The sequence below is a fragment of the Thalassophryne amazonica genome, chromosome 8 (assembly GCF_902500255.1).
Source record: "Thalassophryne amazonica chromosome 8, fThaAma1.1, whole genome shotgun sequence".
Taxonomy (NCBI): Eukaryota; Metazoa; Chordata; class Actinopteri; order Batrachoidiformes; family Batrachoididae; genus Thalassophryne; species Thalassophryne amazonica.
This window is the reverse complement of record NC_047110.1, coordinates 57562393-57634481: the sequence shown is the minus strand read 5'-3', so window position 1 is coordinate 57634481 and position 72089 is coordinate 57562393. Positions and strand designations below refer to the sequence as shown.

At 40.9% G+C, this 72089-nt stretch overlaps 2 protein-coding genes across 8 annotated transcripts in view; both read left to right on the top strand.

The window, feature by feature from the left end:
* Positions 1 to 10846, top strand: part of pnpla2 (patatin-like phospholipase domain containing 2) — a 15763-nt gene extending 4917 nt beyond the window's left edge. For both annotated transcript variants that reach the window (XM_034176354.1, XM_034176353.1), the window contains 4 exons: positions 1643 to 1858; positions 4300 to 4432; positions 10108 to 10230; positions 10387 to 10846. In XM_034176354.1, coding sequence (XP_034032245.1) covers positions 1643 to 1858; positions 4300 to 4432; positions 10108 to 10230; positions 10387 to 10612 — 698 coding nt within the window. In that variant the 3' untranslated portion in view covers positions 10613 to 10846. The remainder of the gene's footprint in view (positions 1 to 1642; positions 1859 to 4299; positions 4433 to 10107; positions 10231 to 10386) is intronic.
* Positions 10847 to 28219: 17373 nt separating this feature from the next.
* zmp:0000001167 (protein phosphatase 1 regulatory subunit 12A) lies at positions 28220 to 67947 on the top strand. Of its 6 annotated transcripts, none has more exons than XM_034176348.1 (25): positions 28220 to 28552; positions 39261 to 39391; positions 39559 to 39677; positions 45610 to 45766; positions 45956 to 46100; positions 46219 to 46293; positions 46412 to 46491; positions 49740 to 49933; positions 50028 to 50137; positions 50237 to 50431; positions 50549 to 50631; positions 50724 to 50813; positions 50977 to 51078; positions 51165 to 51266; positions 51365 to 51455; positions 52203 to 52337; positions 52426 to 52528; positions 52648 to 52751; positions 54431 to 54490; positions 54966 to 54988; positions 55081 to 55144; positions 55236 to 55340; positions 58162 to 58212; positions 58377 to 58427; positions 66372 to 67947. In XM_034176348.1, the coding sequence occupies exons 1-25, from the start codon at positions 28277 to 28279 to the stop codon at positions 66456 to 66458; spliced, it is 2733 nt and encodes a 910-aa protein (XP_034032239.1). In that variant the 5' UTR covers positions 28220 to 28276; the 3' UTR covers positions 66459 to 67947. The 6 variants fall into 6 exon arrangements, with proteins under 6 accessions (XP_034032239.1, XP_034032240.1, XP_034032242.1 ...); XM_034176349.1 differs by having other exon boundaries at positions 28221 to 28552; positions 49764 to 49933; positions 50234 to 50431; XM_034176347.1 differs by having other exon boundaries at positions 28277 to 28552; positions 50234 to 50431.
* Positions 67948 to 72089: the final 4142 nt, after the last annotated feature.

Genomic DNA, 72089 nt, shown 5'->3' with positions numbered 1-72089 from the left:
CTGTAGATTAATAGGTAAAATAATAATAATAGATTACAATTTTTTGCTTGTGTTTTGTATTTATTGCAACGTAAATGAGCAGAGACATTCCAGTATAAAGAGTTCAACATCTAAAATGTATGGGTATTTGAAGATAGTTGTGTAATGTAGCAGTCTAAAGCCTCAGTCCAACCGAATAATGAGCCATGCATTGGTGTATCAGCAATTATTCAAAGAATGATCCACGTTTTAAGCTCTCACTTGTCCACTACTAAGGCACCTCTCTGTGCCTCTTTGTTCTTGGCATGTGCCAGGTATCAGCCTCTAGTGAGCCATGACCGACCTGTCATTTGAGCCCTGTCCAGCCTTGAATAGCTCATGTCGGTGCATATGATCCACGTCAAGCCACATATGATCCATGTAGCGCCATGTAACGTGACATTGGTCCACGTTTAGGCATGGGTTTGGTCCAAACCTCCAGCCCTCCCACACTTGGTCCCTTTAGAGTGTGGGTTTTCAATTCACAGCATCCATTCAAGATGTCACATTTTTTTAAACACAGTCCAAAAAAAACCCAAAGCGCTCCTGCACAGTACGGCCAGTGTGCACCAGACTGCTGTTTACCTGTGTTTCAGAGTCATTAAATGCACTAGACCAGCTAGAACTGAACCACAGGTTCCTAGACAGTCACCTCTGCGCTTTATTTCTTTTGCGGCTTTACAGTCATTTTGATCTGTGATCCAACTTTTAACTTTGTGTTCGTCTGTTAATGTCTGCAAAAATCGCTCTTTTGCGCATGCTGGCAGTTGCCTCTGTGCTCCTCGCTGGCTTCATTTCCTTCCACAGCCTCGCTCACTTTATTTCTTCCGCAGCTTTAAACACAGTCATTTTGACACCGTGAGATGCAAATTTGAATTTTGTGTCCGTCCGTTATTGACTGCAAAATCACTCTTTCCGAGCTGGCGTTTTGCGTAAATGCTCTTCTTGAGCGCGAGTCAGTGCACACAGGGTCTGATCCATTAACAAGCTGTTAAATCTATCATAAACATACTTTTACAGCAGCTTATAAATAAGGAATGAATATGCAACTGTTTTACCAAGCTATTACAATAAAAATAATTACCTTTTAAGCTGTTTCAAAATACGTTCTCCACTTCATGGAGCAGGACAGAGAGGGAACCAAACATCCAAGCTCTGACAGAAAAAATGTTTAATCCGCTACAAAATAACTATTTTATATACAGTGTCCGGCGCACAAAGCAGGTGGAATTGTGCGCAAGATGGATGAGCCTGTCCAAAATGTCCTCGTAGCTGCCAGGTGCTCAGATAATGGGGTTTTAGCAGCCTCATCCTCACCACACATGCCTCTAAAATCCTCGTTTGTCGTAGTACCTTGTACACAAACTGCCCCACGCTGTTGATGCTAAATTTTGAACTTCTTGAAATTAGCGCCATGCTCAGAGATGAGCCTTGTTAGCCCAATATTCTGCCTCTCAGAGCCACTATTCTCCCACGATTGTTGAATACCTCCTCTCGTACCAAAAAAAAAAAAAACATGCTGCGTGGCTCATTATTCACTGTTCATTATTTGGTGGGACCAGGGCTTAAGAAATTATACATTGTTATTGTTCATGGATTTAACATGTTTTTTGTTTGTATTTAGAGTTACTGAATTTCACAGGACCTGATAAACACATGTTCTATGTAGTTGATGGAGAAGATAATGAGGATTATGATGGTGGTGATGATGTCGAGGGGTCGAATAAAAGTTATGAAGAGGATGAAAAGTTACACATAGATGACGGAGCAGCAGTCATTCAGTCCAGTTCTGCCATAGAGGATAATATCATCGAACATCTTCCACCAACTCTTCACAAAGGTAAAATATAACATTAGTGGCTTTTGCTGCAAGCACAAGGTGGAAACAGAAGACAATAATGATGACTTCATATATAGCCATATTTCACATCACCACTGACCATTTTTTCAAAGCATGGAATACTGTTTAAGGTATTTACAAATGAATTCTTCTTCCAGATATGCCAGATTCAGCTCAATACAATTCACAGTACTTTGTAGAATTCACTATAGTAAAGTCAGACTTGCCCAGCTCTGCCCAGGCAAACTAGATAAGGGATGTTCTCAGTGTTCTTGGACCCCTGTGACTTGACCCACATGTGTTAGCTGTGTCTGAAATTGTTCAAATACTGGCATACCTTTTTTGATGCAATCTCCAAGATTTTGAATTTGAAAATCTGTCATTCCCGCACATAGCTACTTTTGGCTGCTCCACAGAAGGTATTTAAGTGACCGACCCAACAGAGTGTCATTGCCTTTACCTCTTTGCTCGCTCTTTTGGGAAAGTCGCCTTTGTCACATTCAAATAAGGCCTGGATGCATAATGTTGTGTTTCTTTTGAAACTGGAAAAAATGAACTATATACTCAGAGGCTCTCCTGATAGGTTCTATCACCACTGGAATCCTCTGATTAACTTTGTGACACACTCTCACATGGGGAAGTTTCCCCATAATGTAACAAAGTGAAATTGGGATAATCTCACTCTGAGGGTCTCAACCATGCTTTGCCATCAGCATGCCTGACACTCACACGGACACTTTTTTCTTTTTGAGCTATTGATCTATGTGTGTGTTTTTGCTTGTTTTCTTCACGTGTGTGTGTGTGTGTGTGTGTTTTGGCCCCCCTGTTTGGTCTGTTCTTTGGGGTTATCTTTGTACAAATGAACAAAAACAAACCCCAAGTACATCGTTCAATAAACTATACTGATTAAAAAAGATATTTACAAATTTATTTATAGAGTTTTGATTTCCTTCACACCGGTGTTGCAGACCAAACTCCCCCCAATCAGTCCACCTTGCTTCACTGCGAATGAGTCATTTCGGACCACAGCAGCACGTCTGAGACGGAGTCTCTTCACCCAAAGCAATCAAATGGATTAATAGGATTATTAACCATCAGGTGATAAAGGTAAAACTTCTTAAATCTTTCTAAAGTCAGTTTTAAGCAGAAACGAGGCCGTTTTAAGCAGAAACTTGGCGGAATTCCTTGATGGCCTAATCTTAAAAGTAGAGACACCCTCTCTACTTTTAAGATTAGGCTTAAAACTTTCCTTTTTGCTAAAGCTTATAGTTAGGGCTGGATCGGGTGACCCTGAACCATCCCTTAGTTATGCTGCTATAGACTTAGACTGCTGGGGGGTTCCCATAATGCATTGAGTGTTTCTTTCTCTTTTTGCTCTGTATGCACCACTCTGCATTGAATCATTAGTGATTGATTGATCTCTGCTCCCCTCCACAGCATGTCTTTTTCCCGGTTCTCTCCCTCAGCCCCAACCAGTCCCAGCAGAAGACTGCCCCTCCCTGAGCCTGGTTCTGCTGGAGGTTTCTTCCTGTTAAAAGGGAGTTTTTCCTTCCCACTGTTGCCAAGTGCTTGCTCACAGGGGGTCATTTTGACCGTTGGGGTTTTTCCGTAATTATTGTATGGCTTTGCCTTACAATATAAAGCGCCTTGGGGCAACTGTTTGTTGTGATTTGGCGCTATATAAATAAAATTGATTTGATTTGATGGTTTGAAATGACCGATGCGTAGTGAATGCATCAGCTAGCAGCTCGTTTAGCCACGGCGCTCTGATCGCTTCATCCATCTTTTGTGATGAAATAATGCTGAATTTATGTGGAAAAGCTTCAGATATCGGTCACTGAGATAGATGATGGCTGGAGTGCAGTTTTAAGCAGAAATGAGGTGTTAGTCCGTGAACCGCGGCCGATTTTTAAGGGGGGACCATTCTGTCTGTGACACCTGTTTACCATAAATAAATATTTAAAAGACATTCTACGTGATGTTGTATTGACAACATGGTATTTTGATGATGATTACCCAACTCAAGAAAAAACAAATCCAAATTGTGGTTGTTGAGTCAAACACGTTTCAGTACTCATTCAAGAAACCTCGTTCAAAGGGATGAAGAGTCACCAAACTTTGGCTTCATGAAGCCATTCTTTGAATATTGGAATCAAATACATTTTTCTGTATCATCAATGGTAATAAATATTGACTGGTCTTTGTCAAAATTTATTTTGCCCAAAATAACTTGTGAAAGTCTTGAAGAATTTTTTTTGTTTTGCTAGTGAACTGACCTGAAATCAGTGCCTGCTCAAAAAGTGCCTTCCTTGTAAATATGTAACAATTAATGCATCTTTGTTATAATGTACATTTCTTGTTTTTGGCTCTTGACTAGTTGAGAATGAAGCATGTGAGTTTTTGTAGGTATCCATTGTAATCATCTGTGCTTCTCTCTATAGCGCTAATCGAGGCTTGCATGGAGCGGAGGAGCCTGGTGCAGTCACTAAGCAAACTGCTTCCAGTCAGAGTGGCCAAGACTATGATGGTCCCTTATACGTTCCCTGTGGAGTCTGCTCTGTGCTTCACTCTCAGGTACTGTCGACTTATTATCTCCCACCCACCCAAATAAAGTCTCAGCAGGAGATATTTCCATCTGACCATTTGCAGTTATATCACCAAACATGGGCACACAGTAACTATAACTGACTCCAAGGTACCCACTAGATATTAGATAGCTGTTTACATTGGCTTTACCCAGAGCTGGGTAAGGGATTTACAAGTTGACTGCTTTAATGCCACACGGTAGAGCGGTCTAGTCAGTATGAGGTGAGTCCTATTATAATTTCCACTGTACCCTCACAGCAGGCAGTTTGTATTTCTTTTATTCACAAACTTTTAAAAACAAAGTTGTACAACAAAATGGAACAAAATACAGAAAAGAAAAAAAAAAAATAATAATACTAAAATACAAGCCCCAGGCTTTTGCTACATTTACACATAGGCGGGACACATTTACGAATATAATTTTTCTGTCATTCGTGGCACATTCTTGACATTCTTAATGTGACTTAACGCATCTTAACGCATGTTTTTGCCTGTCAAAAAAATATTCCACGAATGTCACACACGACCCACATTTCACCTCATGTCGTGAAGTTCGCAACTGAGCGTGTTGATACGTCTTGATTAGTGATGATCCTTAATAGAACGTGACAGCGTTTGTAGTGGTTCCTGTGATGGTTCTTGGAGCCAATACTGTCACGCGTTGTTACGAATTGACACAGAAGCTGTCAAGTTTTGACACGAATTGTAACGCGGCGTCACATTTCACTGCGTGCCACTACGAATCACTTCTCTCACGTGAGCACAATTAAACCCTGCTGCACCACATTCAGTTTCTTTGCTGCAATATGCCAAAGAAGGACAGTGACGCTAAGTCTCATTCTAGAGCTCCTCAGCGCGCTCCTGCAGGCGTTCCACCTGCAGGAGCGTGCTGATGTTTGGGAGAATGAGTCTGAGCCAGAGGAGAGCTGAGTGCAGCCAGACATCTGGCTCTCTCCGTCTCCTCCTCCTCCTTTCTGTGCAACTCCATGGCACAGAACCCAACTAAGCATGCAGTCACAAAGTTCTTCTTCTGCTGTGAATTCATCTGGGTGTTGAGAAGCAATCTGGAGTGATGTGTATTGTTCAGCAGCTGATGGTAGGATGAATAGGGGTGTGTGTGGAGAGAATTCTCCTGATTCACAACATTACGCGCAACAGCGTGGAACATTATTATTGACCATGCGTAATGGTTCGTGATAACTCACCAGTGATACGTGCCATTAATCATAACGAGTGGTAACAGGTTCCTGAGGACTCCTGACGTCTCTGCCCCGAATCATCACATTCGTGATCAACGGTCAAGAATGTATACTTTGTGACATTTGTGACTTGTCATCATTATGTGTAAACACTGCATTAGCTTCATAGTGGAGTAGAGTGGAGAAGGATTTTCTTTCACCAAAACAGATCAAATTTAGGCTTGCATGTCAGATGTACCTTGTGGCAATTTGTAGCTAAACTTTCAGGTCTTCTTTTTAAGAACATCTTCATCTATACCACTTCATCAAGTAGCTGACTAACTGGTGATACAAAATGCAAAGATTGCACTGTGCACAATTTCTCCCATCACAGCCACATAAGCCTATAATGTCTTCTGGGGTGTCTAGGTGTCTTTCCTCACTCTTCTCCTTCTTGCACAGTCACTCAGTTTTTGAGAGCTGTCTACTCCATGCAGATTTACCATAGAGTGCAATACTATTTGTATTTCTTCATAACTGATGTAAATAAAGTCCAAGACATATTCAGGGGCAGCTTTACCATCAGAGAGCCTCATCCACAACTACCACAAAAGACTCCAAGCTGTCATTGATGTTAAAGGGGGCAAAACACTGTATTAAGAACAGGGGTATATAAACTTTTGATCAGGGTCATTTGGGTAGTTTCTGTTGTCATTATGATTTAAAAAGAGTAAACAGTTGTTTGACAATAAATGGCTTCACCTAACCACTAACTATGAGTGGAAAAAGTTTTTGTGTGAGTGAGCTCAGATGGAGAGCATTCGCGTCACACTCATGCACTCCCAGCTTCAATGGGCCGGCCATGGACACCGCATGGAAGACAACCGCCTCCAAAAGTGTCCATTCTACGGGGAGCTCAAGGAAGGAAGGAGATCTCATGGTGAACAGCGAAAGCGCTATAGGGACACCCTCAAAGCCTCCCTGAAGTGCTGTAACATCCCCCCTGACATCCAGTCAAGCTCCCTTTCCCAGCCAGACATTTCATGCCTCCACTGCAGCAGAAAATTCAGAGTGAAGATTGGCTTGGTTAGCCATCTCCGCACACATATTACCTAGTGATGAATGTGAAGAAGAATGGTCATCTTTTCTTGCGAAGGACGAACATCATCATGCCCAAATTGCAGTTTACTAGTAAATAAAGATCAGCTTTATTTATCCCAAAGGAAATTATTTTACCAGCGCACCAAAACAGTAAACAGTGAGTTAAATACACAATTACAGAAAGTGATAGTAGTTAAATAACAAAGCCAACTCGAATACAAGTACCAAAAGCAAGTGTAGAACACTGCCTAAAATGATAAAATAAAATTCAATAAATACAACAGATTTATGCAAAATGATAGACATATTGCATAAAGTTGAATAACTCTTTGTTTGCCTGTTCGTCCTGCATAATTTAGTCCTTTCCTTAAAATGGATAATAATCTATCTATAAAGCAAGAAGTGTGTATGTGGCGCGCATATCTCTCTATTTGTCACATCAACCTCAGCTTTCAGATATAGCTTGCACATGGCACGTTGATGTGCATCCTTTATTATGAAAATTTTGTAAATTAATTTTCAAAACCTTTATTTTGATTACAGGGTTGGCCCACTTCTTTTCAAAACGTCCCAGTGAATATAATCAAGTGCACCCTCTCTTCTTCTGTGGTGTTTAGTGCACCAGTTTAATCGGCTAACATGCACAATCAATGTGTCCCACGATTTACTCAGACTGACTGCAAATATGAGTTAATTAAGTATTTCTATTTATTTTTTGGTGGGGTTTTTTGTACCATTATGTAAATGTGGAAATGCGCTCCATCATCAAAACATTCCCTTGTGAACAAATCAAGCGCACGTTTTTTCTTCTATGGCTTTTAATTGCAGCTGGCCTCATTGTTGCATTGCTGCCATCTTCTTCATCAGTCCATTATAACAGTACTAAATCCTCTCAATGAGTCCAGTGTCTTTCAAGTATTTAAAAGGCCAGCACTTCTCCCTCCCACTTGACCTTGTCTAAAATACTTCCTACAGAAACTTCTTTCAGGCCTGTTCTTCCAAATTCTGAGATAAGCTCTTGCCTTTCTCTGTAATATTTATTACAAAACATGAGGACATGCTGCACTCTCTCTGGCTGTGACCATATCCCACCATACATACCCTTTACCTCAGTAAACAAATCTGACCACATTGAGCCTTCAAAACACTTTTAAAAATCATGCTGTTGCATTACTGTTTTTGCTTTTCCCCAATGGCCAAAAAAGCTAAATGCACCAGTAGTGGTACTTTCACATTAGTGAAACAGGGTTCAACTACCTACAGTGTCCTTCCTAAAAGCCAAAATATATGAAAACACAATCATTATCAAACAATTCACACATTTCACAACAAACCTAAATGTCCCTGACTCACATTATCAATAACTACGGTATTCACATCCATATATTTGTGCTTCAATTACATTAGCTGTGTTTATTCCTTCCTATATCTCTGTGTGTGTATATATGTATTATTATGTTGGATGAATGTCAACCTTTTTCTTAAAATAACAGTATTTGTGTGTCTCTTTGTATCTCAATGTCAACCATGCCTTAACAAGCGTACACTTTGTCTGTTAAATCTGTGATAGAGTAAGTACACCTCTTTGTACATCCCACCTTCAAACACAGCCTCTTACGACCATCAATGAAAAATCCACTTAATCTCCCAATTTTCTATAGGAATACAAACTTCATGCGGGCACTGCATTGGTATCTAGTAAAACCCCAATTCCAATGAAGTTGGGACGTTGTGTAAAATGTAAATAAAAACAAAATACAATGATTTGCTAATCCTCTTCAACCTACATTCAATTAAATACACCACAAAGACAAAATATTTAATGTTCAAACTGCTAAACTTTATTGTTTTTGTGCAAATATTTGCTCATTTTGAAATGGATGCCTGGAACATGTTTCAAAAAACCTGGGACAGTGGTATGTTTACCACTGTGTTATAGCACCTTTCCTTCTAACAAAACTCAATAAGCGTTTGGGAACTGAGGACACTAATTGTTGAAGCTTTGTAGTTGGAATTCTTTCCCATTCTTGCTTGATGTACGACTTCAGTTGTTCAACAGTGTCTCCGTTTATGTCTCCGTTTCGTATTTTGCGCTTCATAATGCGTCACACATTTTCAATGGGCGACAAGTCTGGACTGCAGGCAGACCAGTCTAGTACCCACACTCTTTTACTACGAAGCCACACTGTTGTAACACGTGCAGAATGTGGCTTGGCATTGTCTTGCTTAAATAAGCAGGGACGTCCCTGAAAAAGACTTTGCTTGGATGGCAGCATGTGTTGCTCCAAAACCTGGATGTACCTTTCAGCATTGATGGTGCCACTCCCCCATACCATCACAGATGCTGGCTTTTGAACTTTGCACTGGTAACAGTCTGGATGGTCTTTTTCCTCTTTTGTCCGGAGGACATGACATCCATGATTTCCAAAAACAATTTGAAATGTGGACTCATCAGACCACATCACACTTTTCCACTTTGCGTCTGTCCATTTCAAATGAGCTCGGGCCCAGAGAAGGCGGCAACGTTTCTGGATGTTGTTGATGTATGGCTTTCGGTTTGCATGGTAGAGTTTTAACTTGCACTTGTAGATATAGCGACGAACTGTGTAAACTGACAATGGTTTTCTGAAGTGTTCCTGAGCCCACGCGGTAAGATCCTTTACACAATGATGTTGGTTTTTTAATGCAGTGCCGCCTGAGGGATTGAAGGTCACAGGCATTTAATTGGTTTTCAGCCTTGCCACTTACATGTAGAAAGTTCTCCAAATTCTCCTGTAGATGATGGAATCCCTAAATTCCTTGCAATTGAACATTGAGAAACATTGTTCTTAAACTGTTGGACTATTTTTTTCAAGCAGTTGTTCACAAAGTGCTGATCCTTGCCCCATCTTTGCTTGTGAACGGCTGAGCCTTTTGGGGATGCTCCGTTTATACCCAGTCATGACACTCAACTGTTTCCAATTAACCTGTTCACCTGAGGAATATTCCAAACAGGTGTTCTTTGAGCATTCATCAACTTTGGCAGCACATTTAACTGCTTCCATTCAAGTTGCATCAAAACCCATTCAAGTTGTGAAGCGATCAGGAGTTGTAACTGTTTCTTATGTGATGCTATCACTGAGGTTTCCCAACCTTTTAGGAAAGCAGCTTAATGATATCAAGCAAATGTTCACTTTGGCAAAGCATTTTGTTGACGGTGGCGATAACTTTCGATATTTGGTTAAATGTTCTGATTATACAAAATTAGTTCATTCACATCTTTTAAATGTTGTGCTGAAAATAATCAGGGCTATGAGTAAATCTGAGTAGGATTGCCTTCTTCAGGTCATAGCTTTCTGCAGTATAATTACCTCTAAACAGCTGCATGTGTCATGTGTATTCTAGATTGTTTGAGTGGCTGCCAGATGTACAAGAAGACGTGGGGTGGATTCGAGAGCAAATGCTGAAACTTCTCCAGCATGTTTTACGCCAGGCTTCCAGAAGCATTTCTCGGAATGTATATGCCCGGTGGGTTACTTTGCAAATACGCTTACAGTTAACATTTTTATTTATCCACATATCCCTTGTACAGTATTGTCACAGGCAGGGCAGTCATTAGTAGTAATGTCTGGATATGTTAAATATCTGACATACACCTCTGAATTCTTGTCGTGCTTATTCTAGATTTTCCTGTCAGCTGGAGTTGCATCACTGCCAATCCCTCCCATCCCAGATCACTTCCACCCCAGTTTTTCCTACCTTGGTGAAAGCAAGCAGTTCCTCAGTCCCGGATATTTTCATGCGTTTAGAGCAGTACAAGAGGCAGCTTTTGTCTGGAGGGCTGTTTATCAACATGGATCTGCAAAGCTCCTTCAAAACTGGACCAGTGTCACCTGAAAAAGACCTGTGATCCATCATCTCCTGAAAGATCGACACCACATAAAGGTTCATTTCTGTGTACAGTTGGCTGGAGATATCAGTGTTTTGTTTTTGTTTTGTTTTTTTCTAACTCAGGACATTATAAAGTAATGTTTAAAAGTCTTTGAATCCAGACATCTAAATATTTAAGCTGCCAGAAGGTATTTTATTATAATAAGTGCGGTGTATGGCAGTGGGAGTAATTACTTCAGCCAAGGAGGTAATGTACACTCAACAAAAATATAAATGCAACACTTTTGGTTTTGCTCCCATTTTGTATGAGATGAACTCAAAGATCTAAAACTTTTTCCACATACACAATATCACCATTTCCCTCAAATATTGTTCACAAACCAGTCTAAATCTGTGATAGTGAGCACTTCTGCTTTGCTGAGATAATCCATCCCACCTCACAGGTGTGCCATATCAAGATGCTGATTAGACACCATGATTAGTGCACAGGTGTGCCTTAGACTGTCCACAATAAAAGGCCACTCTGAAAGGTGCAGTTTTGTTTTATTGGTGGGGATACCAGTCAGTATCTGGTGTGACCACCATTTGCCTCATGCAGTGCAACACATCTCCTTCGCATAGAGTTGATCAGGTTGTCAGTTGTGGCCTATGGAATGTTGGTCCACTCCTCTTCAATGGCTGTGCGAAGTTGCTGGATATTGGCAGGAACTGGTACACGCTGTCATATACGCCGGTCCAGAGCATCCCAAACATGCTCAATGGGTGACATGTCCGGTGAGTATGCCGGCCATGCAAGAACTGGGACATTTTCAGCTTCCAAGAATTGTGTACAGATCCTTGCAACATGGGGCCGTGCATTATCCTGCTGCAACATGAGGTGATGTTCTTGGATGTATGGCACAACAATGGGCCTCAGGATCTTGTCACAGTATCTCTGTGCATTCAAAATGCCATCAATAAAATGCACCTGTGTTCTTCGTCCATAACAGACGCCTGCCCATACCATAACTCCACCGCCACCATGGGCCACTCGATCCACAACACTGACATCAGAAAACTGCTCACCCACACGACGCCACACATGCTGTCTGCCATCTGCCCTGGACAGTGTGAACCAGGATTCATCCGTGAAGAGAACACCTCTCCAATGTGCCAAACGCCAGCGAATGTGAGCATTTGCCCACTCAGGTCGGTTACGACGACGAACTGGAGTCAGGTCGAGACCCCGATGAGGACGACGAGCATGCAGATGAGCTTCCCTGAGACGGTTTCTGACAGTTTGTGCAGAAATTCTTTGGTTATGCAAACCGATTGTTTCAGCAGCTGTCCGAGTGGCTGGCCTCAGACGATCTTGGAGGTGAACATGCTGGATGTGGAGGTCCGGGGCTGGTGTGGTTACACGTGGTCTGCGGTTGTGAGGCTGGTTGGATGTACTGCCAAATTCTCTGAAACGCCTTTGGAGACGGCTTATGGTAGAGAAATGAACATTCAATACACAAACAGCAGCTCTGGTTGACATTCCTGCTGTCAGCATGCCAATTGCATGCTCCCTCAAATCTTGCGACATCTGTGGCATTGTGCTGTGTGATAAAACTGCACCTTTCAGAGTGGCCTTTTATTGTGGACAGTCTAAGGCACACCTGTGCACTAATCATGGTGTCTAATCAGCATCTTAATATGGCACACCTGTGAGGTGGGATGGATTATCTCAGCAAAGAAGTGCTCACTATCACAGATTTAGACTGGTTTGTGAACAATATTTGAGGGAAATGGTGATATTGTGTATGTGGAAAAAGTTTTAGATCTTTGAGTTCATCTCATACAAAATGGGAGCAAAACCAAAAGTGTTGCGTTTATATTTTTGTTGAGTGTAATTTCGCTGTTGTTTGTTTGTTTGTTCTTTTGGCAGAATAATTTAAAAAGTAATGGGAGGATTTTAATGAAATGACCAGACAGATAATGAGCCAGGAAATAAGTGATTCAATTTTAGACATGATCTGGAATATATTGTGAAACTGAGATCAAGAGGAATGTTTGGCACATAGGAAAACATTCAATTCAAAAAGTTGTGAGAGGATGTTATTGAAATTTGCAGATAGATAGTGTCCTGCAAAATGAGGGATTTTACTTAGAGCTTGATTTAGGACATATATTGGATCCGGATTCCAGAAGAAGTTTTAAGTGATATGTGGTCTTGGCTAAGGTATGTGTACTCTGGGTGCCTTCTAGTTTACTGTAAGTACACATAACTGTACATAACTCTGTGTATAGGATATTTTTTAACTATGTGTGACATTGACATGAGCCTTTCAATGCTGTTTAAAAAAGAATATATATATACTCGTATATACAGTGAGGAAAATAAGTATTTGAACACCCTGCGATTTTGCAAGTTCTCCCACTTAGAAATCATGGAGGGGTCTGAAATTTTCATCTTAGGTGCATGTCCACTGTGAGAGACATAATCTAAAAAAAAATCTGGAAATCACAATGTATGATTTTTTTTTTTTTAATTATTTATTTGTATGTTACTGCTGCAAATAAGTATTTGAACACCTACCAACCAGCAAGAATTCTGGCTCACACAGACCTGTTAATTTTTCTTTAAGAAGCCCTCTCATTCTGCACTCTTTTCCTGTATTAATTGCACTTGTTTGAACTTGTTACCTGTATAAAAGACACCTGTTCACACACTCAATCAATCCCATTCCAACCTGTCTACCATAACAAGACCAAAGAGCTGTCTAAGGACACCAGGGACAAAACTGTAGACCTGCATAAGGCTGGGATGGACTACAGGACAACAGGCAAGCAGCTTGGTAGAAGACAACAACCGTAATGATTATTTATTAGAAAGTGGAAGAAACACAAGATGCAAGATCTCACTTTGTGGGGTAATAATTCTGAGAAAGCTCAGACCTACACAGGAGGACCTGGTCAGTGACCTGAAGAGAGCTGGGACCACAGTCACAAAGATTACATTAGTAACACATGATGCTGTCATGGTTTAAAATCCTGCAGGGCAGCAAGGTCCCCCTGGTTAAGCCAGCACATGTCCAGGCCCGTTTAAAGTTCACCAGTGACCATCTGGATGATCCAGAGGAGGCATGGGAGAAGGTCATTTGGTCACATGAGACCAAAATAGAGCTTTTTGGAATCAACTCCACTTACCATGTTTAGAGAATGAGAACAACCCCAAGAAAACCATCCCAACCATGAAGCATGGGGCTGGAAACATCATACTCTGGGGGTGCTCTTCTGCAAAGGGGACAGGACGACTGCACCGTATTGAAGGGAGGATGGATGGAGTCATGTATTGCGAGATTTTGGCAAACAACCTCCTTCCCTCAGTAAGAGCATTGAAGATGGGTCATGGCTGGGTCTTCCAGCATGACAATGACCCCAAACACACAGCCAGGGAAACTAAGGAGGGGCTCCGTAAGAAGCCTTTCAAGGTCCTGGAGTGGCCTGGCCAGTCTCCAGACCTGAACTCAATAGAAAATCTTTGGAGGGAGCTGAAACTCCAAACCTGAAAGATTTGGAGAAGATCTGTATGGAGGAGTGGACCAAAATCCCTGCTGAAGTGTGTGCAAACCTGGTGAAAAACTACAGGAAATGTTTGACCTCTGTAATTGCAAACAAAGGCTACTGTACCAAATATTAACATTGATTTTCACAGGTGTTCAAATTATTAAAAAAAAATCATACATTGTGATTTCTGGAATTTTTTTTTTAGATTATGTCTCTCACAGTGGACATGCACCTATGATGAAAATTTCAGACCCCTCCGTGATTTCTAAGTGGGAGAACTTGCAAAATTGCAGCGTGTTCAAATACTTATTTTCCTCACTGTGTGTGTGTGTATGTATGTGCGTGTGTTAAGCCCACAGGACTTGGAGTTAAGCCCCAGTCACACAGCAATAAAGCTGTTGCTGACTTAGGAAAATTGCTGACAGTCTTTGTCGCAGCCCCCTCAAGAATACTGTAGCAGACTTTGTGTGTGTGTGTTGGGGGGAGGGGTGCAGTAGGAGCTGAAGCTGATGCACACATATGCAAAAATGTAGCAACATGGCTGTGTGACAGCCATGTGTATGTTGCACGAATTTATAAGACTACTGCCGTTTGTGTTGTCACTCCCACGGTAGATGTCCCTGGTACCTTTTGTCAAAGAGGAAGGAGGACATGTCTACAGCAACACCTGCATGCTACAGCAATGCGTATGAGGGCATGCTGTACACAGACACATTGGCGCGTCTCATAGTGTGGACCGTGCGGAGCATGGGTTTGGCCTGACCTGCAGAGATGTTCTGACCAAGCAGAGGAAAGATAAAATGCAGATGGGTCCCGCTTGCTGTGGAGTGATTGCTCATTAGCTGCTGATTAATCCTTCATTTTCTATACCCGCTTAGTCCAATCAAGGGTCACCGGGGGCTGGAGCCTATCCCAGTAATCATAGTGTGTGAAGCCGGTACACCTAGGGTCAATTTAGAGTCACCGATTTGCCTAATCTGCATGTCTTTGAGAATGGGAGGAAACCCACGTGAACATGGGAGAACAAACAAACAAACAAACACACAGAAAGGACCACGCAGAAAGCAACCCCACAGCCTTCTTGCTGTGAGGCAGCAGTGCTAATCAATAAGCCACTTTATTGATGTGACATGAATCATGATCACCAGAGCACCAGTCACACGATATCTCACCTTTTTGTCATGCATACAATATGGCTAATTGATAAATCCCATGCTGCATAAATTATTCAGGTGGTATGGGCTTTATATTGGGATGTGGGGTGAAGTAAAAGTAAGTCCCTTCGGTTTCTCCCTTGTTTACACTCGCCACAGCAAATCCAAGGTGGATCTGCATGTTGAATTGGCACAGGTTTTACTCCAGATGCCCTTCCTCACACAACTCCACATTACATGGAGGAATGTGGCAGGGGTGGGGTTAGAAGCGGAAACCTTCCGCACTGAAACCAAGCACACTAACCATTTGCCCACTGCCCCTACAGGATGTGGGCTGAAGTACGTAATTACCAGAAATCGACATTTTGCCACTTTGGAAACCGGCATATATGGAATGGACATATGTAATTAAATTTATTTTATTTATATAGCATCAAATCACAACAGTGCTGCGTCAAGGCGCTTCACACAGGTATGGTCTACCCTTACCACAACCCCCCCCCCCCCCCCCCCCCCCCCCCAAAACAAACAGATATGTACAGTGGTAAGTAAAAACTCCCTCTGATGATAATGAGGAAGAAACCTCATGTAGACCAGACTCAGAGGGGTGACCCTCTGCTTAGGCCATTCTAACAGTTACTTCATTTTTACAAGATTTTACCAATTTGTAACAAACAGAGGAAGCAGAAAAGGAACAAAAAGAGAGTCCGTTATTAAGATAAAAGGCATGCAGTCATTGGTGCAACAGGCAGGGTGTCCTGAGGCCAGCATCCATTGAAGATATTGTCAGTGACACTTTAGTAAGAGATGTCTCCATGGAATGGTACATTCCAAATGCAGACTGCAGTGACTCAAAAAGGTTATTCTCAGTAAGGTGGTCCATGAGCTGCATTTGCAACCTCTAAGTCTTGAGCAGTATTTCATGGCAACAAGGTTTGAGGTGACATTATTGTACAGAACACAGTGAGAGTGACTGGTTAGGTAGGATATCAACCATACAAGGACATTCTCAGAATTCCCAAGATGATTCTCCAGCCTATTGAGTAGTACAGTAGTGTTCAGAATAATAGTAATGCTATGTGATAAGTATATTTCTTATTGTTACATGGGAAACAAGGTACCAGTAGATTCAGTAGATTCTCACAAATCCAACACGACCAAGCATTCATGATATGCACACTCTTAAGGCTATGAAATTGGGCTATTAGTAAAAAAAAAAAAAAAGTAGAAAAGGGGTGTTCACAATAATAGTAGTGTGGCATTCAGTCAGTGAGTTCGTCAATTTTGTGGAACAAACAGGTGTGAATCAGGTGTCCCCTATTTAAGGATGAAGCCAGCACCTGTTGAACATGCTTTTCTCTTTGAAAGCCTGAGGAAAATGGGACGTTCATAACATTGTTCAGAAGAACAGCATAGTTTGATTAAAAAGTTGATTGGAGAGGGGAAAACTTATACGCAGGTGCAAAAAATTATAGGCTGTTCATCTACAGTGATCTCCAATGCTTTAAAATGGACAAAAAAACCAGAGATGCGTGGAAGAAAACGGAAAACAACCATCAAAATGGATAAAAGAATAACCAGAATGGCAAAGGCTCAACCATTGATCAGCTCCAGGATGATCAAAGACAGTCTGGAGTTACCTGTAAGTGCTGTGACAGTTAGAAGACGCCTGTGTGAAGCTAATTTATTTGCAAGAATCCCCCGCAAAGTCCCTCTGTTAAATAAAAGACATGAGCAGAAGAGGTTACAATTTGCCAAAGAACACATCAACTGGCCTAAAGAGAAATGGAGGAATATTTTGTGGACTGATGAGAGTAAAATTGTTCTTTTTGGGTCCAAGGGCCGCAGGCAGTTTGTGAGACGACCCCCAAACTCTGAATTCAAGCCACAGTTCACAGTGAAGCATGGTGGTGCAAGCATCATGATATGGGCATGTTTCTATGGTGTTGGGCCTATATATCGCATACCAGGTATCATGGATCAGTTTGGATATGTCAAAATACTTGGAGGTCATGTTGCCTTATGCTGAAGAGGACGTGCTCTTGAAATGGGTGTTTCAACAAGACAATGACCCCAAGCACACTAGTAAATGGGCAAAATCTTGGTTCCAAACCAACAAAATTAATGCCTCGCAGATGTGAAGAAATGAAAAACTGTGGTTTTACAACTAAATACTAGTTTAGTGATTCACAGGATTGCTAAAAAAAAAAAGCAGTTTGAACATAATAGTTTTGAGTTTGTAGTGTCAACAGCAGATGCTACTATTTTTGTGAACACACACTTTTTGATTTTTTTTTTTTTTTTACTAATAGCCCAATTTCATAGCCTTAACAGTGTGCATATCATGAATGCTTGGTCTTGTTCGATTTGTGAGAATCTACTGAATCTACTGGTACCTTGTTTCCCATGTAACAATAAGAAATATACTCAAAACCTGGACTAATCTTTTTAGTCACATAACACTACTATTATTCTGAACACTACTGTACGTATATGATAATCCGCTGTATCCAACACAACGCTAAGATCTAACAGTAACAGAACCCTAGTGGTGTCCGACTCGCAAATTGTTTACCACTTTAGTAAGATCTGTCTCCTTAGAATGGTACATTCTAAATATGGACTGCAGTGGCTCAAAGAGGTTATTCTCAGTAAGGTGGTCCACAAGCTGCTGTAAAACCACTTTTTTGATAATTTTACCACAGAGTTTGCACCTTTTACTTTTTGTAAAAGTATTTTCCTTAGTATTCTGTGTACACATGCATCTGTGTAAAGGCAGTTTTGGCTGTTTATGTCCTGGTGTGGAGGCACATTGGTGCATTTGATAAACACAGGTTGCATCTTTGGCTCAGCTATGTAGTTCCACACAAAATACTCCATAGCTCTGAATGCAGACTTAAAAAACAAGTAAGTAAATAACCCAAATATGTTTTTGTATGTATCATACTCTTCACACGGACGGCTTTCCAAATTGCAGCAGGTCATGGGATCATCTGGGTACCATTTGACTGCTGCTGGATACATATTGAGTATTCGGAGGCCCAACAGATTGTGACGTACTGATTTTGCCTAAGCATATGAGACTATGCCTAAACATGCTGAGACATATTTATATGCTAAAACATATTTTAATGTTACATATCTATGTTTCAAAGGGAGTTATTTTGGCTTAAAACTGTACATAATTTATGCAACCCTCAATGCAGTATTATAACTAAAATGCACAGAATAACAGTATTTCCAGATGGGTGATGACTATATTAGTTTATCTGTGGCTTTCACATTATTTATTTGTATGTACAAAGCTGTTTTTGCTTCCATTATCCTCGTCATAGGAACTTAGTTCCATCATATTATATTTAAATGAGTGGTTTTCAAACCGTGCTGTGCCTCCCCCAACCTCGGAGGCACATCAGGTAAAATGGAAATTACAGCTGAATTTAAACAGATGTGATTCATACGAGCACAAGTTTTACAAAAGAGAAACTACTCACCTATCAAGAATTGAGCAAGTTTTATTCCATCACGATGCAGTTTTTTCTATAAACTGACAGATTTTTAGCATTAGAGGAAAAAACATAAACTGAGCAAATTTGTTAATGTTGTTTCACTTAAAATCAGTAAAATTAATTTAAAATTAACTATTTCTTTTACCCTTTTCTGTAATGCTACTCATGTTGGATGAATATGAAATTCTGTTATATGTGTACTAAAATGTCTTGATGAAGATGTGACTGTCCTTCAGCTTCTAAAGCGGGCACAAAAGAAAAGGTTTGATGACCACTCTTTGTCATGATTACATGTAAATACTAATGAGGCATATATTGTAATGATGCAATAAATGTGCTATGGAGTTGCACTAATTGCTGAGCAGTGGTTCAAAAGCAGAGTCACCTTATTGAGAAGTCAACACACTGGGACTGTCCTTTGCTTGTCAATCATCTGTAAAACACTTTGAATTGCATTGATTTATGTAAAAGCTGTGACACAATAAAGCTGATTAAGTTATTCATATGGTGTATAATGTCATCTTTCTCAGCTAATAAAGATTGTGATATTTTGGAAACATTATTTTAACTTGTATTGTCTACTACTTATCCTAGGGCTGTATGTTTTTATTTTTACCCGATGCTAAAATATGGCCATGGGTATTGCGAAGACTTGGCGTCCGTCTGTGCTCAACATAAGTCCAGTCCTATTACTGCCAGGGTCTTCAAATTCACAGGAAGCATACTTGGGACACAGATCTTGAACAAGTTCAAACATGGATAACCTTGACATATTCTAAGGGGTCAAAAGGTCACATTCTTTCGCCACACTCTTTCATTGATTACATGCTCATACGGCTGAGGGTGTTTTAGCATTGAGTTATATTTTCTCAACTATCATACTTATCCAGCTGAAATTTTCTGGAATTGTCAACTACTGTACACTGTTGTCTTCAATTTCACTTATTTTGATTAAATATTGTGGGCTCCATAATAAGTTTTCTTATATATGGTTCACTAGGACCCCAATTTATCTACCTGTGGCAATCACACTGTATAACTCCTCCCCCTTCTGCAGAATGAGAACGAGTTTTTCAGTTACTCAGAACCATGTGCAGTACTGTCAACATCTTGTGCAAGTGTCTTCAGTCGTTTTGCATAAACATGTATTCACTGTTCTTAGTCTTAAAAAAAACAATGTTTACTGTTTCGGCACTTTGGCAAAACAATTTCCTTTGGGATTATTAAAGTTCATTCTCTTATTCTTTTTCTTAATTTGATTTAATGGTCTCTGGTCAGACTCCATAGCAAGATTTTGAACTTGGTGTCAACTCTTCATAACTACTGAACTGTCAGATCAGTTTTTATTCCAGTTATTTGCATCAGAGCAACTGCAGGGAGCACAAGTATTGAAAAGTCATGTTCGAAAAAAAGAAAAAAAAAGATCCTCGTTTAAAATGAAAAGTGGTGTATCAGCCAGATACTCAAGGTGTCCCCCCCCCCCCCAAAAAAAAAATTAAGTTGTAAAGGGACCCTATCTAGTTACAGTATAGTATAGATACCTGCAAGAAATAGCGTGAATAAAAATGTTAATATTATTTTTAAAAACAAGACGTTCCGGTGGCATCTGTATGGAGCCCTGGTGTACAGATTTGTAAGTTTCAGGACATACACTGATGAAAGTTAAACACAAATTAAAGATTAGTTAATGCCCAGAGTTACATTGTGTACTGTGACGAAGATTATTTAAGACTGATTGGATCCAGTTTCATAGTCCCAACATTAGATATCAAAATCATGACTTAATACAACAAAATGTGTGTGTGTGTGTGTGTACTGAATGTAGTGCAGCAGACAACAGAATATTTACAGAGGAATCCTTCAAATGGTGATACAAGCACAAAATTTGGCAAAAGTACACCTTAGATATTACCCTTTTGAAAAAACCGACGGGTCACTTGAATTTTCAGTAGGCGGCCACGTAGGGGTCAATTGAAGAATTACATAGGGGTCAAAATATAAAAATGCTCCAGTCATATTGAAAATTATACCACATTATTTGTCTGATTGTAAAGATTCCAAAAGGTAAAGTTTAGACTATCTATGACTGAATTCTATAGAGTTATGGGGTAAAAACAACAAGAATGGTGACAAAGTTCAGTTTCAGTTTGTACAAGGGTCAAAAGTTAGAGTTGCTCCAATTTTGTTCAAAGGTGATGCAAATTATTGGTTGATTTAATAGGGTTTCAAAAAGGAATAGTTTGCACCATGTATCATGCTTAGTTATCACGTTACGGGGTAACATATGTCAGATGTCATAGAATCCAATGGTCGTCAACATTATTTAACCTTAACTTTAGAGACCAAGCATTCAGCACAGTCAAAACTATTCCATTTATTAATCCAAGTAGCTCAGTCAACAATTGGCACCACAAAAATTGGAGCAACTTTTAACCCCTGTACAAACTGAAATTGACCTTTGTCACCATTCTTAAGGGTTTTACCCCATAACTCTATAACATTCCGTCATAGATAGTCCAAACTATACCTTTTAGGAATCTTTATGATCAGACAAATAATGTGGTATAGTTTTCAATATGATTGGAGCATTTTTATATTTTAACCCATGTGTAATTCTTCAATTGACCCCTATGTGGCCGCCTACTGAAAATTCAAGTGGCCCGTCGGTTTTTTCAAAAGCGCAATAAGGAGAATTTGTGATGGATTTGGTGCTTGTATCACCCTGTGAAGTATTGTTTCAGTTATTTGCTGCACTAATGACGTTACAGGCAGTATAACGTTCTCCACAGTGTCTCAAGACCCTTTCACGTCTGTCACGTGCTCAGGTTGAACCTGTGAAAAGCACAGGACTCCAGTGGTGGACCTGCCAGTTCTGGTGTTCTATGGCAAATGCCATTCCAGCTCCATGATGCCGGCCAGTCAGCACAGGACTAACTGCAGAACACTGGGCCCTCAGGTCACCATCAAGAAGTCTTTTTCTGATTGTTTGGGTCAGAGACATTCACACCAGTGGCCTGCTGGAGGTCATTTTGTGGAGCTCTGGCAGTGCTCATCCTGTTCCTTCTTGCACAAAGGAGCAGATACCGATCCTGCTGATGGGTTAAGGAAATTTTACAGCCCTGTCCAGCTTTACTAGAGTAACTGCCTGTCTCCTGGCATCTCCTCCATGCTCTTGAAACTGTGCTGGAGACACCGCAAAACCTTTAGGCCATGGCATGTGTTGATGTGCCATTCTGGAGGAACTAGACTACCTGTGTAATCTGTGAAGGGTCCAAGTACTACACCATGCTACCAGCCAAAACTAGTAAAAAAAAATCAGTGAGAAAAGATGAGTAATAAGTGTCAGTGGTCTCGACCTGTAAAACAATTCTGTTTTGGGGTGTCATTTCATGGTTGCTCCTCTTGTGCCCCTGTTCTTAATTTCATTATCACCAAAGTAGCTGAAACTGATTAATAAGCCCCTCTGCTACTTGACTGATCAGCTCAATATTCCAGAAGTTAAACTGACTTGATGCTGTACTCTGATTAAAAAGTGTTCCTTTAAATTTAGTACATATATTTATACATTCATTCATTTTCTGCCGCTTATCGGGGTCCAAGTCCCGATGGCCTGAAGAACAAGCAGCCCAACCCACACTTCCCTATCTGCCAAGTCCTCTAACTCTTTCTGGTGGATGCTGAGGTGCTACCAAGCCAGCTGGGAGGTTTAATCCCTCAAGCATGCATATCCTAGGTCTTCCTCAGGGTCTCCCCCCAGTTGGATGTGCCTGGAACACTTCCCTAGGGTGACAAGCAGAGGAAGTAGATGCCCTCAGCTGGCTCCTTTTAATGCAAAGAAGCAATGGCTCTACTGGGAGTCCCTCCCAGATATTCAACCCTGTGTAAGCCCAGATACCTCACCGATTGTTCTGAAGTTTGCATTATTTGTGATACATTCACATAGGTATGTCATAATACATGCAAACCTTACTATTAATAGTCATATTGGATCACACATGCTAGAATATAAAGATTATATGATTACTGTCACTATGGACACACACACACACACACACACACACATATATATATATATATATATATATATATATATATATATAAAACTAATATTATCATGTTAAAACCTCTTTATATGAAATATTTTTGTTACATCATCTTTCACATAAAGGATGTCGTTTGTCCAGCACTTCTTGGATTAGCCTTTTCTTTCCTCAGCCTGGATGCCCTTTCTCTTTCATCCTGCTTGAACTCATGTTTTTCTTCACTAGTTTTTGAATTATGTAACTTTTGTATTTTTCCATTTGCTTTGTCAGTTCTAATTCGTTTTCTTCAGCTGATGCCATTTTCATCCTTTTAGGAAATCATAATTCGTACCTAAAGCAGTGGCAGCACCAGGAAATTTTTGTTGGGGGGCTGAGGAGAGGGCAGGGGTAAAAGTTGGAGGGGCTCCACAAAATGTCATCAAAATGAACAATATATAGTAAATTGCTTTATATAAATACCAAGGTATATGTTTATGTCACCCGTGCTCCTCTAAATGGTAAAATTAAATGGTAAATGGACTGCATTTATATAGCGCTTTTCCATCTGCATCAGACACTCAAAGCACTTTGCAATTATGCCTCACATTCACCCCGATGTCAGGGTGCTGCCATACAAGGCGCCCACTACACACCCGGAGCAATAGGGGATTAAAGGCCTTGCCCAAGGGCCCTTAGTGATTTTCCAGTCAGGTGGGGATTTGAACCCATGATCTTCTGGACTCAAGCCCAACACCTTAACCACTAGACCATCACCTCCCCTAAAAAATGTGGTATCAATGCACACACGCACATCACTTAGAATGATTGCAAGTTCAGTAAACTTGCACATAGGTATACAAACTGAATTCATTGAAATGGTGCTCAAGACAATGCATGGAATCAACCTTACACAAATAATTTATATCAACGATTTATTGCCAATTTAACACCGAGGTTTTGGCCGAACAACGATATATAGCTTCTGTATATTCTGTGTTAGTGCGCGGCAATTCCTCCGCACGTCTATCTCAATGTGCCGAAAAAGTGCTGATGTCCACGTCTTTTCACAGTTCCTGTGCTAGTCAGATGACGTCCCGGATAAAACACAGCGTTCAGTTTGGAAATGAACGGCACATTCCACTGTTACAGGAGTTTTTGTCATGGAAAGAGGAGCGGAGGCTTCGCACGTCGCGGCGGTGCCGCATGGCGCAAAGCAACGCCGTGATGAAGCCTCACGGGACATGTTCTGGCATGTCCAGGCACATCCACAATTTCTCGGATAATCACTCGATGGAAAAACCACCAACAGCTGTCTGAACGCCATCTCAAAGCCGTCCTGTGAGACCAAAACAGAGGTGGTTTTGTCTCGCTCCAGTAGCGAATCCATCGTGACACGCGAAGCCCCCGCTCGGCTTTCCATGACAAAATCTCTTGTTAAAAGTGAAATCTGCCGGAAAATGGTTGATGTCCAGCTCTTGTGATAACCAGAGAAATGGCACACAATGGTCACGGATCCAGACAGCCATCTGTTTAGAAATGAAATGGTCGCTCAGCCTGTCGATGGCAGCTTCAGAGCGCGGTGCGCCCCACAGCCGCTAGGGGCCGTCCTTAAAGCGACAGTAACACTCCTTATTCTCTACCAAGCCCGTAACATTTTCACCGAAAGCCAGATAAATTTTTCTAATGGTTTCCAGCTGCCAGTCTCTAACAGTTTCTGAAAAAATTCTGATGGAAAAAAAGCCCAAATCATTCCGCCATTTCCTGGCAATGAAACAACGACGAGGGGGCTGGACCACTCCTCACTCAAAGCCTGCTCACAGGCGAATGACGCAACCGACAGGCGTGGAAAAACTGACGCATGCGCACGAGGGTTCAAGCTTGTCTGACGCAATCACACGTGATTCAAATCCATATGGTTTTTGAAAAAAATAATAAGGTCGGATACTTTTCTAATAGACCTCTATATCGCATACCAGGTATCATGGATCAGTGTGGATATGTCAAAATACTTGAAGAGGTCATGTTGCCTTATGCTGAAGATGACATGCCCTTGAAATGGGTGTTTTAACAAAACAATGACCCCAAGCACACTAGTAAACAAGCAAAATCCTGGTTCCAAACAAACAAACTTAATGCCTCGCAGATGTGAAGAAATCATGAAAAACTGTGGTTATACAACTAAATACTAGTTTAGTGATTCACAGGATTGCTAAAAAAGCAGTTTGAACATAATAGTTTTGAGTTGTTAGCGACTTAGGTAAAGTTAGAAAGATATTCACAGATTCGAAGTTCACGGCTCAATAGATCTGAAGAGAAACGTTGTAGAAAGACAAACACCACTAGTTTCTAACCTCAGGAAGGTAGACAACGAGCTACAACCTTATTTTTATCCATATGAGCCGTCCTCTGAGCTGAAAAAAATAACGGGCAGGCGGCAGAGAAACGGAAGCTTAGGGACCATCTACAAAGTGCATACATGGAAAAAAAAAAGACACCAGAAAATTATTGAATAAATCATTGTAATAAGGAGTGATATCACCAAATTCACTGCACACATCAGTGGGGTCCTGCTGATTATACTACAGAGCTCAGTTTGGAAAAATGCCATTATGAAAAACTTTGCAGACTTTTTTATTTTTTAAATTTTTAATAGCATCAAAGGCACAAGATGTGGTGTCACCAGATTCACTGCAAACAACAGCCGTGTCCTGTTGATTATACCAGTGCACTCAGTTTGGGAAAAAAGTCATTTTAAAACATTTTGGAGAATTTTTCATTGATTATATTTTCAATAGCATCAAAGTCATAAGGTGTAGTGACACTAAATTTACTGCACACAACAGTAGTGTCCTGCTGATTATACTACAACACTCACTTTGGGAAAAAGTCATTTTAAAAAAATTTGGAGAATTTTTGATTGTTTAAATTTTCAATAGCATCAAAGTAATAAGGTGTAGTGACACAAAATTTACTGCACACAACAGTGGTGTCCTGCTGATTATACTACAACACTCACTTTGGAAAAAAGTCATTTTAAAAAAATTTGGAGAATTTTTGATTGTTTAAATTTTCAATAGTATCAAAGTCATAAGGTGCGGTGTCGCCAAATTCACTGCACACAACAGCCGTGTCCTGCTGATTATACTACAACACTCACTTTGGAAAAAAGTCATTTTCAAAAATTTTGGAGAATTTTTGATTGTTTAAATTTTCAATAGCATCAAAGTCATAAGGTGTGGTGTCTCCAAATTCACTGCACACAACAGTGGTGTCCTGATGATTATACTACAGCACTCAGTTTGGGAAAAAGTAATTTAAAAAAAATTTTGTAGAATTTTTGATTGTTTAAATTTTCAATAGCATCGAAGTCATAAGGTGTAGTGACACAAAATTTACTGCACACAACAGTGGTGTCCTGCCGACTATACTACAACACTCACTTTGGGAAAAAGTCATTTTAAAAAATTACTGGAGAATTTTTGATTGTTTATATTTTCAATAGCATCAAAGTCATAAGGTGTAGTGACACAAAATTTACTGCACACAATAGTGGTGTCCTGCCGATTATACTACAACACTCACTTTGGGAAAAAGTCATTTTAAAAAATTACTGGAGAATTTTTGATTGCTTATATTTTCAATAGCATCAAAGGCATAAGGTGTAGTGACACAAAATTTACTGCACAAAAAAATTTTAAAATTACTTTTTCCAAAAGTGAGTGTTGTAGTATAATCAGCAGGACACCACTGTTGTGTGCAGTAAATTTTGTGTCACTACACCTCATGACTTTGATGCTATTGAAAATTTAAACAATAAAAAATTCTCCAAAATTTTTGAAAATGACTTTTTCTAAAAGTGAGTGTTGTAGTATAATCAGCAGGACACCACTGTTATGTGCAGTAAATATTGTGTCACTACACCTTATGACTTTGATGCTATTGAAAATAAAACAATCAAAAATTCTCCAAAAATTTTTAAAAATTACTTTTTCCCAAACTGAGTGCTGTAGTATAATCAACAGGACATGGCTGTTGTATGCAGTGAATTTGGTGACACCACATCTTGTGACTTTGATCCTATTGAAAATTTAAACAATAAAAAAACTCTCCAAAATTTTTAAAAATGACTTTTTCCCAAAGTGAGTGTTGTAGTATAATTAGCAGGACACCATTGTTGTGTGCAGTAAATTTTGTGTCACTACACCTCATGACTTTGATGCTATTGAAAATTTAAACAATCAAAAATTCTCCAAAATTTTTAAAAATTACTTTTTTCCAAAGTGAGTGTTGTAGTATAATCAGCAGGACACCCTTGTTGTGTGCAGTAAATTTTGTGTCACTACACCTTATGACTTTGATGCTATTGAAGATTTAAACAATAAAAAATTCTCCAAAATTTATAAAAATGACTTTTTCCCAAACTGAGTGTTGTAGTATAATCAACAGGACATGGCTGTTGTTTGCAGTGAATTTGGTGACACCACACCTTGTGACTTTGATGCTATTAACAATTTTAAAAATAAAAAATTCTGCAAAGTTTTTATAATGGCATTTTTCCAAACTGAGCTCTGTAGTATAATCAGTCTGACCCCACTGATGTGTGCAGTGAATTTGGTGATATCACTCCTTATTACAATGATTTATTCAATAATTTTCTGGTGTCTTTTTTTTCCATGTATGCACTTTGTAGACGGTCCCTAAGCTTCCGTTTCTCTGCCGCCTGCCCGTTATTTTTTTTCAGCTCAGAGGACGGCTCATATGGATAAAAATAAGGTTGTAGCTCGTTGTCTACCTTCCTGAGGTTAGAAACTAGTGGTGTTTGTCTTTCTACAACGTTTCTCTTAAGATCTATTGAGCCGTGAACTTCGAATCTGTGAATATCTTTCTAACTTGACCTAAGTTTTGTAGCGTCAACAGCAGATGCTACTATTATTATGAACACCCCCTTTTCTACTTTTTTTACTAATAGCCCAATTCCATAGCCTTAAGAGTGTGCATATCGTGAATGCTTGGTCTTGTTGGATTTGTGAGAATCTACTGAATCTAATGGTACCTTGTTTCCCATGTAACAATAAGAAATATACTCAAAACCTGGATTAATCTTTTAGTCACATAACACTACTATTATTCTGAACACTACTGTATATATATGTGTGTGTGTGTGTGTGTGTGTGTGTGTGTGTGTGTGTGTGTGTGTGTGTGTGTGTGTGTGTGTGTGTGTGTGTGTGTGTATGTATGTGTGTGTGCATCCGGAAAGTGTTTATATATATATGAAACTGTATTTTGAAAGCAAATTTTCCGAGAAGTCCCTGAAGGCAACATAATGCCAGTCAGACGTTTGCATTGATTTTCATGTCGTTGGTGTCTGTGTTCTGTCCACCAGGGGGCGCAGTCTGAGGAGCGCTCAGTCAAACCCTTCGTTCGTCCCGCGATGAGCAGCTGAATCTGTCCGGGACAGACAGGGAAGATGGCGGCGACTGACCATTCCCGGTCCGAAGCTGCCAAACAGCGACGGCGGGATCAGTTACAGCGATGGTTGGGTTCAGAGACCGACCAGACGGGAACAGAAACTCGTCAAACTTCGACTGGTTCCGGGACGCGGCGGCCGATAGTGCGGTTCGCGCAGGGAGCCGTGTTTATGGCCGCCTGCTCCGCCGGGGACCGGGAGGAGGTGGCGGCGTTGCTCCGGCAGGGAGCTGACATCAACCACGCCAACATAGACGGACTGACAGCGCTTCATCAGGCAAGAAGTTCTAACAAACTAACAAAACTCGGTTTTCTTAACAGGCGGAGTAAAAACTTTTTTAACAAAGTTCTTATAACTCGTAATTCCAGTGTGACGCGGTGTGTGATGGTCGTCGCTTTCGGAGGTGATGGTGATTAATGTCAGCAGTTTTGTGTGTTTGAATATTTGTCACTCTGGATGCAGTTTTGATTTCTGAGTAGCACTCGGTCTCCTCTGGTCACCATCACTGTCACACAGGCCTTCTGTCATCTCACAAACTCTTCACGCGTTTCACTTTAAATTAGGGGCTGTTCTTTTTTTATTGTTCTTTATTTGTTTGCTTGTTGCCTTGCTCACGGGCGCTGATGAATGGTGCAGCTGGCCCGGGTGCAGGCAGTGACGTCATGACGCACGGTGTTTTCTCTGACTGTGATGGAGCTGTTTTCCTATGACCTGTCCAAATGAAATGAGTAACCACGTTCCACGCCTGGACATTCCAGCCATGCTCCCTTCCCTCATCCATCCACCATCACTCAGTGTGGTGGCTCTCCTGCCATCCATCCTTTTCTCCCCTGTTGCTCACCGGTTGCCAGGCAACCAGAATTAAATATAGGCCAGCACACTCTCCAGACTTTCCATCCTCTTCATCCAAAACCTTTCTGTCTTTTCTGAACTACTCTCTCTCTTTCTCTGTCTCTCTCTCTCACTCCTCTTTGCCCCTCTTCACTTCTTTTTGCCTTCTGATCTCGTAGCCAATTCCCCATGCTTGGACTTTAGGGATTCCGGATGAAGAAATGGAAAATATTCCTCAAGTGGCACAAGCTGCTGTTGTCAAACAGCAATTTCCACAATGAGTCACTTGATCATCTGCTGAAGGACTCTATGTGCACAGTCGTAACAAAGAGTGCACAAGGACTCCCCTTCTGTTCATTCATTCAGGGCTCCCCCACCCCCCTCCCCAAAAAACCCACATCCGCGATCCAGCTTAACACCTCCTTTGACACAGTTCTCTGCAGTCAACCCTGACTGTGTTTTTTGTCTCTTTTTTTAAATTCCTCACAACACTACCTGAGTTGACTTTATTATGTCACATTATGAAGGAGGGTGGAGACCAATCTGAGCTTTGTGATTAGTTGATTTAGCCCAAAAGCAAAGCCTATTAGGTGGTTTAAGTCCGACCTGAAGGACTGTGCAGCTACAGACGCTCGCTCCTGCACTTTCCTGTCCCAGTGAAACTTTGCAGCAATCAGTCTGCAGAGAGTCAGCTCAGAAAATCAGAACACTTTGATTAGAATTACACCTGCTTCTGCGCTCTACATCCAACAGAATCATCTGTTAATCTGATTTGTTTAAATGCTCTCCAAAAGGTAGGTCACCTTGTACACCTCGAAGATCATATAGACTGAGGTAGATCTCAGTCTCGAAAGTTAAAATCATGTCCTGCAGCTGTGTCCAGTCTGTAGTATTCAGGATATAATGTCATTCTTACGGCTGTCAGTATGTCCACGTGTCTTCTGATCAACATTTCATAATACAACAATTAGACCACCTCTGGGAGTTTGACCTGTGAGGCTGAGAGACACCTGTGAAGATTTTTATCGAGTCATGAGGTGCTGGATGGAGGTTTTTTGGTGATGCTGTTATTGTTGCCGTTTTGATTTTAAATACTGTGGGTTCCATAACTTGTGGCAGATGCCACAACGACACATAGTATCAGCACATGCTCCTGCTCCTAGACCTGTCCTGACCTGACCATCTGAGGAATAGATGAGCAGATTAGATTCTGTGATAGTTTTTTTTTTTTTTTTTTTTTTTTTTTTGCCGAAAACTGCATATTAATGAAGATCCAAAGCTTTTATTTTGTGACCACAATAACTACATGAAAATGCAAAGTGTCTATCCTCAAGCACTTTCGAGTAATCCTGCTGGGGGTTGGGGGTGGGGGGATCACTTCATCCTTATATGCATCAAACAATCCTAAAATTGAATCAGGATTTCCCTGAGGCCTTGTACTGTACTCACGTTGTACTGGTGTCAGTACAACGTGTAAATTATGGTGACACAAACAGGACAACATTTTGAAACAAATTTCTGTTTTGGAAAAAATCTTCATGGTTGTGAAGCATGTAAATTTACTGGAGGGGAAAAAATGTTTGATGGGGGGTCGGGATGGAAACCCACTGTTTTATTTGTGGGCTGCTGCACTTTTAAATTGAAAATTCCTGAACTTGTGAAATGCACTGTGATGTCACTGGCACTGCAGAGCCTTTTCAGGAAAAGCGAAGCTTCTCAACTTCATATGAGGAGATGTTTATTTTTTTATTTTATTTTCGTTCATTTCATTTATATAGCGCCAAATCACAACAAAGTTGCCTCAAGGCGCTTCACACAAGTAAGGTCTAACCTTACCAACCCCTAGAGCAAGCACGCAGGTGACAGTGGTAAAGAAAACTCCCAATGATGATCTGAGGAGGAAACCTCAAGCAAACCAGACTCAAAGGGGTGACCCTCTGCTTACAGCCAGATCACAGTCAAGGGGTACCAGTGGGGTACACTAAGGGTAGAAATTTCATGTTCCTATATTAAATTATTTACACTCAGAAAAAATTATTAAAGGTGTTGTCTAATAAATGCCAAAATATCTTTTTATTAGCTTCACTTCCTGAAAAGCTAGAGCTGATTTCGAAATGCATGTTTTTTGTGTCAAAGTGTGGTGTACGGACACTACAATTTCATCATTTGTTAAATAATAAGGTGCTGTTATTTAAATATGTAATGCATATATCTAATATGTTTTCTAGGTGGATAGAATATAATCTTCGTTCATTTAAAACTGCTTTTCATTTAAAACTCATTTAGAACTGCCGCAATCAAATGCACGTTCAAGCACTGATAACGTTGTGATGCACAGGGCCCAGGGTTAAACACTCGTCCTAAATATACAGGACATTACCACAGGCATATTGCCTCACAATAGTGGTATCATTTATTATGAAGGATTGATCAACCCTGAAATGATCTTTAACGTGTGTGTGTGTGTGTGTGTGTGTGTGTGTGTGTGTGTGTGTGTGTGTGTTGGGGGTGTGAAGGGCAGGGGAATGTGTGGGTGGGGGGCAGCATATAATTATGTGGTGTTTCTTTATTAGGGAAAATATAACATGTTTTCTCATACATACTTGAATGTTACATACATTACAGCATGGAAGTGAGCTTTGCATTATTTATTTTAACTCTAATGCAACCGGTTTCTATGTTTGTAGACCAGACTTGCAGCACAAAATATCTTTGTGTACGCACACTACATTTTGCAAACCTGAATTCCAAATCAGCCTTGCTGATTTACACTAAATATCAGTTGTTGCATGTAAATATAATTTTAGTTGTTACTAAAGAAATTGCTAAACTAGATCAATCTAAACTATTTAAATAGTGGTGTACGGACACTACACTGATTTTTGTGAAATATTAAGTTTCATGTTTCTCCAGACATAAATCCAGAATTTATTGAGACAACAATCACAAAATGTATTTTGATCAATCAAAGTGTCATTGTGTATCAAATAACAGTGTTATGGTCACTAAGAAAAATATGCATATTTACTTTAAAACAGAACATTTTCTGTCAGTGATGTGAAGAAGATTGATTTCATAACGGCAACCATGAATACAACAATCGGCCATATCAGCGTTGCTTCTCAGCAATAAGTAAAATACAAATCACACATTACCAATCCAACAACCAAATTTAACTTGCAGAAGTATTAAACGTTGTTTGCCGAAGGTTTTCTGCATATAAGATACATTCTTCGTAGTACTTTGATGAAATCAGCACCACAATAACATCAAAACAATGGTTTCTAGTTGTTTAATAATACACCATAATTTTAAAAAGAACATTGCAAATTTCACCAAACTGTGCATTGTGGTTCATTTCAGTACCATGAAACTAACGAACACATGCAAATCGTTCACTGGCATGACATTAAATTGTAAAGCATATATAACAAAGATGTGCTTAAACTGTACCCCTTGATTGTGATCTGGCTGTTGGGCCATGCTATGGACACAATTGACAAAATTAATATACAGGAAATTTTGCACAGGACGGAGGTTTGCGGAAGTACACACCACTCCCATCTCTGGATGGAGCTGCACCTCAAACAGAGAGAAAAAAACAGAATCGGGCATCGGAAAGACAACAAAAGGTATAATTTGTCAGTATTAAGCCACAAGAAAAACAGAAGAAATACTAAGATGGTCGTCGGCCACTAGCCCCATGTTTCACTAAAAGGCCCAAGTTTCACTAAAGACCCAAACTTTAGATAAAGTTGAGGCCGCAGCCCGCTCCGTTTCCTAATAAAATGAATTTAAAAGGGTAGAAAGCATAGTAACATACTATGCCAGTATGCTAGCCATACAAAAGGGAAAATAAGTGCGTCTTAAGTCTGGACTTGAAAGTCTCTACAGAATCTGACAGTTTTATTGACACAGGGAGATCATTTCACAGAACAGGGGCACGAGAAGAGAAAGCTTTATGACCCGCAGACTTTTTATTCACCCTAGGCAGTGGTGGGCACAGCTAACCAAAAAGTTAGCTTCGATAACCATTAATCAGATAACTGAAAAGTTATCTTTTATGACGATAAACTGCTAAAAAAAATTTTTTATTACAGATAACCGATAACTATTAGTATTAATTTGGACGCGGCCACATCAGATTACACTGTCGGCTTCTGATAAACCAGTTTGACTTTAAGCGCCGCAGGGGCTGCTGGGTAAATTCAAGGATCACAAACACAAAGAACACACGAAAAATTAATAAATAAAAAATAAACCCCCAAACACTGTCATCATCTTTCAAAAGCAGTAAAACACAGTATTAGAAGTCACAGTTTATCTCAGTGTTACATACACCATCATTTACGAGCTAAAAGCTGCCGCTTTTTTCACATGCTTTGAACCCTGCGGCTTAAACAACCAAAATACATCCATTAATGCATTGATTGGCAGAGTAAAATACACGTAGTAAATATAAATTCTTACCTGTTAGTTTCAGTGGGATTCATCTGAGTAAATAATCTACATAAAGCGTCTTATTTAAAAATCCAAAACAGTGTTGAAACATGAAGAAAAGTCCTTCCCTCTGTACACACAGCTGTGCCAAGAGAGCACCTCTCCCCCACTGAATCTTGGCGATTAAATTACAGCCACAAAGAAATAAAATAATGTTAAAATTAGTCTGTTTTGTTTTTGTGCCGAGTGGACAAGTCACTGTAACATCCAAAGTGAACCCGAACTACACTACCCACAATGCTCCCTGCGTTGACCGGCCAGTCACGTTTTGCGCTTAATGATGACGCCATCAGCAAATGTTTATAGCCACTGAGCCAGTCTGCTCAGTGGCTATAAACACACAACAAACGGACTAAAATGTTTGATTTTAGAGTTTACAAATGTTTTTGACCGTTAAACATTACCAGCAAAGAAAATGTTATCGAACTGAAAGTTACCGGAACTAAATTTATCGGAAGATAATTGGTCCGATAATGGTTTTAAAACTTATCTGAAAAGCTAATCCGATAGCAACAACATTAGCTTTGATAATTATCTGATACTGGATTAGCTGAACTGTGCCCACCACTGACCCTGGGACACAAAGTGGTCCTGCACCCTGAGAACACAGAGCCCAGGCTAGTACGTAGGGTTTAATTAGCTCAGCTAAGTAGGGAGATGCCAGTCCATGAACAGTTTTATAGGTTACTAGCAGAACTTTAAAATCTGATCTCACAGGGACAGGAAGCCAGTGAAGAGATGCCAAAATGGGTGTAATGTGGTCAAACTTTCTGCTTCCTGAAAGTGCTGAGATGAGGCACTGTTCTATTGAAAGTTAGACTTTTGAACATACAATGTCCATGAAAATATGAATTCATTACACTGAAATTGATATTTCATAATTGACAGTGTCTGGTTTACCTGGAATGAGGAAACATTTCTTTAATTGTGGCATAAAACCATCATGTAGTGTTTCATGTAAATATTTCTGTCTTCCATAAAATAATGCTGATTTTTAAACTGCTATAAAAGGACTGTTAATATCACACATAAAGCTTAGTAATTGCATCCCCGAATGCACCATTTTAAGGTAATTTTTTGCAACAAACAAAAAATCCTAATCTCGAGAGGGGGCCCTGCCCTCTCCTGAACACCCCCCGGTGACTGTTCTCCCTCGCATCTAATGGTGTCTTCTGTTTTGGGCAAAATCATTACTTTCACCCTTGCAACCCAATTGATTATTGTCATTATTTACCATTGTTTCATTGTAATTTTTATCATAGAAAGATGGAGGCATTTTTTTGACATTACTGTCTTAATCCTGTTTTTTTTTAAGACTACATCCCCCATTAATTAAATTAATGAAGGATGAATAATGAGCCACGCAGCATGGATTTCCTCAACTATCGTGGGAGAATGATGGCTCTGAGAGGCTCTTAGAGGAAGAATATTCAGTTAACAAGGCTTATCTCTGAGCGTGGTGCTAATTTCAAAATGTTCAAAATTTAGCAACAACAGCGTGGGGCAGTTTGTATGAGAGTTACTACGAAGACTAACGAGCATTATAGAGGCATGTTTGTGGCGAGGACGAGGCTGCTGAAAGCCCATTATCCGAGCACCTGGCAGCTACGAGGACATTTTGGACAGGCTCAGCCCTCTTGCACACAATCCCACCTGCTTTGTATGCCGAACGCTGTATGTAAAATAATTATTTTGAAGAGGATTAATCATTTTCTGTCAGTTTGGATGTTGAAAACACCTCTAATTGCTTCTGGAATTACAGAGAGCCATTTCATCTGGACCCTTGTTGTCCCTCTCTCCTGCTCCATGAAATGGAAAATGTATTTTGGAACAGCTTAAAAGGTAACTATTTTTTATTGTAATAGCTTGATAAAACAGTTGCATGTTCATTCCTTCTTTGTGAGCTGCTGTAAAAGTATGTGGAAATGGTTATTCGCACGGCCGCCGTGTTCATAACTCTCATTTGGCTATTCGCACGGCAAGACCCTGGTGGCGAAGTCGGGTAATACAGCAGTATATGGTAAAGCTTCTTGTGTCAGAGTATCAAAAGACAGTGTAGGCCTATTCTTAGCTCTTTCTTACAGGATGTATGATATTTAAATCATTTTTGCACCAGTGTAATCCTTAGGGATATAGACTGTAGATCTAGAAGTGTGAGACATTTTCACATTTTCACGCTCTTTTCATTGTATGTATGATGAAATCAATTAGTGTACTGTAAAGAAGACATCTTCAGCTTCTAAATAAAATTAAAAAAAATAATCAAAATCGGACAAATGTTATAGGAGGTATGACATCTTGAATGCAGCATGTTTGTTTATACAAATAGTTCCAAGTTTTGCCACCAGAGTCTTGCCGTGCGAATAGCTAAATGAGAGTTATGGACACGGCTGCCGTGCGAATAGCCATGGACAAAGTATGTTTATGATAGATTTAACATCTTCTTATAATGGATCAGATGAGCTGCGTGCTGACGCAATGACTCGTGCTCAAGGAGCATTTACACAAAACGCCAGCTTGAAAAAGAGTGATTTTTGCAGTCAATAACACCTGAACACAAAGTTAAACGATGGACCATGGTGTCAAATGTGTGTTTAAAGCTGTGGATGGAAAGGAAGCCAGTGAGAAGGAGCGCAGAGGCGATTGTCCAGGAACGCAGAATGGCAGCGCGCGCAAAACAGTGATTTCCCAGTCAATAACGGATGAACACAAAGTTAAACAATGGATCATGGTGTCAAATGTGTGATTAAAGCCGCGAAAGAAATGAAGCCAGCGAGAAGGAGCAGAGGCGACTGTCCAAGAACGCAGAATGCGCACGCAAAAGAGCGATTTCGCAGACATTAACGAACAAACACAGAGTTCAAAGTTGGATCACGGTGTCAAAATGCCTGTTAAGCCGCGGAAGAAATAAATCCAGAGAGAGGAAGCTCTGAGGTGACTGTCCGGGTGCACACCAGCCGGACTGTACTGGCGTATCTATTTTTGGACTGTTTAAAAAATGTGACCTCTTGAATGGATGCTAAGAATTGAAAACCCAAACTTTAAAGGGACCAAGTGTGCGAGAGCTGGAGGTTTGGACCAAAACCATGGCTAAGCGTGCACCAATGTCACCTTAACATGGTGATGCATGGATCATATCACGTGGATCATATGCGGTGTCATGAGCCATTTGAGGCTGGACGCAGCTCAAATGACAGTTCGGTTGTGGCTCATTAGAGGCTGATACCTGGCACATGTGAGGCACATAGAGGCTTCTTCATAACGGATACGTAATAGAAGAAAACATGGATCATTCTTCAAATAATTGCTGACACACCCATGCGTGGCTCATTATTCATGGCTTATTATTCGGTGGGACTGAGGCTTTATGCTTGAATAATTGATTTCTTGCTTCACCATTAGATCTGCATCATGTGAACTGTCTGGTTTGTTGTTTATTTCCTCTTAGTTACTGGGAGCAGATAGGGGGGAAATATGTTTGTAATTGTCTGCTTACTCCTGCTGAAACTTTCACTTTCATAGCAAGACAAAACAAAGCGAGTGGGAAAGTCAAAGGCCTCGTGTATTGCTCTGAAACCGGATTTAGACTCTCGTGTACAGCCTGTTTGATAATGCATTTAAAACTAATGTTGCACCTCCTGCAAAGAACCACTGGCAGTAACAGAGTTGTTTGTTGGTAAATGGTGTGTATAACAGATTTTAAGATAACTTTCCTGCTTTCACCAATTTTCTTGTATTTTGACTTGTTTTGACAGTACAACCAAAATCTGAGTGGTTCAGACATGTAGGGATTGTGCATATGCAGTCTAAAGTCAAATTGATGTTTTCAGCAATCCATGTAATTACTTTGAAACAGTTATAGTTTGAAAATCTTACATAAATGGCACATCAAAATTAATGTAAAGTTATGCTTATTGACTCTACAATTGTAATATAATTCTAATGTAATTCACATAGTATAGTCCCATTCATTTAAGAGAAGATATTGCTATATTAGTCCCACAAGAGGTAAATGCAAGGGTGTGGGGGGGGGGGGGGGGGGGGGGGGGTACTGGATTCACACCTTCATCCAGTTCCACTTAAAAATTTAGAGGCCAACTTACTGAGATGTGTGCAAACACCACAGGTCCCACAAAAAAGGAAATGCTGATTTGCTCATGTGCCCACTGAGGGTTGTGTCTTTCCAATGTGAAAAATTGTCCATTTAATATGTTTTCCTTCATGAATATGCAGTTTGGGGTGTGTCCACCTGAATACACAAAGTTATTGTTGTTGAACATGCAAATCGGTGAGGTTTGCACATGCAATCAGATTTATCAAGATCAAAAAAAAATTTAGTAGGTTCCGATTGCTTCTCTGTATTGCATGTTTGAAACCTGGGTGTTAAGTTATGACAGATGGCTGTTTCGGCAGCTGACACGCCACTGCCTCCTCGTGGACAAAAAATAAATAAATAAATAAAAAATCAATCACTTAAAATGTTGGTCATATTTAAAGAGTTAACGGTTTGCGTTGTTTGTTTCGTTCAGAACAAGTGCCTCTCCATGCATCACATGTGGACCATAGTTCTACACTGAGCACAAAGTACTTTTTTGTGTGACTCCTGATCATTGCTGTCATTGCTGTACTTTAAAGTCACTTTCACGTGAAGGCTGGATGAGTTTCTTGAAACCTGTAAAATGAATGTGTTTCTCTAATGTGAACTGCATTGTAGTTTTGAGGTGCACAGAACAAAAAGAAACCCATAATCACTTTCCAATAAGTTAATTTTGTACTAAGCCTGTGTCACACTTTGTCCGCACACATCTGTCTGTGCAGGATGATCACGGCTGATGCGATTGATTCTGTGTGCGTAATGTGCGCACAGAACAGTTTCAATTTATTTTCATTTATATAGCGCCAAATCACAACAAAGTTGCCTCAAGGCGCTTCACACAAGTAAGGTCTAACCTTACCAACCCCACAAAAATACAGATTTTAGGTTTTTAGAAATTCTAAGACAGAAAATTTCATGTACAGTTTCCTGAAGACACGTAGAAGATTTCTGTAAAATGGTAATGGTAAAGGGCATTTTTGTAGTGCTTTTCCATCTGAAGCGGACCCTATAAGTGCTTTATAGTGATTCGTCGCATTCACGCAGATGTCAGTATGCTGTCATGCAACTTGGGTATTGTCCAAGGAAACTTCATTTTCCTAATCAAACTTCTTTAATGAAAATCCTTCTCTGTTCCACTCCACCATGAAGCTGCAACACTGATGATGCTACAGACAAAAGCTGTACTGTGCACATGCTTTCAAATCATAACCACAGTAGTCTATAACTCTTTCAGACTTTTCATGGGTGTATTGGTGGCTTACCTCACTTGTCTCCTTGTTGCACAATTACTCTGTTTTTGTGCACAGTTCTCTCTGCGTTCCAATGGTAGGACACAGCATAATATTCACCAGTTTGTCTAAATATGTTGATGGAAGAATAATTAAATGTCTGAAATGGCAGATTATTTATTTTTAGTTTTGCACTGTCAGTGCATGACCACACTCATGTATGCGTTTGTGCATAACAAAGCTACAGTTAGCTGATTGAATTTCATTTTGTGTTTGCTGTTTTGGCAGAAACAATGATTTGCGGCGTGTGTGTGTGTGTCTTTGACAGGCCTGTATTGATGAAAATGCTGAGATGGTGCAGTTTCTGGTGGAGAGTGGGAGTGGCATCAACAGAGGAGATAACGAAGGCTGGACCCCTCTGCACGCCGCCGCCTCCTGTGGCTTCATCCAAATTGCAAAGTGAGTGTGGACGCTCACAGAACGCTTACGTTTCGTCATGTGATTTTAATTGTTGTGAAAATATACAAAGTATTTGTCCTGCTTTGAGTAACCACATTTGAGTAATGTGTATATTGTGAGTTTGTTGCTGTTATCTAAACCTGAATTTTGGTTTGTGTGTTTTTAAGGTACCTAATAGAGCACGGCGCTCATGTTGGGGCAGTGAACAGTGAAGGAGAGCTTCCTCTGGATGTGGCCACAGAAGACGCCATGCAAAGACTTCTCAAGAGTGAAATAAAAAAACAGGGTAAAGATTCACTGTGTTTGAACTTTAATGTCTGTTCAGTTAAATGTCCCAGGATGCATTTGGTGATGTCCAGTCAGTACAGTCAGGTACATAACTATTTGGACAGTGAGCCTTTTTTTTTTTTTGTGTAATTTTGTCTCTGTGCAACACCACAATATATTGGAAGGGGCACAGTGACTATGTGCTTGTAATGCAGACTTGCAGCTTTATTTCAAGGGGTTACACAATTCAATTTCAATTTATTTTCATTTATATAGCGCCAAATCACAACAAAGTTGCCTCAAGGCGCTTCACACAAGTAAGGTCTAACCTTACCAACCCCACAAAAATACAGATTTTAGGTTTGTTACTCTGTTTTTGAGAACTGCCTATTCCAGACAGATTTACCAAACAGTCCCAGCTGTTTGTGTTTCTTAATGATTGATGTAAATCAAGTGCAAGACCTATTCAGTGATTTGCAGATGTTTGTGTCCATCCCCTGAGTCGACAAAAGAAAACTGGCTGTAAAAGTCCTGATTTATATTAAAAATAACCCTTTTTATTGAGTTTGTCCAATTACTTGAGGCTATGATAATTTCTAAATGGTTAATTTTATACTACTGAAATTCTCCACTACAAGCTCATTATGACTGCATCATTTCAATTCCATTTTGGTGGTATACAGAAGCACAATTACAAAACTGGTGTTACTGTCCAAATACTTATGTACCCGACTATACTGAAGGGTATTTTACAAAGCAGATAGCAGATTAATCCTGAAATTCCCAGTTATCCTATCCGAATTTTATCAGCAACCCTCACTGATTTCATTGGACATTGTACCAGTTCTTGATGTATGACTTGTACTTAACTGCCGTTAACCCACAATAAAATACCATGGTACCTATTGCATTTCAGTTAAGTTCTGTTAGCCATGCGGCCCGTTTCTCTGTGCATGATGCAGCATGCAGGTGCTTGAGTATTGAGGAACCCCTTCCTTGAGCTCCCCGTAGAATAGACGCTTTGGGAGGCGGTTGTCTTCCATGCGGTGTACATGGCCGGCCCATTGAAGCTGGGAGTGCATGAGTGTGACGCGAATGCTCTCCATCTGAGCTTGCTCACACAAAAACTTTTTTTCCACTCATAGTTAGTGGTTGGGTGAAGTCATTTATTGTCAAACAACTGTGTTTACTCTTTTTAAATCATAATGACAACAGAAACTACCCAAATGACCCTGATCAAAAGTTTACGTACCCCTGTCCTTAATACCGTGTATTGCCCCCTTTTAATATCAATGACAGCTTGGAGTCTGTTGTGGTAGTTGTGGACGAGGCTCTCTGATGGTAAAGCTGCCAGTGAATATGTCTTGGACTTTATTTAAATCAATTACAAAGAAATACACACAGTATGGCATTCAATAGTAAATCTGCATGGAGTAGACAGTTCTCAAAAACAGAGTGAGACACCCAGACAACCCAGAAGAAGTTATAGGCTTATGTGGCTGTGATTGGAGAAATTGTGCACAGTGCAAGCTTTGCATTTTGTATCACCAGATATACAGCTTCATGATAAATTGGTGTAGTTTTCTTAAAAAGAAGACCTGAAAGTTTAGCTACAAAGAAGGTACATCTGAGATGCAAGCCTGGATTTGATCTGTTTTTGTGAAAGAATATCTGCTCTCTACTCCACTGTAAAGCTAATGCCGTGTTCACACCGGGCGCGACGCAAGCGACAGCAGTGACAGGTTGCCATATAATCCCTATGGAACGACGCGTTTTGGCGCCAAGTCACGCAGCGCGACGCGATGGACGCTAATGAAGCGACGCGAGTGAAGCGATTTTGAGTGATTGGCGCATTTGTGGCGTGATACTGCGTCGCATCACATCGCGTTGCCCTCCTCCCCAAGTTGAAAAATCTGAACTTTTTCGTCTCGTCGCGCCACGATGACCAATCAGGGACTGAATATGTAGTGACGTGGAGATGTCTGGAGTTTGACTGAAGATGTGAACATGTCCTGTATCTGGTAGCAGCCTGTGAGCAGGACTTATGTCTCTTTTGTCCTTTATTTCACAATTATGACGGAGTTTTTGGAGTGAGCAGCAGCCCCACAGCATGGGGAGCGGATTTCTTTCTCTTTTTATTGTACGTGCGCGCGCGCAAATCGTCTGTGGCGAATACTTTATTAATTAACTATACAGATGTATAATAAAACAAATGGTGACTGGTTTCTAAACAGAATTATGACAGAGTTTTTGGGGAAGAGCGAGCTGCAGCCCCACAGCAAGCAGCGGAGTTTTGTTTTTTTTTATTTTTTGTTTACATGTGCACGTGCGAACGGGACAGGAGGTCCTCAAACTGGGTCCCGCAGAGGCGGAAGGACCGCTGAAAGCGGCCGTCATCCAGATGCAGCTACTGCAGCAAATAATGATACTCCCCAAATTGGGAGTGTCTCATGACGTTTGTCAACTTTCCACAACAACTCGCTCCGTGTGATCAAGGTCCGTCAGGTTAACTTGACTGACAACCGGAGCCGGCGAGCGGAATGGAAGCTCCTCCTATTTGATGATGCACCGGGGCAAATTTTCGCAGCAAAAGCAGAGCGACACACCGGGCGATGGTGGCGCGTCTGTCACCATACGACCCCCGCAAATTTGTGGCGTCTGATCGCGCCCGGTGTGAATGCAGCATAAGAGTGGTGATGCAAAATGCAAACTTGCCGTTGCTCATCTCTGGAGTCTGTCGTAGATCTTCATCGTAAACATACTTCCATAACATGAGCTTCCACTGTTCACTTTTAATCAAATTGTACAACTGTTAGTTTGTGCAAATGATAAGTGGCTCCTGTGATGGTTTCTGTTTTTAGCCTTCGTGCACATTCAGCCTGTCTGCTATTGTCTAAAAGTGTTTTTATTATGTTATTACAACAGCTGTGCTTCCTTTCCTCAGAAGCTTTCATTAGCAGCTGATGTTCACTGGGTGCATGTGTGTTGGGTTTGCACCCTGTTTTTAAAGAAATGAGAGGCACAAACACTGAAAAGAAACCAGTCAGAGAGAGACAAATGTATATATTTTTTGCTCTGCGCAGAGGAGGAGAACAATGAAGCAGCTTGTAAGTGCTCAGCCACAAAGCTCTCCTAAAATCTCCTCCTCTGGCCCAGCCTTTTATTTAGTTCATCAACATGAGAAAAAACAAACAAAGACAGTCGGGAGAGGTTACACATGAGTCATGTCTGCAAGAGGGAGATATTGGGACAAGGTGACTGCTGGAACCTTCCATTCCTGCGACATGAACCTTGCGGCTCCCACAGCAGGATAAGGCACTTATGTAAAATGAAAAATAGCTTGCTCACTCATGAAGAATGCAGTCAACAAGTCTTTCTTTCTAAAATCTCCTCTTCTCACAAAGAGGAAAATAATAAGCATAAACTATAAGAAAATAAATAATAATAATATAAGCATAAACTAAAGAAAATAAATGATAATAAGAGCATGAACTATATAAAATCCTTGACAATGTGCGTTCTCCATTTCAACATCCCTAAATCTGTGGTTGACCTCGTGGTCTGTTGTGGAAAGATGTGATTTCATATGGATTACTTGTTTTTGGCTTGGCCTAGTTAGTTACACTGTTGTCCTGGATTAACTCTGCCTTTCTGAAATAGAGAGTCAACCACAATATACATAATGTATAATAAAATAAATACAAAATGGACAAAGAGATTTTTTTTTTTTTTTTATCCACAGTTTTAACAGATGCAAACAAAATATTCTGTTTAATAAAACATGTCTCCAAAGTTTTGATTGGCAGCTTGAGAACTTTGACCTTTTGATCAGAAAGTCTATATGTCAGATGGAGAAGCGGTTAGTGCTCTTTCCTCTCAGCAAGAAGGTCCAAGGTTCAAAGCCCACCCTGCGTGTTCTAATTGTGCATGTATGGTTGTGTCGGGTAGCAAACTCATACCAAATCAAGATGCAAACAAATGCAAGAATCCAAAAGAAATTGATAGTATAGCTGATCACACAGTATGTGTCGTTATACATTCTCAGGAAAACCAGGGGAACTGCCTTTAGTAAGCAGCCGGAATATATGAGCTGTGGTCAAATTGTCCTTTGTATTATCTGACAACAGAAAAAAATATGTACAGCACTATGCAAAGGTTTTAGGTTTGAAGACTTTTAATTTGTCATACCTTGATAGCTATAATTGCTCATGGGAGGGGTAAGGTTTAAACCTTGCTTTTGTGCAGCACCTTGAGTTGCATTCTGATTTGGCGGAGTATAAATAAATTGAAATGAATTGATTGTAAATGAGCTGAGTGCACTGACAAGCAGGAGACATGCCGACCCAGTAAGTTCAACCACAGGTGTTCTCTGTTTTCCATAATCCATACAGCATTCATGCACCATCCAGCAGGTGGCAGGCACATCTCTGATATATTACACCAGCAAAACAAAGTTTGCTTTTTCAATTGATCTGGTATATCAAAGTTAACAACCAACTAATCACATCATTTTCAGTATCTGCCCTTTTTAATTTGGTGAGTTAAATGATAGCATTCGCTGTTTTTGAGGTACAGTGGTCCCTTGTTTATCGCGGGAGTTACGTTCTAAAAATAACCCGTGATAAGCAAAATCCGCAAAGTAGTCAGCGCTGTTTTTTGCAATTATTATAGATGTTTTAAGGCTGTAAAACCCCTCACTACGCACTTTATACACTTTTCTCAAACAGGCATTAACATTTTCTCACTTTTCTCTCCTGTGTAAACACACTCTCTTTTTTTCTTCTTGGTGAGAAGATTATAAACACACACGCAGAACTCTCCCTTCACTCACTGCTTCCGGAGGTATGGATGCGGGACCCGCAAAGAATCCAAGTCCTCTCTCGGTGGCCACGGAGCTCTGCGGCTGCGGTCAACATCTGCATCAAAACAGCGAGTGTAGTCTCTGGACCTGTTGCCAGATTTGGCACAGCTCCGCACAGCAGAGAGGAGGGCGGTGTGAGTGGCCCGCTGTTGCATTTACCGAGCTTGCAGACTCAGTAAGCGCATCGGAGGCAGTGAGAGCAATCGTGGTGATGCTGACCGGTACTGCGACCGGCCCGCCTGATAAGGACGCAGAACACAATGCGCTGTTAAAAAAAAAAAAACACGCAAAATTGCACTAAAAAAAATCCGCAAAACTGCGAGGCCGCGAAAGGTGAACCGCGTTATAGCGAGGGGCCACTGTATTGCTTACACAGTCCGAGATAAGACACCCACCCACTAATCTACAGTTTTGGTGTACAAGCCTTACACTGTTATCAACACGAATGAATGGACTGCATTTATATAGCGCTTTTCCATCTGCGTCAGATGCTCAAAGCACTTCACACAATAATGCCTCACATTCACCCCGATGTGAGGGTGCTGCCATACAAGGTAATCACTACACACCGGGAGCAACTAGGTGATTTTGATTTTTCCGTTCAGACTGGAATTTGAACCGAGGATCCTCTGGTCTCAAGCCCAACGCTTATCACCTCCCCCTAAAGCATGGTTGGAGACCTTGTTTTAGCATATTTTTCAAAGGATAAGTCACAACTCTAAGTAAATAGTTTGTTTTGGCTTCTCCCTTTTTGTTTTTGCCACACGTTTTACAATAGGTACCTTTCCTGACACAACTCCACATTACATGGAGAATGGGAATGGGTGGTCTTGAAGCTGTAACCTTCTGTTTTGGAAGCAAGCACGCTACCCACTCGAGTCACCGCACTGCAAGATGAATTCTTTGTTTTTTAAAGCTGTAATAATCCTATTAGGGACTGTTGAAATGTGAAATAAATGTTACTTTTTCTATTAAAATCCATCTTTAAAAGCTTGTAAAAAATTGTTTTAATTTGTGATGTGTGACTACAGACTTGTTTATATTTGCCTGCATTAGCATTTGCCATCATGCGTTCGTGTGTGCGTCACAGGAGTAGATGTGGACAAGGCCCGCAAGGAGGAGGAACGTGTTATGCTACAGGACGCTATGGCGGTGTTGGCAAAAGGAGGCACTCTCACACCTCATCCAAACACCAAAGCCACTGCACTGCATGTAGCTGCTGCCAAAGGCTACGTCGAAGTCCTGAAGTGAGCATCAGTCCACATACATTAGAGCCGCGAAGGCTTGTTAGCATTTGTCTTTTTTTGGTATGCCAGCAAGTCACACAGTCTCCATGCTTTTCTTCATAGCCTTTTCTGCCCCTCCTGGATATGTTCTCATCCCCCCTCCCCTCCCCTGAATGTCTTTAACTGTCTCTACTCTCTGGTCCTGCTCAGGGTGCTGTTGCAGTGTAGACTAGATGTGGACAGCAGGGACATTGACGGCTGGACATCCCTGCATGCGGCAGCTCACTGGGGACAGGAGGACATGTGCACCCTGCTCGCAGACAACATGTGCAATATGGGTGCTGTAAACAATGTGGTGAGGGAGGCAAAAAGATCACGCATGGCATTGATTTTGTCATTACCATAACATAACCAGAATAATGAACACTTGCTCTCCCTCCATGTCCAATCATGCATCATCAATGTCCTTGTAGGGCCAAACTCCTTTGGACGTCGCTGATGAGAACTTGGTGGACATGCTGGAGGAGCTACAAAAAAAGCAAAATGCTGTGAGTTTGCCTTCAAACGGGCTTGCTGCTTATCACAGGCAGTTAGATAAATGCGGTGGGATTAATAGTGTTACAGCGCCAATGTTACCCCTTTTTTAATGTGTTTGTTCCTCTTCAGTTACGTACTGAGAAAGCGAAACAGACTCCTGTTATTGAGACCAGTCAACCAATCTCCATGGTACCAGTTCGTCCTCGCAGGTCAGTACCCTTGTGTTGATGAGTGGGCACATGTGTGAACCCCAGTAATCCCAGCAGCAGTGGTTTGCATGCAGGTATGACGTACACGCCATCAGCATTTCTTTTACTCGTGTTGCTTCTGCTGCACCTGTAACACTGGAGGGACACTGTCAGTGTCCAGTTTTATGGCAAAATGCAGTAAACAGGTGTACTATCAATTCATTCTGGCACTGGAGCATCTCTGTGATCATACAGAAGAATGATAAAAGATAAAAATAAATAAATAAAAGCAAAATTAAAAGGATCAAACACAGCCAGGAGCAGGGGAGGTAAATCAGTGGGTTAAGCAGTTGGGCTGCCAATCTGTAAATCTGGGTTTGATTCTCAGTCACACTATACTCGTATGTGTCCTTGAACAAGACACTTGTCTCCATTGTCCCAGTACACCTAGCTATAAATCGTTACCAGCCTTGGTTGGGGAAAGAGCCTGCTTTGAACTAGCACCCAGTTCATGAAGAGACATAGACTCTCTTCCCCTTCATGCTACGGAATATGGTAATAAGCACCAGCACCAACGATTCTCAGGGCCTATATAGGACTTGGCACAAACAGATTTGGGGATGGTTGATCCTCATTGCTGCAGATTAGGTTTTCTTTTTCTGAGATGATTTTGTGTTGCCCTTTTTTGGAACAGTAACATAGCTTGATTATTATGATGTTTGAGGGAAAAAAAATACGACTGTTGCCAGATCCAGATTGATAGTTTGATCCGGATAAATTTGTGCAGGTTGAGAGATGTCAAGCTGCTTTTACACATTGCCGAGTAACAGGCCAAGCAGGCACACCACTTGGAAAAGTCGAGAAAAGTGTTTTGTTTTTTTTTGTTTTTGTTTTGTTTGTTTGGTTGTTTTTTTTTACTGTCCCGGAGCTTGGTGGACTACCAGGCACCCAATACCTGGCCACGTTCATCTCAAGATGGGGCAGGCCACGGAAGACTTGGTGCAATGTGATGCAAGTCCAGGCAAATCTGGTGTACACTCAGTTGTCAGTTCTTGATAACTCAGAGTAATTATTTCTGTGTTCAGCATGAAAACTGGACAGTGAGTTGCAGTAAGACATTGTCAAGCCAAGCCCATGGTGATGAGGCTTCCGAAATTTTTAGCATTTTGAAAATGGCTCAAATATAGAACCATCTTTTCATGAGTTGCTTACCCCCACCCCCGATACATACAGCCTGCACCGATGCTGTGTGGGTATATATTTTTTTCTTTTTTTAACCAAAGAAATGCACCGAAATATAGGAAATTACTGTATTTTGCCATGATAGCCACTTAAATAAATCACCTAAAATTCTAGACTTGAGAATAACTAAACCAAAGTAACAAATGTTGTCTGCCTGTGTGGTTTCCATCCAGGATCCAGGACCCAAGGTGGTTCTGTAATGTGATGGTTGTGAGATGTGCGACACCAGCACATGCTCCCAGACCTGACCTGGCACTAACACCAAAAGCTGGGAATCCTGTGGGAATATTCCACTATGATGTTATTTGGAAACAGAGGATAGAGTTACTGATACTGAAAAGCAGGTCTATGTTTCTTATCACATACGTTGACACCTTCCTCCACATCTTAAGTGGGGGATGATGACTTTCTTATCATTTGTCATTATGAAATTAAATTATACTGAGATGATGCAATGTCAGTTTTTCAATTGGTATATTGGAATAACAATCCAGCATCTTGATTTGGGAAATGTTACCTGCATGCGCATCTATTTATTTTTTTCTTTCTCTTGCGCATTTAATTTTTCATCTATTGATTGTATCATAGATGTCCTACAGAATGGGACAAAACTTTTGTAATCTGTCGTATTTCTTAATAAATAAAAAAATGCAACATAAGCATCTTGCCCGATGACTATGTTGTGCCAAGCTAATGGCTTTATTTTTCCATTTGATGTAGCACGGAAAGGCACCAACACATCACAATCATAATAACAATAAGACTACAAGATAAATGCATAGGAATCTATCCTGTTCCATTCTGTCCTGGTCTACAGCATTTTGGATCGGACCATTAACTGTTTACTGGTTTGTATCTGCTAATCATAAGATTTTTAATTCGCAATGTAACATTGCTTTACTGGACCTACATAATTTTACAGACTATATCCAAAACATGTGAGAACAGTCTGGGACAAAAAAAATCTACATGACGAAAACTCATACTTGTACAACTCATGGAAATATCAACTTGTGAAAAACATATGACATAAGCGCGCCCCCCCCGCTCATCTACAGAAAATTTGCTTTTTAATTAGATTTGCTTGTCAAGTAAGTGTGTTGTTATGACTTTATTTGAGGGAAGGTGATGGTCTAGTGGGTAAGTGTTGGTCTTTAGACCATAGCATCCTCGGTTCAAAACCCAGCCAGACCAGAAAATCACTAAGGGCCCTCGGGCAAGGTCCTTAATCCCCTAGTTAAATGTGAGGCATAATTGTAAAGTGCTTTGAGCTTGTAATGCAGATAGAAAAGCGCTATATTAATGCAGTCCATTTACCAATTATTTAATATGAGATCTTTTAATTTTGCTAACCTCTGATAAAACCTCTGGCACCTCCTGTGGTCTTTGGCGCCCTCCTAAGGGGTCTCAGACCCCAGGTTGGGAAACACTGGCTAAGGAGATGTAATGATAAATGTCTTAAGATGAATCAAGGACATGCATACTGTACATACACAGATCAGACCATTTACCACACCCACAAGGTGAGCTTCTTCTAGTAATTAGTTTGTTGTTTGGCTGTGCTCCCCCTACCTCCCGTGTTTGGGGGGGGGGGGCTATATTAAGAGCTATTGGTAACTTTTCAAATTTTGAACTGAATTACTGGCTTACAACATCTAGCATAATACTAAATTATGGTATTTTTCATGCTCAGGCAATATGTTACAAAACTCAACTCATAGTACACTACTTTATAAAATTGTTTTGAAGTGCATGGGTCTGAATTCTGCAGTCATATCACTGTGAGTTTCTGTAAAGTCTGCATTATTAAGTTATCACTTACTAGGTGAGGTGTGACAATTTGTTGCATGTTGGCATACTGTATTTAAACACTTGTTTTCTTTACACATTGCATCACAAAAGTGGTCCCCTGTTCCACCCGCTGATTGACGCTCGCACTAATTGGCTGCACACGGAACCATTGCCATCACTGATGAGCTCCTGCATGCTGCCTGTTGTTCCACTCCACCTTGGCCCCGCCCCCGCAGGACCTCTATCTCTCGTATGAGCAGTAAAGAGAAGATCTGCCTCCACGAACGGGAGAAACACGCTCCTCCCGCCCTGCAGAGCACCCCGGCCGAGGAAGAGGAGGAGGACTCCCAGACAGTTCCAAGCCAGGCTAAAGCCTCCAGCAGCTCCAGCTCAGAGGAGGAGAGTGAATCAGAGAGTGATGCAGAGTCAGGTGAGAGTTGCCAGCAATCTTACTTTTAAAGAGAACAGCTCTGGTTTTCTCAGCAATAAATGGTCTTTAATAACTGACCTTTGCACTGTTGCAGAGAAAGTGAAAAACCGAGAGATCATAAACAACTTGAACAACAAACGCAACACCACCAGCCTCCTTCCTACCTCCATGTCAACGGGTACTGCTGCAAACCAAGTGAAAAAGGTCAAATTTAGGGATGTCATGCGATCATCTCATATCTATTACATCCTCATGACAGCATCGCTGAAGAACACACAGTGACATTTATTTCTTGTGCAGCAGGAAACAAGCAAGCCCATGACCACTGAGGCCCCAGGCTCTTGGAGAACATCTCTGAGGAAGGCGGGCAGTTCTGCTGCTCTGGGTACAGTCGGGCTCTCTGATTCCAGTCAGGATTCAAACAGGCCTCCAGGGTCTGGTCTGGGCATGACCCGTTCTGCGTCCAGTCCCCGCCTAAGCTCTGAGGCTGACACCAAGGTGAAACTACTGCTGTTAATTACTCAAATCTTCACTACAGGCTAAATAATAACAGTTACTGTATAAGCTCTTATTCACACTGTTACACAACTCAACTGAACTTGCCTTCATTTTCAGGAGCCAAGGCTCGCTCGTGTACCACCCATTCCAACGCGCAGACTTTTCAGTATTCCAGACAACACCTCTGACAATTCTAACAGGTGGGCCTGTATTTGTGGGCTAGTGAAACCTGAACGTGTTTCACAGTGTCACGGCGTATGTGTCACCATCACTCTGTTTCCGTCTCTCTCAGTTGGCTAAGCTGTAGCTCCTCTTACACTCGGCGCCTTCACAGTCAATCAGGGAATGATCTCACTAGTTCCAACCCCTCTTTGCCTCACAGGTCAGTTATGCAGCTCACTAACCTTCATGCACTTGCTGCTTTTCCCCTGTGTGTGCGATTGTTTTTGCAGCGTCACGGCTTATGAATACTACTAATTTGTACGTGTGGATGTGAAAGATGGCATTATGTTTGAAATTCCCAGCGGGTTTGGTTTCATTTGCAGCTCATCTTATGGAAAGAGACTGGATGACCCCACTGTGACCTCAACTAACGCAGGAACAATCTCCGCTGGACTTGGCCGCCTTAATAATGTCTTGGCCCAAAGGTATTTTTATTGTTTTCTTGACAGAAGCTGCAATTAAAACATTATCCAAAACATTAATCGAGCCACATCTTATCTTTCTCGCCAAGACTTCCTCAGGAACAGACAGAAAAGAAGGAACAACCTGCCGTCACCACCTCCAACCCTCAGAGCATGACCACAGGCGAAACGGAGACAAAGCAGAGGCGGAAGTAAATTAAAGTTTTTCTCTGTTAAATTTATACAGCTAATCTTTTGAGCACTGAGTTTTGATGCTTCTGCTGCATTAAAACAGTATGTTGGCTTGTAGGTCCTATTTAACTCCAGTAAGGGATGAGGAGGCCGAGGCACAGAGAAAGGCTCGCTCTCGACACGCACGGCAGTCCCGCCGCTCTACTCAGGTACAGACTTCTCCTGCTCACATTCATCTAAACTGTAAAAGAAGAGAAAAGAATGCTTAAGACTACAGGATATGTACATGGCACTTTCAGGGCAAAGACTACAGGCCCTAAAATTTTAATTATTTAAGTGGTGGCAGTCCAATCAGAAGTTGTTTTTGTACTTTTGAACTCGCTCCTAGCTACAGTTCGTCACGCTGTGGTTCATCTGTGCACCTGAAAGTGACAGCTTGCTTTATGCAGCCATGTGATATGTATGTGGCCATGACCTTGTCCAGTTTTTGAGGTCCTCAATGCTGAGGCACCTGCACGCTGAATCACACTCAGGAAAATGTGTCACATGGCCGTAATGTCACAGCTGACATGCCCTCGTGAGACAAGGGGATAAACAGGCAATAGGTAAACACTCATAAGTCATTCCAACAGGCAATAGGTAAACACTCATAAGTCATTCCAGTGGTACTGAAGGATCCTCCAGAGAGACATAGTACAAAAGACATCCAGTTGTAGCCTTACATGTTACAGATGTGCAGGACTCCACTTTTTCTATACTTACTCAGTACCTTCGGTGCTTGCACGAGCAAAACATAAACACCTTTTTCTGCAAAGGTTCAAAGTTGCTGATGGATTTTCACAGATTTGTAATGTTTATTGGTGTAATGAATGTCCTGTACTTTAACACTGCAAAGTTAATTATAATCACTGGTTCAAAAAATAAATAAAATGGTATTGTTGCTCTTTCATAACAAGGGGGTCACACTAACAGACCTTCAGGAAGCAGAAAAGACGATGAAGACGATGAAGATGGACAACAAAGGGAAAGAAAAGGAGGATGAAGAGAAGGAAAAAGAAAAGGAAACAAAACCAAAGAAGGGAGAGGAAGGGGTGAGAGCTGTATTTGACTTATAGACCTGTTTGCCTGCTGTTATATAACATCATGTGATTTCACAGCAGGGGGATGCTATGTTTACAGGAAGTAAGCTGGAGGTCTCGTATTGCCAGTCTGCAGAAGTCAGACCTGCTCGGCCTCACACAACCTGCTGGCACTCTGCGGACTCAGATCTCTGACAGGAGAGGTACACACTGCCATGTGTCATTCCTGGCAACACAATATGAAAAGGTCAAGCTTGATGTTGTGGTGTTTGCTGAAGTACATGATTTGGTCTTCAGTGACTTCTCTATGGGTTTTCTCCAGATGCTGAAGCAAATACAGGAGAGAGTGAGACGGAGCGATGGGCCAGGGAGCGGAGGGAAAGGAGGCAAGCCCGGGCCAGAAGGAAGGCACAGAAATCTGGAGAGGTGTAAACAAAGCACACCTTTTTCACTCTGTAAAATTCATGCAATACAAATGGCAAAAGACCTTTTTCAATTTGAATTATTTATATGGCCCCCAAATCGTAAGCCACCTCAGAGCTAAACATGAGTAAGGTCTAGACCTTACCTGCCCTGTGAGCAAACGCACTGATGACAGTGGTAAGGAACTCCCTCAGCTTTTCTTGTCATTTTACAGGAAGAAATCTCAAGCAAACCAGATCCAGTGGGGAGAGAGAGAACACAAGGCGAAACACATGAATGACAAAATATGCAATAACGCAACAGAAAAGTTGCAAATAGACTACCAAATACAATTCAGTGTTTGTACTGACGAGATAATAATGATGATGATGGTGATTAGTTAACCGCCTGTAGATCAGAATCCCAAAGTAAAGTAACAGACTGCATTAGTAGGTCAGTGTATATGTTGATGCCAGCTCAAGTAGTATGCCAGCTATAGTAGATTTACAGGGCCCACTCTAAACCAGCTGTGCTCCCAGTTTGTTTTTTAGACAGTTTGCCACATGACAATGTGTGTTTCTCAGATCTAAAACTTCCACTATGGTCTGTGTGCATTTAGTCTGCATAGTATTGGCAAAAAAAAAAAAAACCTGACATCGTATATATCAGGAAGTGGAAAAAAATACAGGAATTCACACAGTATCACTTGAATAACTCTATTTTCAAAGAATGATTAACAAGGATTGAATCAATTTTGTAGGATGATGCATCTGCACAGAAAGTAAAACATTTTAAATTTGAAAAACTCTGCATGAACTCTCAACAATTCACTGTTTTTTTTAATCAACATCATCCTTTCTGTACCCAAACTAATTTCATATACTTGATGTGGAATTTGTTTTTGCAGCTATTTCTGTGTTTTTCTCTGGCTTTGTTTGTTTTTAGCAGTGCTTTTTTCACTATCAGATACGATGCAAAGAAAACATAGGTCATTCCCATCTGACATCTCACAGTAAAAGTCCTAAAAAAAAAAAAAAAAAAAAATGCTTCTGACCAGCTGGGACGTGCATCAACTCACAGCATTTTGTTTTGAGAGAACGCAGTAAAGTAGACAACAATATTATACTTTTGAGGTAGTTTTTGTGGGTTGTTTGACTATTGACTAAATCCTTCCTAGAATTTAATACTGATGAGCACAAACAAGTTCATGCCTAAACTGTTAATTCAGAGTAAATTACGTTATATCAGACATACTTCTTTTTAGACTATATATGGAAGATCAGGAACATTTGGGTTTTTTGTAGGATCTTGGTCATTCAGATGCAAGATATTCAGAAGTTAACTGTACAACAGCGTGACATTCTGCTACTCAATAAAGTCACCTCTGTCACTTCTAAATAGTTCCTGTATAATCATTGTGTATTTTGCTGTAGGATCACCACCATTCAGATGAGATAAAATCAGGAGTTCACACCAGCTGAACCTCATATAGCATGTCAACAACTCAAGACACATACTGACGTGGAAAGAAATATTTCTCTAAAAATAAGTAACATAAATGAGGTAAATTTAACATATTAGTTCAATGGACTGAGTTGTGATGAGGGTAACGTGCATGTTTATGTACATCCCCCTCTCCCCCAAAATTAATGGAGTAATGTACACACATTAATTTGACATGTTGTGCTCTCTGTCTTCTGCAGAGTGACGACAATGATCCCAGTGGAGAGGAAGAGTTCTCAGGCAGTGGACTGAATCCACAGGTATTTTCTGAGTTAATTTATTCATTTTGACAGATAGTGTCCTTTAGTGGGTGAGATGCCCATATAAGGATGACTAAATCTGTTTGTGCCCATGTGTTTGGAGGTAGATTTGAGGTACTGCTTTGTGTATTTGGTATGACTTTAGTTTAAAACCCTGCCAAAATATGCAGTGTACTATACTATAACCCTTATGAAAGTAGCCACAGTACAAATGTATGTCCATAAATTGTTGAGATGTCAGTCAGTAAATTTTGATGAAGCCCTGTGTGGCCTCTACTGGCTGGAAGAAGACAGTGCATGATTATTACAACCGATCGTGTGTGTCTGTTGGGGAGTCTAATGCCAACATTTTATTGGTTTGACAAAACTATACCTGAAACATCTGTCACTACCTTCTTCAGCTTTTAAGATGCAAAACTTCTTTATGTCCTATTTTCTGTTTTTTCTTTCTTTCTTTCTTTCTTTTCTTTTACAGACCAACCAAAACATGACTTCTAGGTATGAATCCAGCCTTTGACCTTTTTGATCCATCTTTTTTGCTCGTTCTTTCTGATAGTGCTATCTGACTTCTGATGTCCTGATTCACTCAGGTCAGACATATCCTGTAATGAGCACATCCATGGGAGAGGTGCTGATACCAAGGATTTTAAGAAGGTCAGCACTCTCAACTGATATTGAAGTCTCATTGTTGGTTTTCCATATCCTATTGTTTAGTTATTTACTGCTCATTGTGCGTGTGTGCCAGCTGTTTGAGGATTTGTCCAGGGAGAACGGCCAGCTACAGTCTCAGCTGCAGGACACTCAGAGAATAGTTAGTCAGACCAGACTGGACCTGGAAAAGGCCACACAGGTGATACAAACTCTTATTATTGTGCTTTTCTAATGTGATTAAGCTGTATTGCTCACATTCTGTCATTGTGATATCTACGTTCTTGGATTTCTTGTTGAGGTTTGAAGTACTTTCTTCATTTATTTTGGCTTTCACTAGTTAATAGGACTGCAACAAAAAAAACCATTACAAAAGTATTTTACAGTAATAGATACAAATGCATCAATACACTGATCCCATGAAGTGATCGATGGCTTGATTTTTATTTTTTATGTTATAAATCAGTTGAATTAAGCCTGCTTTGCTGCTACTCTTGTGTCTTCAAACGCTTGTAAAAGTTCAAAGGTCAGCATGAGGCTCTCACGAGACTGGTCAAAGAATGTTTACTCACGTCATCAAAGCAAAATCAACATGTCCAAGAGTGGAAGGCGGTGTAACAGACAAATGCACCCTTTTGAACTTTGTTCCGTTCACAATTTGTTAATACGGTCATACCACTTTAGAACAGGAATGTTATGCTGTGCTATTTATGCTATGCTAACAACAACTGGCTTCTTCTTCTGGGCTTCAACTATGCTGCACTTTCTGCTACTGCATGTGGTGGTGCCCCAGTGATGAACAAAAGACGAGCAGAGACGGTGCCAGTATCGGGGTTCTAGCTAGATCCATTTTAGTGCCGGGTAAATTACATGATCGTGACTCAGGTCTGGGGGTCCAAGTGGGGGTCAAGGGGGCAGAGCCCCCTGAAGCTATAGGGTTTTATATGTCTAAAATGTTATTGGCAAGCCCTGTTTTAACTAATTTTGAGTGGTTTTTGATGTATTGAAAGAAAGAATAATAGACAAACAAAGACATTTACGTATGTTGTAATATTTGTAATACCAAAGTTCTTTTTTAAATGTTTCTGTCAAACTCTTAAGTTAATAAAATAAATAATGTTGAAAAGGTTAAAAACACATTAATATTTGATGGGCATGTAGCATTTGCTCTCTTGTTCAAAAATGACACAATGTACCTTTTTAATCCTGCGAAGCAGGCAGAGTTTTTCTGTCTTTTTTTTTTTTTTCCCCCAACATGTTTCAGTGGGATAGCATTATTATTATTATTATTTAAACAATATAACCTCTAATTGTCTTATGGACAAGAGCTGAAGCTGGACTGATTTGATTATCAGTTTTTCACTTTCAGTGATTCACTGAGGCTCCTCCTCCCTTCTTGCACTCTCTCCTCTGCCCTCCTCCCCCCTCAATCTCACCGTCTGTTTTCCTTCGACCTTTTTGGAAACAGGGAGCCTTTAAACTGTAAAATAAGCCATAAACATCTGAGTATATCATCAGCATCTGCCGACGCAGAAGCAACTCTGAATTATAATAATTTCTGGAGGATTCTTCTTTTCCTTTTAGTCAGAGCGGAGTGCGTCTCTGCCCGCTCTAATCTCTGCTTTCAGCATTCGGTGGCTTCACAGAGCCCTGAAAGCAGCTGGTTGCTGTTGTCTCTGGTGTTTGCACTTCGATATGAAGAAAATGAGAAATATATTCCTTTTAATTATTTGGTTGAAATTGCAAAATAAAACAAAAGTACCACTCCATAAGCTTGAAATGCGATCGAATTGGTACATTTTTCAGCAACGTTTCAATTTGTTTTTGGAAAGTCCGTGGTGGGCAGGACAACCGATTTGAACGTGAGAGCCAGGCGGAAATTTGCAGTACTGGGCAGTATCACCCGGTGCCGCCCACCGTAGCTAGAACCCTGGCCAGTATGCTGCAGCACAGTAGGAAAAAATCCATAGAAGGTCCCTGATTTTTTTTTTTTTTTTTTTCTAAATGTAATATGTTTTTAAAGTAAGCATTACCACTTCTTTCTTATTCTATTTTATCATGGAAAATGAATTTTGACATTAAATAATTGGATCAAATTGCATCACACCGAGTCAAATTGTCTAGAATTGTATTGTATCCCAGCCATGAATCATATCATTTTTAAGCTGGAGATGCACATACCTACTGGTCACTAATAGTGCAGCAGATCACTGAAACAATCCTTCAAATAGTGATGCAAGCTCAAAATTTAGCACAAATACTCCTTAGACATTACTTTTTTGAAAAAAAAATGGACTGGCCACTAAATTTTCATTAGGCTGCCAGGTAGGGGTCAATTGAAGAATTACACAGGGGTCATAATTTTAAAATGCTCCAATCATATTGAAAACTACACCACATTATTTGTCTGAACATAAAGATTCCAAAAAGGTATAGTTTGATCTTTGACTGAATGTTACAGGGTTAAAAACATTAAGAATGATGACAAAGGTCAATTTCAGTTCATACAGGGGTCAAAAGTTGCTCCAATTTTTGTAAAAAGTGGTTCAGATTATTGGTTGAACGGATAGGATTAATAAATGGAATAGTTTTGACTGTTGAATGGTCTCCAAAGTAAAAGTGAAAAAATGTGGACGTCCTTTGGATTCCATGACACGTGACATATGTAATGTGATGACTAAGCATGACACATGGTGCAAACTATCCCCTTTAAAACCCTATTAACTACCTGGTGGCCAGTCAGTTTTTTTCAAAAGAGTAATGTGTATTTGTGCCGAATTTGATTGACGGATTGCTCTGTAAATATTCAGTTATCTGCTGCACTGTAAGGGTGCATGTGTTTGGGTGTGTGTATGAGAGAGAGAGAATAAATAAAATAGAAAAGTAAACCATATTTGCAACAGGACTCAGATTAAACATTGTGTTACATGCTGAAACCAGATATTTCACAGTTGCACACAGGCCAAACATGACACTTTCTGTTGTGGTGATGTCAGTGTAATTTGGTTGATGTATCTCGACAGAGACAGGAGCGTTTCAGCGACTGTTCAGCCCTCCTGGACCTGGAGAGGAAGGTAAGGCAGCATGAGATGCTTGTTACTACAGCCGTCCTGCTCTCTGACATTCTCTCCCTTTCTCTTCACCACTAAAACCATGTTTCTGTTCAACTTTTGCCTTTCTGATTTTCCAATGTCGCCTCCTTCACGCATCTCTCCTCGACATGTTTCTCTGGCATCAGGAGCGGAGGATTTTGGAGCGACGTATGGCAGAGCTAGAGGAAGAGCTCAAGGTGAGGAAGCTTTAATGGCTGCAGACAGTCTGCATCAGGCTTTCTGGATTAGCTTTGCTTTCAGTTTTGGGAGTTGACCACAATGATTGAGCTCCCCCACAGCGTATTTTTCACATCCTTCATGGAGTACACCTTCTCCTATTGTCCAGTGTTGTTGAGATAATGTTTTGTATGTTTGAACTGAAAGGAGAATTCCACAATATTACAACTTGCGCTGTATTTTTACCTGAGGCCATCAAATATGGCCATTGGGTATTGAGAAGACTTTGTGTCCGTCCGTCCGTCTCTGTGCTCATAAGTCCAGTACTATTACTGCCAGAGTCTTCAAATTCATGGGGAACATTCTTGGGACACAGACTTTGGACAAGTTCAAAGATGGCTAACCTTGAGGTATTTTATGAGGTTACAAAGTCACACTCTGTTTCATTCTGTTCCATTTTTTTTGGGGGGGGGGGGGGGGGGTTGAGGGGCGGGAGTGACAGCCAGTCAGAATAGAGCAGCATCGTGATGTCTAGCTCGCAACCTCTGTTTCATTTGTGTATACAACCTCTGTGTCATATATTATGTAAAAGCTATGGAGAAATTAACACTTCTAAAACTTAAAACGCTAATTTTGTAACCTGATAACACCTCGAGTGATTTACATGACATTTCGCGGATGTCAGTGTGCATGTTAACTTCCGCTAATTTCTGTTCTTGTCAAAGTCATGTATGTGGATGCACACGCCCTCGTGCAGACGCTGTTAAAACGTAGGCACTGTATTAGTTAAGGCCCGAAGGGGCAGGCCAAGAAAAAGCTCAGATAAGCTGAAGCGAAGGATGGTGAGAACAGTCATAGTCAACCCACAGACCTGCTCCAAACACCTACAGCACGATTTTGCAGCAGATAGTGCCTCTGCATCTTTCAACTATACAGCGCACTTTGCACAAGAAGATGCTGCATGATGCTGTAATGCAGAGGAAGCCTTTTCTGCATAGACACCACAAACAGAGTCACTTGAGGCATGCTAAAGCACATTTGGACAAGCCAGTTAGATTTTGGATTAAGGTGCTGTGGACTGATGAAACTAAAATTGAGTTATTTGGACATAACAAGGGGCAGTATGCATGGCTGAAAAAAGACCATAACATTCCAAGAAAAACACTTGGTACCTACAGTAAAATTTGGAGGTGGTTCCATCATGCTGTGGGGCTGTGTGGCCAGTGCAGGTACTGGGAATCCTGGTAAAGTTGAGGGTCACATGGATTCTAGTCAAGATCAGCAGATTCTTGAGAACAATGTTCCTGAATCAGTGAAGTTGAAGTTGCGCCAGGGCTGGATCTTTCAACAAGACAACGACCCTAAACACTGCTCAAAATCTACCAAGGCATTGATGCAGAGGAACAAGTACAACGTTCTGGAATGGCCATCTCAGTCCCCAGACCTGAATATTATTGAAAACCTGTGGCGTGATTTTAAGCGGGCTCCCCATGCTCGGAAACCAACAAACCTGAGATGTTTTTTAAAGAAGAATGGTCCAAAATACCTCCAACCAGAATCCAGACTCTCACTGGAAGCTATACGAAGCGTTTAAAGGCTGTTTTTCTGCAAAAGGAGGATCTACTAAATGTTGATGTTTTTTTGTTTTGTTTTTTCTGTTGGGGTGCCCAAATTTATGCACCTGCCTAATTTTGTTTAAAGAATTTTTTCGCATTCTGTAAATACTAGAAACTTCATTTCACTTGTCAAATATCAGTCTGTTTGTCTGCTATATGATATATTTAACTGAAATTTCTGATCCAGACAACCAGTGATTTTTGAATGAATGAATGAATGAATTTATTTGGCACTCAGACTCAACAATAAAAACAACAACAAAAAAAAAAAACTGATACACAAACAATTCCACAGTGACATGTGTGACCAAAAGGGGGTGAGCAGAAACGCCCACCCTTATACAGTGAGGAAAATAAGTATTTGAACACCCTGCGATTTTGCAAGTTCTCCCACTTAGAAATCATGGAGGGGTCTGAAATTTTCATCTTAGGTGCATGTCCACTGTGAGAGACACAAAAAATCAGGAAATCACAATGTATGATTTTTTAAAAATAATTTATTTGTATGTTACTGCTGCAAATAAGTACACTCAACAAAAATATAAACGCAACACTTTTGGTTTTGCTCCCATTTTGTATGAGATGAACTCAAAGATCTAAAACTTTTTCCACATACACAATATCACCATTTCCCTCAAATATTGTTCACAAACCAGTCTAAATCTGTGATAGTGAGCACTTCTCCTTTGCTGAGATAATCCATCCCACCTCACAGATGTGCCATATCAAGATGCTGATTAGACACCATGATTAGTGCACAGGTGTGCCTTAGACTGCCCACAATAAAAGGCCACTCTGAAAGGTGCAGTTTTGTTTTATTGGGGGGGGGGGGGGGGGGTACCAGTCAGTATCTGGCGTGACCACCATTTGCCTCATGCAGTGAAACACATCTCCTTCGCATAGAGTTGATCAGGTTGTCAATTGTGGCCTGTGGAATGTTGGTCCACTCCTCTTCAATGGCTGTGCGAAGTTGCTGGATATTGGCAGGAACTGGTACACGCTGTCGTATACGCCGGTCCAGAGCATCCCAAACATGCTCAATGGGTGACATGTCCGGTGAGTATGCCGGCCATGCAAGAACTGGGACATTTTCAGCTTCCAAGAATTGTGTACAGATCCTTGCAACATGGGGCCGTGCATTATCCTGCTGCAACATGAGGTGATGTTCTTGGATGTTGGCACAACAATGGGCCTCAGGATCTCATCACGGTATCTCTATGCATTCAAAATGCCATCAATAAAATGCACCTGTGTTCTTCGTCCATAACAAACGCCTGCCCATACCATAACCCCACCTCCACCATGGGCCACTCAATCCACAACATTGACATCAGAAAACCGCTCACCCACACGATGCCACATACGCTGTCTGCCATCTGCCCTGGACAGTGTGAACCGGGATTCATCTGTGAAGAGAACACCTCTCCAACGTGCCAAACGCAAGCGAATGTGAGCATTTGCCCACTCAAGTCAGTTACGACGATGAACTGGACTCAGGTCGAGACCCCGATGAGGACGACGAGCATGCAGATGAGCTTCCCTGAGACGGTTTCTGACAGTTTGTGCAGAAATTCTTTGGTTATGCAAACCTATTGTTTCAGCAGCTGTCCGAGTGGCTGGTCTCAGACGATCTTGGAGGTGAACATACTGGATGTGGAGGTCCTGGGCTGGTGTGGTTACACGTGGTCTGCGGTTGTGAGGCTGGTTGGATGTACTGACAAATTCTCTGAAATGCCTTTGGAGACGGCTTATGGTAGAGAAATTAACATTCAATACACGAGCAACAGCTCTGGTTGACATTCCTGCTGTCAGCATGCCAACTGCACGCGCCCTCAAATCTTGTGACATCTGTGGCATTGTGCTGTGTGATAAAACTGCACCTTTCAGAGTGGCCTTTTATTGTGGGCAGTTTAAGGCACACCTGTGCACTAATCATGGTGTCTAATCAGCATCTTGATATGGCACACCTGTGAGGTGGGATGGATTATCTCAGCAAAGGAGAAGTGCTCACTATCACAGATTTAGACTGGTTTGTGAACAATATTTGAGGGAAATGGTGATATTGTGTATGTGGAAAAAGTTTTAGATCTTTGAGTTCATCTCATACGAAATGGGAGCAAAACCAAAAGTGTTGCGTTTATATTTTTGTTGAGTATATTTGAACACCTACCAACCAGCAAGAATTCTGGCTCACACAGACCTATTAATTTTTCTTTAAGAAGCCCTCTTATTCTGCACTCTTTACCTGTATTAATTGCACCTGTTTGAACTTGTTACCTGTATAAAAGACACCTGTGCACACAATCAATCACACTCCAACCTATCCACCATAACAAGACCAAAGAGCTGTCTAAGGACACCAGGGACAAAACTGTAGACCTGCATAAGGCTGGGATGGACTACAGGACAACAGGCAAGCAGCTTGGTAGAAGACAACAACTGTTATGATTATTTTTTAGAAAGTGAAAGAAACGCAAGATGACTGTCAATCTCCCTCGGTCTGGTATTCCATGCAAGATCTCACCTCATGGGGTAAAGATGATTCTGAGAAAGCCCGGAACTACACAGGAGGACCTGGTCAATGACCTGAAGAGAGCTGAGACCACAATCACAAAGATTACATTAGTAACACACAATGCTGTCATGGTTTAAAATCCTGCAGGGCAGCAAGGTCCCCCTGCTCAAGTCAGCACATGTCCAGGCCCGTTTGAAGTTCACCAGTGACCATCTGGATGATCCAGAGGAGGCATGAGAGAAGATCATGTGGTCAGATGAGACCAAAACAGAGCTTTTTAGTATCAACTCCACTTGCTGTGTTTGGAGGATGAGAACAACCCCAAGAACACCGTCCCAACTGTGAAGCATGGGGGTGGAAACCTCATTTTTGTGGGTGCTTTTCTGTAAAGGGGACAGGAAGACTGCACCGTATTGAAGGGAGGGTGGATGGGGTCATGTATCATGAGATTTTGGCAAACAACCTCCTTCCCCAGTAAGGGCATTGAAGATGGGTCATGGCTGGGTCTTCCAGCATGACAATGACCCCAAACACCACCAGGGCAACTAAGGAGGGGCTCCGTAAGAAGCTTTTCAAGGTCCTGGAGTGGACTAGCCAGTCGCCAGACCTGAACCCAATAGAAAATCTTTGGAGGGAGCTGAAACCAGAACCCTGCAAGATCTGGAGAAGAACTGTATGGAGGAGTGGACTAAAATCCCTGCTGCAGTATGCAAACTTGGCCAAGAAGTACAGGAAACATCTGACCTCTGTAACTGCAAACAAAGGTTTCTGTACCAAATATTCAGGTCTGTTTTTCTATTGTATCAAATACTTATTTCATGCAATAAAATGCAAATTAAAAATCATACAATGTGATTTTCTTTTTTTAAGATTCTGCCTTTCACAATTGAAATGTACCTACAATAAAAATTACCTCTCCATTCTTTGCTCATACAGCTGAGGGTTTTTTTTTTTTAGCATTGTGTTATATTTACATGTTCTGGAGGTATTTGTTTCACTCATGACAAAAATGAATTTACTTGATGGATTATTTATTTGGAACACAAATGTTGCAGCAGCAAACAGAAGATAATCTATATTATAGTAATAGCCAAGTGGCCTCTGTCTGTGTGCGTGTGTATGGCTTTGATCAAGCAAAAACCGGGGAGAGCTGACATTTGCCGTTTGGTAAGCTTATGTATTTTGGGTCAAGCATGAATGCTGCAAAAACTGAAAGTTGATAAGACAAATATTTTTGGAGAAATTAGCAATTTTATCTAACCAATAAACAATGGACATTCTACTGCAATGCACCCTGGGAGTTTGGGGTTTAAAATGTTATTGTGGTTCATGTTAGTTTATCAGTGTTGTTACTGTTACTGATTTATTGTGGTTTTGTAGCTCAGTTAGTTGAGTCAGTTTAGAGTGTTATGTTGCTGTCACCATGAATGACCCAAGTGTTGTCTTGGCACCATGAGTGAAATGTGTTGTGTTTTTAATGTCTTCCGTCACCATCTCTGTTTGTCAAGTTAAAAGCACCTGCGTACAGCAGAATGCAGAAAAGACAAACAGCTGTGCGTGCCTGCAATTGTAATCACACACAACCTGGGGAGAACTGACATTTGCCGTTTGGTATGTTTATGTATTTTGTGTCAAGGATGAATGGTGGCAAAACCAAACATTGGTGGGACTAATATTTTTAGTGAAGCTACATACAGCGAACAAACAACAAAAACATAAACGCAACACTTTTGTTTTTGCTCCCATTTTTCATTAGCTGAACTCAAAGATCTAAAACATTTTCTATATAAACAAAAGACCTGTTTCGCTCAAATATTGTTCACAAATCTTTCTAAATTTGTGTCAGTGGGCACTTCTCCTTTGCCAATATAATCCACCTCACAGGTGCGGCATATCAGGATGCTCATTAGACAGCAAGATCTTTGTACAGGTGTCCCTGAGGCTGGCCACAGTAAAAGGCCACTCTATACAGTTTTGCTTTATTTTGGGGGGGGGGGGTCTGGGGTGTCAGAAAACCAGTCAGTATCTGGTGTGATCTTTTGCCTCATACAGTGCAACACATCTCCTTCACATAGAGTTGATCAGCAGCCAGACACCATTGAATGTGAGCATTTGCCCATTCAGGTCGGTTACAAAGACAAATTGCAGTCAGGCCGAGACCTCGATGAGGATGATGAGCATGCAGATGACCTTCCCTGAGATGGATCCTGACGGTTTGTGCAGAAATTCTTTGGTTCTGCAAACCAATTGTTGCAGCAGCTGTTTGGGTGGTTGGTCTCAGACAATCTTGGAGGTGAACATGCTGGATGTGGCAGCCGTGGGCTAGTGTGGTTACACGTGGTCTGTGGTTGTGAGGCCAGTTGGATGTACTGCCACTGAAACGCTTTTGGAGACAGCTTATGGTAGAGAAATGAACATTCAATTCACAGGCAACAGCTCTGGTGGAATTCCTCAAGTCAGCATGCCAATTGCACGCTCCCTCAAAACTTGTGACATCTGAGGCATTGTGCTGTGTGATAAAACTGAACATTTCAGAGTGGCCTTTTATTGTGGCCAGCCTAAGGCACACCTGTGCAGTAATCATGCTGTCTAATCAGCATCTTGATATGCCACGCCTGTGAGGTGGGATGGATTATCTTGGCAAAGAAGTGCTCACAAACACAGATTTAGACAGATTTGTGAACAATATTTGAGAGAAATAGATCTTTTGTTTATATAGAAAATGTTTTAGACCTTTGAGTTCAGCTCATGAAAAATGGGAGCAAAAACTCTCACGCCAATCCAGCAGGGTGGCGGTAAATCATCTGTATATTAAAAACGTGAGTGTGTGATTTTATTTAATAAGTTGGAGATGTTTGTACATCTGTATAATATAATTGTAGTACATAATATAATTGTAGTATGTTAAATACATGGATAACACAAGAAAGTGAAAACACTTATTTGACGATAATAGTGTGTATATGATAACAAGAACCTAAACAATTTATATATACATTAAGACAGTAAATTAACAAAAAAAATTACATAGTTAACAGGAAATAAAAGGGTTGAGTTCTTCTAAAAACTGTTGAGGTCTAACATCTAAGATTCTACAAACATTCTGGAATCGTACACCATTCCAACTCATAGAAATTCTGCACAATTAATTACCACTATCAAGTAAATCCACTGACTGCATCATATATCAAGAATAGGTCACAGGGTTTCCCAAGGTAGTTCTAAATGCACATCCACTTTAAATCAGTTGCTTGAAGCTGTTATTGCTAAATTTGGTGCCCAAACTGGTCAGGTCATGTAGATAAACCAGTAAATAACAACACAAATTGGTAGCAAACATGAATCTATTGGGTCCACATTAAAGAAAGTGTTCACACTATCTTGAGAATGGGTATATACACCACAGCATGTCCGTCTGTTTTTGCTTGTTAGCGCAATATTTCAAGAACAAATTGACCAATTTCATTCATATTTAGCATACTTGTGTAATTGGGTGAGCCCCGACACTTTGTATTACTGACTTGTGGGGATATGTTCTGTACTGATGACTCTTCATTATTTTGGATGTCCCATCAACAAAAATTTCAACTGATTCTCAGGGAATAGTTGTTCAATAGGACACTAGTGGTCTTGTACCCTTTGTTTTGGAAGCAAGCGCTGTTGTTGTTGCCGTGTGTGTGTGTGTGGTGGCAGGGGACTTCTGTGAGCACACAGTTTTGTTCCTGATAGGTCATCCAGTAACATAAAAATAAACGATAAAATCATGCATTGTATTATCATGAAAGGTTCAGCTTATGGATTTGTTTTCAAATGAGCTTTATTTTTATCACCAGGTTCTGGTCGACTTGAGAGCAGACAACCAGCGCCTTAAAGATGAAAATGGAGCCCTGATCCGTGTCATCAGCAAGCTCTCCAAATAGATGAAAAGAACGATATGAGAAGGGAAGTCCCCCCCCCCCCCCCCATCCATCCCTTCCTTCGTCCACGCTTTCCTTCCAGTGCCAAAGAGCAAAGAGAGACAAAGGGAGGTAGAGGGGGAGAGAAGCAACTGAAAGTCTGATGTGAATGAGCACCACAGCTTGTGATGTCGCTCTGCAGTCTTGAGACAGTCAGAGTGACTTTTGTGTGCCTTAATGCCTGTTTGTCACATGAAGGCCTGCGGTTATGGTAACAGGCTCGACATCAGCCACAAGCCAACGGCTGATGCAACACAGAAAGTGGAGATCACCAGTGTGCACACATTCCTATACGTGCACCACGTACGTCCTCGATGTACATTCCACGACCACACAAGACAAACGTGATCCTTATAGCTCCCACTCAGTATTTAATTGTTGTGAACACATATTCACGAGTTTACCCCACAACCCCTCCTAGTCTAATGTGGTAACACGAGCAGAGAAGGTTTGGCTGTGGTTCTTCATATAACTCTGTTCACAGCCCAAAGATGGTACCTACCCCAACTACACCCAGGCTTAAAGTGGGCTAGCCTGTTTCATAACCCTGCTATATTCTGGGCAATACACTAGGTTATTGTTTAAATCAAGTCGGGTCTGGGGAATGCGCTGTTGCTGTGTGCCACTGCATCCACCACTCTAAGGAGCTGCCCCACGTCCTGGAAGGCAACCGCCCAGGCAGACAACAAATCCATCCCCACCTGTCCATACTCTCTGAGTATAAACTCTTCTCAGGGTATAAACAAGCATAGGCTACTTTATTCTTTGGTTCATATTTTTGCGAAGGGAATAATCTGGCCTTTTACATCCCGGCTCCAACTGTGTCTCAGCTCAACATTTCAGCCTCTGACTTTATTTTCCACAAAGTCTTGGTGACAGACGAAGTCCACGTTGCTTCCTTGACAGTTTTCTTTCTACATGCAAGTGTTTGAAGCCACTACCTCTCCACCTATGCACTTGTCCACACGTTTCTTTTTTTTTTTTCTTTTTTTTTTTGTGACCACATGCACTCCATGCTCTTAATAATCGACCGCGGACCCAGGTCAGTTGACCACAGCACTTTACTCTCAACGAAGCAATTAAAAGGGCTGTGAGGTTTCGCCCGTTTCTCCAGGTTGGCAAATGTGTTTGGAGCAGCACCTTCTCATGACAGCTCACCTTAAAGTGAGTAAAGGGGGAAGTGAACCAATGCTGAAGGTCAAAAATCATTGCACAGTACATGAATGGTTTTAATTATTATATTGATGAAGATACTTTTTTCATTGTCTAATTTCTCTCTTTCTGTAAGGGAGCATGGTGATGTGTATTATATCTGTATAATTATTATTCTTGAATAATACCCTTACAAAACAAATTTCCATGTAGCCTTTCTTCACGTTTTTTTTTTTTTTTTTTTTTTTTTTTTATATTTTCAATGGATGTCTGCACTCCAATAAAGTAAGTGTGTTTGTAGAAAGTGGCTGGTTATTAGTTCATAATTGTTGTCAATCTCCCTCCATTCACTTTGCTCAGAGAATGTCATGCAAAAATATTAAATTACTCTTTGACATGATACATAACATTGCATTCAAACCATCAGTGAGTTAGTGCGGAGGTTGCTGGACTTCTCACTAACAAACTGTGACAGATTGCTCAACATGTTTCCACTATTGTATCATCCCCTACGTATGCTGTCTGTTGGGCAGATGTCCTACATCACTGGTTTGAACAGAAGGGGGGAAAAAAACCCCCAGCTGCAGCCCTGACGCTTACATACAGAAGAGATCCAGATGTGTTTAAAACCCGTTTGGACTGCTGTATTGATCTACTGCTTGGCCTGACTGACAGGATGCTGCCAGTCAGGCTGACTTCTGGATGAAGTTGTGGGAGCCCTGATGTCTTTTGAACTCCTGCATGTGGTGACAAAATGTAAACACGACTCATCTGTCCGTTTGTCTCATTTGAGTGCAGAGAGATGGACCTCGGTCCTGCAGGAGTGGAAGTACTGACAACAAGCTGAGCTCCTAATAAGGCAGGGCAAGCTGGCTGAAAAACTCTTCTCTGTAAATATCCCTTAGGTCTGAGAATGGCAGAGGAAGGGAGCTGGAGAGGAAGAGGGAAGCGGATGGATTGTAGCCTTATATGGAAAAAGCATTGCTTTTCCCAGGGTTTGTGGCTTTGACCCCCGGCATGATGCCAGATGAAACAGAAATGGCTCCTTTACGCCACCGCGTGGTGCCGGTAGTGTAATGCTGCAATTGTGCATTTGAATTTTCTGTTTTACATTTCATGTTTTTGCCCTGAGCTAGACTGGCGTCCTGTCCAGGGTGTACCCTCCAGCTGCCCTGTGATCCTTAATTGGAGTACGCGGGTATAGAAAATGAATAGATTTAATGTTTTTACTTTTTTGAAAACTAATTAAAAATATCTCCTTGAATTATTTACAGTAGCTGAAAGAATGGATGTCTTTATATAAACATTCGAAGGGTCCACCCCTTGTGAGGAGGAGGATGCATCTGTGCACCTTAATGAACTGCAGTTCTACTGCACTTTCTGTTTGATGCAGGCATTCAAAGTGCTTTATATTGATACCTCACATTCACCTGCACACCAGGAGCAACTTGGGAATTAAGATTTTTTGTTTGTCTAATGGGTAATAAAGGATCCTCTGGTCTCAAGCCCATTGCTTTAAGAGTCTAGACCATTTCACCCTCCCGGTTAAATTTAAAAGGTGATGTTGCATCATCGCTGCTATACAGTAGTGCTCAGAATAACAGTAGTGCTATGTGACTAAAAAGATTAATCCAGGTTTTGAGTATATTTCTTATTGTTACATGGGAAACAAGGTACCAGTAGATTCTCACAAATCCAACAAGACCAAGCATTCCTGATATGCACACTCTTAAGGCTATGAAATTGGTCTATTAGTAAAAAAAAAGTAGAAAAGAGGGTGTTCACAATAATAGTAGTGTGGCATTCAGTCAGTGAGTTTGTCAATTTTGTGGAACAAACAAGTATGAATCAGGTGTCCCCTATTTAAGGATGAAGCCAGCACCGAACATGCTTTTCTCTTTGAAAGCCTGAGGAAAAAGGGACGTTCAAGACATTGTTCAGAAGAACAGTGTAGTTTGATTAAAAAGTTGATTGGAGAGAGGGAAACTTATACACAGGGGCAAAAAATTATAGGTTGTTCATCTACAATGATCTCCAGTGCTTTAAAATGGACAAAAAAAAAAAACAGACGAAGAAAACGGAAAACAACCATCAAAATGGATAGAAGAATAACCAGAATGGAAAAGGCTCACCCATTGATCAGCTCCAGGATGATCAAAGACAGTCTGGAGTTACCTGTAAGTGCTGTGACAGTTAGAAGACGCCTGTGTGAAGCTAATTTATTTGCAAGAATCCCCCGCAAAGTCCCTCTGTTAAATAAAAAGATGTGCAGAAGAGGTTACAATTTGCCAAAGAACACATCAACTGGCCTAAAGAGAAATGGAGGAATATTTTGTGGACTGGTGAGAGTAAAATTGTTCTTTTTGGGTCCAAGGACCGCAGACAGTTTGTGAGACGACCCCCAAACTCTGAATTCAATCAATCAATCAATCAATTTTTATTTATATAGCGCCAAATCACAACAAACAGTTGCCCCAAGGCGCTTTATATTGTAAGGCAAGGCCATACAATAATTACGGAAAAACCCCAACGGTCAAAACGACCCCCTGTGAGCAAGCACTTGGCGACAGTGGGAAGGAAAAACTCCCTTTTAACAGGAAGAAACCTCCAGCAGAACCAGGCTCAGGGAGGGGCAGTCTTCTGCTGGGACTGGTTGGGGCTGAGGGAGAGAACCAAGAAAAAGACATGCTGTGGAAGGGAGCAGAGATCAATCATTAATGATTAAATGCAGAGTGGTGCATACAGAGCAAAAAGAGAAACACTCAGTGCATCATGGGAACCCCCCAGCAGTCTAAGTCTATAGCAGCATAACTAAGGGATGGTTCAGGGTCACCTGATCCAGCCCTAACTATAAGCTTTAGCAAAAAGGAAAGTTTTAAGCCTAATCTTAAAAGCAGAGAGGGTGTCTGTCTCCCTGATCCGAATTGGGAGCTGGTTCCAGAGGAGAGGAGCCTGAAAGCTGAAGGCTCTGCATCCCATTCTACTCTTACAAACCCTAGGAACTACAAGTAAACCTGCAGTCTGAGAGCGAAGCGCTCTATTGGGGTGATATGGTACTATGAGGTCCCTAAGATAAGATGGGACCTGATTATTCAAAACCTTATGAGTAAGAAGAAGAATTTTAAATTCTATTCTAGAATTAACAGGAAGCCAATGAAGAGAGGCCAATATGGGTGAGATATGCTCTCTCCTTCTAGTCCTTGTCAGTACTCTAGCTGCAGCATTTTGAATTAACTGAAGGCTTTTCAGGGAACTTTTAGGACAACCTGATAATAATGAATTACAATAGTCCAGCCTAGAGGAAATAAATGCATGAATTAGTTTTTCAGCATCACTCTGAGACAAGACCTTTCTAATTTTAGAGATATTGCGCACATGCAAAAAAGCAGTCCTACATATTTGTTTAATATGCGCTTTGAATGACATATCCTGATCAAAAATGACTCCAAGATTTCTCACAGTATTACTAGAGGTCAGGGTAATGCCATCCAGAGTAAGGATCTGGTTAGACACCATGTTTCTAAGATTTGTGGGGCCAAGTACAATAACTTCAGCTTTATCTGAGTTTAAAAGCAGGAAATTAGAGGTCATCCATGTCTTTATGTCTGTAAGACAATCCTGCAGTTTAGCTAATTGGTGTATGTCCTCTGGCTTCATGGATAGATAAAGCTGGGTATCATCTGCGTAACAATGAAAATTTAAGCAATGCTGTCTAATAATACTGCCTAAGGGAAGCATGTATAAAGTGAATAAAATTAGTCCTAGCACAGAACCTTGTGGAACTCCATAATTAACCTTAGTCTGTGAAGAAGATTCCCCATTTACATGAACAAATTGTAATCTATTAGATAAATATGATTCAAACCACTGTAGCGCAGTGCCTTTAATACCTATGACATGCTCTAATCTCTGTAATAAAATTTTATGGTCAACAGTATCAAAAGCAGCACTGAGGTCTAACAGAACAAGCACAAAGATGAGTCCACTGTCTGAGGCCATAAGAAGATCATTTGTAACCTTCACTAATGCTGTTTCTGTACTATGATGAATTCTAAAACCTGACTGAAACTCTTCAAATAGACCATTCCTCTGCAGATGATCAGTTAGCTGTTTTACAACTACCCTTTCAAGAATTTTTGAGAGAAAAGGAAGATTAGAGATTGGCCTATAATTAGCTAAGATAGCTGGGTCAAGTGATGGCTTTTTAAGTAATGGTTTAATTACTGCCACCTTAAAAGCCTGTGGTACATAGCCAACTAATAAAGATAGATTGATCATATTTAAGATCGACGCATTAATTAATGGTAGGGCTTCCTTGAGCAACCTGGTAGGAATGGGGTCTAATAGACATGTTGATGGTTTGGAGGAAGTAACTAATGAAAATAACTCAGAACAATCGGAGAGAAAGAGTCTAACCAAATACCGGCATCACTGAAAGCAGCC

Bases quoted from the DNA above. Each gene is read 5' to 3' on its own strand.
- zmp:0000001167 (XM_034176347.1), top strand. From the start codon at position 28,277: ATGGCGGCGACTGACCATTCCCGGTCCGAAGCTGCCAAACAGCGACGG. The intron at 46,101-46,218 runs GTGAGGGAGGCA...ATGTCCTTGTAG, and splicing joins TGGGTGCTGTAAACAATGTG to GGCCAAACTCCTTTGGACGT. The intron at 58,428-66,371 runs GTGAGGAAGCTT...TTTTATCACCAG, and splicing joins AGCTAGAGGAAGAGCTCAAG to GTTCTGGTCGACTTGAGAGC.